This window comes from Bubalus kerabau, chromosome 9 (assembly GCF_029407905.1).
Source record: "Bubalus kerabau isolate K-KA32 ecotype Philippines breed swamp buffalo chromosome 9, PCC_UOA_SB_1v2, whole genome shotgun sequence".
NCBI lineage: Eukaryota > Metazoa > Chordata > Mammalia > Artiodactyla > Bovidae > Bubalus > Bubalus kerabau.
Window position 1 is genome coordinate 12,345,390 of NC_073632.1, and position 72,089 is coordinate 12,417,478.

At 37.2% G+C, this 72,089-nt stretch overlaps 1 protein-coding gene and 1 long non-coding RNA gene across 2 annotated transcripts; one reads left to right on the top strand and one right to left on the bottom strand.

Annotated features, from left to right (window-relative positions):
* Nucleotides 1–6,664: 6,664 nt before the first annotated feature.
* Nucleotides 6,665–34,854, top strand: LOC129659956 (uncharacterized). The gene is made up of 3 exons (XR_008718255.1): nt 6,665–6,802; nt 34,030–34,092; nt 34,708–34,854. It is a non-coding gene; the product is annotated as an uncharacterized LOC129659956 (long non-coding RNA).
* Nucleotides 34,855–39,577: 4,723 nt separating this feature from the next.
* Nucleotides 39,578–40,305, bottom strand: LOC129659955 (ATP synthase subunit delta, mitochondrial-like). Its single transcript, XM_055591460.1, has one exon. It carries the CDS (start codon nt 40,288–40,290, stop codon nt 39,784–39,786), a length of 507 nt encoding a protein of 168 aa, XP_055447435.1. The 5' UTR covers nt 40,291–40,305; the 3' UTR covers nt 39,578–39,783.
* Between the last annotated feature and the right edge of the window lie 31,784 nt (nt 40,306–72,089).

Sequence of the window (72,089 nt, forward strand, 5' to 3'; positions counted from 1 at the left end):
AGATTTTTTACCATCTGAGTCACCAGGGAAGACCAATATACATGTTTCAATGCTATTCTTTCAACCCATTCTCCCTTCCCTTCTCCCACAGAGTGAAAAAAGTCTGTTCTTTACATCTATGTCTCTTTTGCTACCTTGCATATAGGATCATCATTACCATCTTTCTAAATTCCTTACATATGCATTAATATACAATATTTATGTTTCTCTTTCTGAATTACTTCACTCTATATAATATGCTTCAGTTTCATCCCCCTCATTAGAACTGATTCAAATATGTTCTTTTTTATAGCTAATATTCCACTCTGTATACATACCAAAACTCCCTTTTCTATTCATCTGCTGATGGATATCTAGATTGCTTCCATGTCCTAGCTACTGAAAAGAGTGCAGAGATGAATATTGAGGTACATGTGTCTCTTTAAATTGTGGTTTTGATTTGCATTTCTCTAATAATGAATGGCATGGAGCATCTTTTCATGTGTATTAATTATCTGTATGTCTTCTTTCGAGAAAAGTCTATTTAGTTCTTTTGGCCACTTTTTGATTGGGTTGTTCATTTTTTGGTATTGAACTACATGAGCTGCTTGTATATTTTGGAGATTAAATCTTTGTCAGTTGTTACGTTTGTTATTTTCTCCCACTCTGAAAACTATTTTTTTCACCTCACATATAGTTTCCTTTGATGTACAAAATATTTTAAGCTTAAATAGGTCCAATTTGTTTATTTTTGCTTTTATTTTCATTACTCTTGGAGGTGGGTCATAGAGAATCTTGCTGTGATTTATGTCACAGAGTGTTCTATGTTTTCATCCAAGAGTTTTATAGTTTCTGGTCTTACATTTAGATTTTTAATCCATTTGAATTTATTTTTTTCTCTATGGCACCACAAAGTGTTCCAGTGTCACTCTTCTACACATGACTGACCAGTTCTCCCAGCACCAGTTTTTAAAGAGACTGTCTTTTCTTCATTGTATATTTTTTCATCCTTTATCAAAAATAAGGTGTCTGTAAGGCATGTGGATTTATCTCTGGACTTTCTATTTTGTTCTACTGATCTATATTTCTGTCTTTGTGCCAGTACCATACTGCCTTGGTGACTGTTGCTTTGTAGTATAATCTAAAGTCAGGAAGGTTGATCAATTTCATTCTTCTTTCTCAAGATTGTTTTGGCTATTTAAGGATTTTTTCTTTCCCTACAAAATGTGAAATTATTTGTTATAGCTCTATGAAAAGTACCATTGGTAGCTTGATAGGGATTGCATCAAATTCATAGATTGCTTAGGGTAGTATAAACATTTTCACTATATTGATTCTTCTAATCCACAGACATGGTATATTTCTTCATTTCTTTGTGTCATATTTGATTTTTATTTTATCAGTGTTTTATAGTTTTATACATGCAGCTCTTTTGTTTCTTTATTCCAGGGATGCAAGGATTTTTAAGGACTTGAAAATCAATCAATGTAATACACTATGTTAACAAATTAAAAGATAAAACCATATGATTATTTCAATGGATGCAAAGAAAGCCTCTGGTAAAATTCAGCAAAGATTTATGATAAAAACTCGCCAGAAAGTAGGCAAAGAAGAAACATACTTCAATATAATAAAAGCCATAAGAATTAGAGAAGAAAAAGAATTAAAAGGAATCCAGATTGGAATAGAAGAAGTAAAACTCTCACTATTTGCAGATGATATAATACTCTACATAGAAAGGATATATGATTTAATTCCAGTTGAGCTATTTCAAATCCGAAAAGATGATGCTGTTAAAGTGCTTCATTCAATATACCAAGAAACTTGGAAAACTCAACAGTGGCGACAGTACTGGAAAAGATCAGTCTTCATTCCAATCTCAAAGAAAAGCAATGCCAAAGAATGTTCAAACTACAGCAGAATTGCACTTATTTCACACGTTAGCAAAATAACGCTCAACAATTCTCCAAGTCAGGCTTCAATAGTAGATAAATGATGAACTTCCAGAAGTTCAACCTAGATTTATAAAAGGCAGAGGAACCAGAGATCAAGTTGCCAACATCCACTGGATCATTGAAAAAGCAAGAGAGTTCCAGAAAAGCATCTACTTCTGCTTTATTGACTACAGCAAAGCTTTTGACTGTGTGGATCACCAAAAACTGAAAAATTCTTCAAGAGATGGAAAAACCAGACCACCTGACCTGCCTCTTGAGAAACTTGCATCCAGTTCAAGAAGCAACTGTTAGAACTAGACATGGAATAAGAGATTGGTTCCAAATCAGTAAAGCAGTATATCAAGGCTGTATGTTGTCACCCTGCTAATTTAATTTATATGCAGAGTACATCATGCAAAATGACAGTCTGGATGAAGAACAAACTGGAAGTGAGCTTGCTGGGAGAAATATTAATAACCTCAAATGTGCAGATGACACCACCCTTATGACAGAAAATGAAGAAGAACTAAGGAGCCTCTTGATGAAAGTGAAACAGGAGAATTAAAAAGTTGGCTTAAAACTCACCATTAAGAAAATTAAGATCATGGCATCCAGTCCCATCAGTTCAGTTCAGTTCAGTTCAGTCGCTCAGTCATGTCTGCCTCTTTGTGACCCCATGAATCGTAACATGCCAGGCCTCCCTGTCCATCACCAACTCCTGGAGTTCACTCAGACTCATGTCCATCGAGTCAGTGATGCCATCCAGCCATCTCATGCTCTGTCGTCCCCTTCTCCTCCTGTCCCCAATCCCTCCCAGCATCAGAGTCTTTTCCAATGAGTCAACTCTTCGCACGAGGTGGCCAAAGTACTGGAGTTTCATCACTTCGTGATAAACAGATGGAGGAACAATGGAAACAGTGAGGGATTTTATTTTTGGTGTGGCTCCAAAATCACTGTAGATGGTGATGGCAGTCATGAAATTAAGACACTTGCTCCTTGGAAGAAGAGTTATGCCCAATCTAGACAGAATGATAAAAATCAAGGACATTACTTTGCCAAAAAGGTCCGTCTAGACAAAGCGATGGTTTTACCAGTAGTCATGTGTGAATGTGAGAGTTGGACTATAAATAAAGCTGAGTGCTGAAGAGTTGATGGTTTTGAACTCTGATTTTGGAGAAGACTCTTTAGAGTCCCTTAGACTGGAAGGAGACTCAACCAGTCCATCCTAAAGGAAATCAGTCCTGAATATTTATTGGAAGGACTGATGCTGAAGCTGAAATTCCAAAACTTTGGCCACCTGATGTGAAGAACTGGCTCATTGGAAAAGACCCTGATTCTAGTTAAGATTAAAGCTGGGAGGAGAAGGGGAGGACAGAGGATGAGACGGCTGGATGGCATTACCAACTTGATGGACATGAGTTTGAGTAAGCTCTGGGAGTTAGTGATGAACAGGAAAGTCTGGCGTGCTGCATTCCTTGAGGTTGCAAAGAGTCAAACATGGCTAAGCCACTGAACTGATGTTCCTTCTATGCTTACCTTCTGTAGAGTGTTTTTTGGTTGTTTGTTTGTTTGTTTTTAAATCACAAATTGGCTTTTAATTATGTCAAATTTTACTATGTATTTATGGAGATAATTTTATGATTTTTATCATTTAATTTGTTAATATGTTGTATAACATTGATTTGGAAATTTTTTTAATTTATTTAATTTAATTGGCAGCTAATTACTTTACAATATTGTAGTGGTTTTTTTTATACATTGACATGAATCAGCCATCCTGAACCCCCCTCCTACCTCCCTCCCCATCCCATCCCTCTGGGTCATCCCAGTGGACCAGCCTGTGTACCCTGTTGAAGAATCCTTGCATTCCTGAAATAAAGCCCACTCGGTCATGATGTATGATCTTTTTAACATGCTCTTGGATTCTATTTGGTAGAATTTTGTTGAGGATTTTATCATCTATGCTCATCTGTGATGTTGACCTGTAGTTTTCTTCTTTTGTGGCTTCTGTGTCTGGTTTTTAAATCCGAGTGTTGGTGGCCTCGTAGAATGAATTTGGAAGTTTAACCTCCTCTGCAATTTTATGGAAGAGTTTGAGTAGGATAGGTATCATCTCTCTCTACATTTTTGGTAGAATTTGCCTGTGAAGCCATCTGGTCTTGGACTTTTGTTTGTTGTAAGATTTTTTATTACAGTTTCTATTTCCAAGCTTGTGGTTGCTCTGTTCATATTTTTTAATTTTTTCCTGGTTCAGTTTTCAAAGGTTATACTTTTCTAAGAATATGTCCATATCTTCCAATTTGTCCTTCTTATTGGAATACAGTTGCTCATAGCCCTCTCTTGTGACCTTTTTTATTTCTATGTTATCTGTTCTGATTTCTCCATTTTCAATTCTAATTTTATTGATTTCATCATTTTTTTTTTTCTTTATGAGTCTGGCTATGGCTTATCTATTTTGTTTATCTTCTCAAAGAACCAGCTTTTAGTGTTGTTGATCTTTGCTGTATTCTCCTTTGTTTTTGTTGTTGTTGTTTTCCATTTATTTATGCTGTTTTATGATTTCTTTCCTTCTACTAACTTTGCTTTTGTTGTTATCATTCTTCTTCTTTCTCTAGTTATTTTAGATGGAAAGCTAGGTTGTATGTTTGATGTTTCTCTTGTTTCCTGGAGTAGACTTGTATTGTTGTGAACAATTCCCTCTTAGCACTGATTTTCTGAATCCCATAGGTTTTGGGTTGTCATTTTTCCATTGTCATTTGTTTCCATGTATATTTAGATTTCCTTTTTAATTCCTTGCATGATTTCTTACATGATATCAGTTATTCAGAAGCATGTTGTTTAGCCACCATTTGTTTGTGTTTTATGTAGTTTGTGTCCCCCCCCACCCCGTAGTTGATATTTAATCATGCTTCATTGTTAACAGAAAAGATGCTTGACATGATTTCAGTTTTTAAAATTTATCAAAGCTAGATTTGTGGCCCAGGATGTGATCTATCCTGAAGAAAGCTCTGTGTGCACTTGAGAAAAAGGTGAAATCCTTTGTTTTTGGATGAAATGCCTTCTAGATATCAATTAGGTCTAACTGGTCTAGTGTGTCACTTAAAGTTTGTTTTTCCTACTTAATTCTGTTTGAATGATCCATCCATAGGTGTGAGTGGGGTATTAAAGTTCACCACTATTATTGTGTTACTGTTAATTTCCCCTTTTATACTTGTTAGCATTTGCTTTATGTATTGAGGTGCTCCTATGTTGGGCACATATGTATTTATAATTGTAATATCTTCTTCTTGGGTTGATCCCTTGATCATAATTTAGTGTATTTCTCTGTCTCTTATCACAGTCTTTATTTCAAAGTATATTTTGACTGATATAAGTATTGCTACTCCTACTATCTTTTGATCTCTTTTTGCATGAAATATCCTTTTCCACCCCTTCACTTTCAGTCTGTATATGTCCCTAAGTTTGAGAGTCTCTTGTAGACAGCATGTATACGGGTTTGTTTTTCATCCACTTGTCCAGTTTTTGTCTTTTGTTTGGAGTATTTAGCCCATTTACATTTAATGTAATTATTGATAAGTATGATCCTGTTACCATTTGCTTTTTGTTTTGGGTTTGTTTTTATAAACTTTTGTTTTGTGTGTTTCCTATCTAGAGAAAATCCTTTTTAATTTGTTGAAGAACTGGTGTGGTGGTGCTGAATTCTCTCAGCTTTTGCTTATCTGTAAAGCTTTTTGTTTCTCTTTCCAATCTGAATAAAGTCCTTTCCTGATAGAGTAATCTTAGCTGTAGCTTTTTCTCTTTCATCAATTGAAATATGTCCTTCCATTCTCTCTGGCCTGAAGAGTTTCTATTGAAAGATCAGCCATTATCCGTATGAAGATTATCTTGTATGCTATTTGTTTCTTTTCCCTTGCTGCTTTTATTATTTGCTCTCTGTGTCTAATTTTTGTTAGTTTAATTATTATGAATCTTGATGTGTTTCATCTTGGGTTTATTCCCTTCTGCCTTTTAGGGAAATGTTCAACTATTATCTCCTCAAGTTTTATCTCATGTGCTTTCTTTTGGCTTCTTCTTCTGGGACACCTACAATTCTAATGATGGGGTTTGACATTGTCCCAGAGGTCTCTCTAGTTTTTCTCATTGCTTTTAACTCTCCCCCCCCACATCATGCTTCATTTATTTCCACCATTTTACTTTCCACCTCACTTATCCTTTCTTTTGCCTCATTTATTCTGCTGTTGGTTCCCTCAAGAGTGCTTTTGATCTTAGTTATTGCATTGTATGTTATTGATTGACTCCTCTTTATTTCTTCTAGGTCCTTGTTAAGCATATCTTGCATCTTCTCAGTCTGTGTTACCAGTCTGCTTATCTGTAAATCCATTCTTTTTCAAGATTTTGACTCATCTTTACTATCAGTATTCTGAATTATTTTTCAGGTAGACTCCCTATCTCCTCCACTTCCTTTTTTGTTTGTTTGTTTGTTTTGGACTGATGGGTTTTTATCATATTTCTTCGCCTGTTGTATATTTCTCTGTGCTTTCATTTTGTTTAGATTGCTGTGTTTGAGGTCCTTTTTCTACAGGCTTGGGGGCATGGTTCCTCTTTATTGTGAAGTCTCCTCCCTGTGGTTGTGATTGGACCAGTGGCTTGTCAAGTTTACCTGATTGGGGGAATTTGTGTCTTTCTGATGAGTGGATCTGGATCTCTTTTCTCTGGAGTGCAATGAAGTGTCCAATAAAGAGTTTTGAGGTGTCTTTGAGTTTGGTATGGCTTTGGTCAGTCCATCTTTTAATGTTCAGTGTTGTGTTCCTGTTTGCTGGAGAATCAATGTGGGGGTATTCCACTGGAACTTGCTGCATCTTGGGCCATCGAGTTTGGATTCAGTGTAGGTATAGAGACTTTTGGGTTGGCTTTTGCCTATTTTTGTTCCCCATGGTCAGGTGTTCTATGATGGTCTAATGTTCTGGAGTTGAGCTTCCTGCCTCAGGGTTTCAGTCGCCCCCTTACATTAACCTCAAGACTTCTCCATCCACACAGCACAGAAACCAAAGCACCTAGGTTAATGCTGAAGCAACTCTCCACAGCCAAGAACACACAGAGTGGTTCACAGAGTTATATAGAGAAGAAAGAGGGAGGAGGGAGATACAGATGACTAGGAGGAGAAATAAGAGAGCCAAAGGGAAAGAGAAGTCAATCCAGTAGACAAATCACTAAGTGAAAATGGATACTAAAAATCAGGTTTTTAAAGGTAAAAAATTGATAACAAATATCAAATGGGGTAAATTAAAGACCCAGATTAACGATTAGACTCTCAAAAATGCAATGTAAAAAATGAAACAAAATCAATCCTAAAAATTAATATATATATATATATATATATAAAATTTGTTTTTAAAATTCATGGTTTTTTTCTTTAGAACAGTAATAATAGGCTATAAAATGAAACCTAGAGGAGAAATAAAGATCTAAAATTTTAAAAAGTAAAGAAAAAGTGATAATAGTAAAAATATATCTAGGAATTTCTCTGGGGCTGCTGTGAGCAGTGTTGGGTCAGTTCAGTTTCAGATAGTCCCTTGTTCTGGCTTGTACTTGTCTTTAATTTATGTATTTGCCCCTCAAATGCATAGTCTCATCATTAACTTCAGGATTTTAATGTGTTGCCCCTGTTACTTCCTAGGTGGTTTCCCCTTCTTTGCTTATTTTGGCTTCCTCTGTTTACAAATCTCTTCAGTGTATAATATCCTCCAGACACTAGGGAGCAAAGGTAGCCAATTACTCAGGCTTCACTTGCTCAGTTGTGCTGTGGAGAAAGAGGGACACTGCAAACAAATTCTGCTGGCATGTGCGAGGAGTGCTCCCCTTGGATGGAACTCACTGGGTTTACCACAGCCCGAGTCATCTTGTACTTCCTGGGTCCACACTATTCAAGCTCCTGCATGCTCTGTAAGGGGACTGTCTGAAGTGGGCCCTGTCTTTAATGCACTTCCCAGTTCTAAGACACTCAGATGCTTGGGTGCTCCATAAGGTCACAGAAGGGTTGTGCGTTTTGTGCCCTTGAGCAAGTTCTTGGTGAGTGCACCGTCCCAGTTGGGCCATACACGTTATGAACCTCCCTGGTCCTGACCGCTCAGTTTCCTAGGTGTGTCACGAGGGCACAGCCCCTGCTATGCTGTATATCTCCTTTAGGGTGCTGATCTCAGGCTCTGACATTCCTGGTCCTGGTTGATTTGAACCTCCCAGGATCCCAGGAAGTCTTGGTTTACAACAGGCAGCCTGTTCACAGTTTGGCAGAAAATTCAGCCTCTGGGGCTGAGATTGCAGCAGCCCCTTGCCTTCTGCCTCTGGCTGCTGCACACCTGCCCTTCTGCCTCTGGGAGGGAAGGTGGTAGATGACAAACCGTTTGCTCTCCTTTGGTATTTGCCAGGGTACAATACTTTGTTCTGTGAGTGCTCCAAGGGTCACCATGCCTCCTTAGAGATTTTTCATGGGAATGGTCCTTTTTATCTATCGCTGGCAATCCCACGGTTTGTGTAGCTATCTCACATTAAGCCCTTCAGATTATCCTCAGGGCATTTAAGCCCAGTACTTACCCTAAGGATGGATTATGCATCTTATGCCTCCACACCAAGCCCCCGCTCACTGCTTGTGGACATGAATCTCTGAGCCACTTCTCCACTGGTTCAGTTCAGTTGCTCAGTCATGTCCGACTCTTTGCGACACCATGAACCTCAGCACACCAGGCCTCCCTGTCCATCACCTGGTAGTTGAGTTTAAGTGCATATTTTGTGTTTTTTGTTTGTTTGTTTCCAATTATGTTGCCTCTGAGATTCCAAATCTCCCCACCAGCACTGCCTGTGAAAGGGTCCCCTATTGTGTGGAAACTTCTCCTCCTTCATGACTCCTTCCCAGAATGGGTATCTGTCCCAAATCCTTTGTCACTGTTTTCATCTATTATAGTCTATCCTACTTCCTTTGAAGAATTTGGGCTGCCTATCTGGCTGTCTGGTGTCCTCCAGCATTCAGAAGTTGTTTTCTAGAAGTTGTACACATTCAAATAATCTTTTGATGAATTTGAGAAGGAAAAAGTGGTCTCCACATCCTATTCCTCCACCATCTTGGGACTGCTTCTCATTGTTCTATTTTGTTGTTTTTCTAGTTCATTTAAGAGTAAGTTTAGACTTACTTGATTTTTTTTTATTGTTTATTGAGATAGGGCAGTATTGCTATGAACATTCCATATATATATATATATATATATATATATATATATATATTTTTTTTTTTTTTTTACATCCTAAAGAGTTTGGTGTGTCATACTTTGATTTGTCTTCAGGTAGTTTTTGTATTTTTTATTTCTCCTTTCATTTCTTCCTTGACACAATTGTTGTTCATTAACATATTGTTCAGTCTCCATATACTTTTGATATTTTTGGCCTTCTTTTAATTGATTTTTAGTTTCGTGCCATTGTCATCAGAAACTATGTTTAAAATTATTTCAATCCTCTTAAATTTACTGAGACTTGTTACATAACCTACCATATAGTCTATCCTTGAGAACCTTCCATGAGTATTTGAGAAAAAATATGCACTATGATGCATTTGGATGGAATGTTCTATATAAACCCATCCAAATCCACTGGTCTAATATTTCATTTAAGGTCATGATTTTCTTATTGATTTTCTCTCAGTATAATTATTCTGCTGATATAACTAGGATGCTAAAGTTCCCTAGGATTAGTGAATTGGGACAATTTTCCCTTTAGATCTATTCATATTTGGTATATATATATATATGTAGTTATTAATAACTATAATTACTTATTATAGTAGTAATAAGAGTAAAATGTGTAATGACATAATGACATTCTCTCATGTAAAGGAGGGTGTGATATTACTGATGTGGTGGGTGTATTTACCTCGTTGTGTTGTAATTAACATATACAGGGAGTATAGGGCAGTAATTACTATATGTGCTCCTATTAGAATAATTGTGATGTTGGATCATGAAAAAGTCAATATTACTACAAATAGTTCCCTGATTAGGTTAATTGTTGGGGGCAGAGCTAGATTAGTCAAGCTTGCTAAGAGTCATCAGGTGGCCTTAGTGGGAAGAATGTTTATAGGCCTCAGGCTAGAATTATTGTTCAGCTGTGGATTCGTTTGTAGTTAAGAGTTTGCTACGCAGAAAAGTATGGTGGATGTAAGACAGTGGGCGCTTATTAAGGCTGTAGGGCCTATGTACCTTCAAGGTGTTTGGATAAGAATGGCTATGATACAAGTGCCATGTGGCTGACAGAGGAGTATGCAATGAGTGATTTTAAGTCTGTTTGAGGAAGGCAAATTGAGCTAGTCATGATTATACTTCATAAGGACAGCATAATAAATGGATATGCTATGAAGTCGGTTATTGGGTTTAGGAGTATTGTAATTCATAGTTTGCCATATCCTCCTAGTTTCAGTAGGACTGCTGCAAGAATTATGGAGCCTGCAATGGGGGCTTCTACATGGGCTTTGGGTAGTCAAAGTGGAGGCCATATAGTGGTATTTTTACTATGAAGGCTATTATGCATGCTAATCACAAAAAGATATTTGACCAGGAGCTAAGTATTGGTTGTACTCAGTATTGAAGTATTAGGAAATTCAGGGATCCTATGGTGTTTTGGATGTAGACTAGTGTAAACCAGCAGCAGGAGGGACCTGCTACTGTATAAAATAGGAAGTAGAGGCCAGCATTTAGGTGCTCTGTTTGGTTCCCCCATGGGGTGATAATAATAAGTGGTGGGACTAGTGTTGATTCAAATAGAATACAAAAGAGGATTAGCTCTATGGCAGTGAAGGTTATGATTAGGAATAGCTTTAGTAAGATTAGTATGGTGATGTATAGGTTTTGTCGGGTTAGATTTTCTTTTGATAGGTGATGTTGGCTGCTGCTGCTGCTGCTAAGGCACTTCAGTCGTGTCCAACTCTGTGCGACCCCATAGATGGCAGCCCACCAGGCTCATCCATCCCTGGGATTCTCCAGGCAAGAACACCGGAGTGGGTTGCCATTTCCTTCTCCAATGCATGAAAGTGAAAGGTGAAAGTGAAGTCGCTCAGTCGTGTCTGACTCTTAGCGACCCCATGGATTGCAGCCTACCAGGCTTCTCCGTCCATGGGATTTTCCAAGCAAGAGTACTGGAGTGGGGTGCCATTGCCTTCTCCCATGTTGGCTAGCTATTAATATTAGGGGAAGGAGCCACATGGTTAGGATTAATAGTGGTGTTGATAGAGATTTGGAGAAGAAAACTAGCAAAATGTTGAGGCTGTTGTCACTAAATTGATGTATGAGGAGTAGGCTTGTGAGGGTGATTAGCAGGCTATGGGTTGTAGAATTAATCCAGATTATATTACCTTTTGATAGTCAGGTTAGGGGTATAAGTATTACTGTGGGGATAATATATTTTAGCTTTGGAGTAGATTAAGGTTTTGTGCATAATCAGTACCATATGTGTTTGATACTATTACTAGTAGGGATAAGCCTAGTACTGCTTCACAGGCTGCGTAGACCAGCAAGATGATAGGTAATATATTAGCTAAGGTAAAATGTGAGTTTAAGATTATTAGGGTGGCCATAACAAATAGAGATAATATTATTTCTTCTAGGCATAGAAGAGATGATATTAGGTGGGATCGGTATAATAATAGTCCTGCAAGGGATACAGTGAATGCTATTATAATGTTTATGTATGCTAGAGACATTTGGTAATTATGAATTCAATCATAATCTAATGAGTCAAAATCATTTATTTTGTTTTAAACTAAATATCATACTAAGTTCATTCTAGTCCTTTTTGAGTTCATTCGTAGGCTAGGCTTATGGCTAATAGTAGGATTAGGAAGAGGGCTATGGTGAGCATTGTGTTTAGGTTCTTTGTTTGTGAGGCCCAGGGTAGTGGTAAAAGGAGTGCAATTTCCAGATCAAAGAGGAGAATTGTGATGGCTACTAGGAAAAATTTTATGGAGAAAGGTAGGCAAGCTGATCCCATGGGGTCGAATCCACAGTCACATGGACTTGTTTTTTCTGAAAACATTTAGTTGGGAAAGTCAGAATGCAATAATGACAAGTAGCGTAGCTAGCATGAGGTTAGTTAGGAGGGCTAGTATTAGGTTTATTATTCTTTTTCAGACAAGACCAAAACTAACTGATTGGAAGTCAGTTGTACTAGTTAATACTAAAAGAAAATGAACTTCATCAATAGATAGATACACAGAGGAAGAGTCATACTATGTCTGCTGCTGCTGCTAAGTCGCTTCAGTCGTGTCCGACTCTGTGCGACCCCATAGATGGCAGCCCACTAGGCTCCCCCGTCCCTGGGATTCTCCAGGCAAGAACACTGGAGTGGGTTGCCATTTCCTTCTCCCCTGCATGAAAGTGAAAAGTGAAAGTGAAGTCGCTCAGTCGCGTTAGACTCTTAGCAACCCCATGGACTGCAGCCTACCAGGCTCCTCCGTCCATGGGATTTTCCAGGCAAGAGTACTGGAGTGGGGTTCCATTGCCTTCTCCGCATACTATGTCTACAAAGTGTCAATATCAGGCGACAGCTTCAAAGCCTAAGTAGTGGTTGGAAGTGAAGTGGAATTTCAGTTGGCGGAAGCAGACAATTAGGAAAGTAGATCCAATAACAACGTGGAGGCCGTGGAAACCGTGACTATGAAAAAGGTTGAACAATAAACCCCATTTGAGATGGTAAAAGGTGCTTCATAGTATTCTGAGGCTTGTAATAATGTGAAATACATACCTTGTGAAATAGTAATAAATAGAGCTTGTAATATGTGATTGTGGTTTCCTTCTATAAGTCTGTGATGGGCCCAGGCAATAGAGACTCCTGAGGCTAGTAGGGCAAAGTGTTAAGTAGTGGGACTTCTGGGAGTTTAAGTGGATGAATGCCTTTTGGGGGTCAGCAGATGCCCAGCTCAGGTGTAGGGGCGAGACTGGAGTGTTAGAATGCTCAGAAAAACCCAGTAAAGAATAAGACTTCAGAGATAATGAAAAGGATCATTCCATAATGGAGGCCTTTTCGGACGGTTGGAGTGTGATGTCCCTGAAAGGTGATCTCTCGGACAATATCTCGTCACCATTGACATATTGTGAGTATATTTGTTGTTAAGCCAAGTATTAATAGAGCAATCGAGTTGAAGTGAAATCATATAATTAGGCTGGATGTTATTAAGAGGGCTGATAGGGCTCCAATAAGGGGTCAAGGACTTGGGTTTACTATATGATAGGCGTGGGTTTGGTGTGTCATTATGTATTATAAAACTAACTAAGGGAGTAAATACGTAGGCTTGAATTATAGCTACTACAAATTCAAGAATTGTTAGTAAGACTAGAATAATAAATGTAATAAGAGCTGTTATGGTGCTTCCAATTAGGTGAATTAGTAAATGTCCTGCAGTAATATTGGCTGTTAGTCGTGTGGCTAGGGCTATTGGTTAAATGAAAAGACTGATAGTTTTGATGATAACTAGTATTGGAATTAATGGGGTTGGTGTTCCTTGTGGTAAAAAGTGAGCAAGTGATGCTTTAGTTTTGTTGCAGAAGCCTTTAATTACAGCCCTTGTTCATAGGGGGAGGGCTATGCCCAGGTTCATTGATAGTTGTGTGATTGGTATAAATGAGTGAGGTAGAAGGCCTAGTAGATTTGTTGATCCAATAAATAGGATTAAGGACATTAGTATTAATGTCCATGTGTGCCCTTTGATGTTGTGAATTCCCATTATTTGTTTTTATACAAGTTGGAGCATTCATTGTTGGAGAGAAATGAGGCAGTTATTTACTAATCAATTTGATGTTGGGAATAATAAGCTAGAGAATATGATGATAAGAGTAACAAGGAGGAGGCCTAGAATTACAGGGGTAATGAAAGAGGCAAATAGATTTTCGTTCATTTTGTTTCTCAAAGAGTGCTTTGTTTTTGTGTTTTGGTTAATGTTGGTTCTGGGTTATAATAAAAACTATTTTGAGATTTTTAGTTGAAAAATAATAAAAAGAACTAGAAATATTGATAGGTTTATTGTAAATCATGTTGATGTGTCTAGTTGTGGCATGTTGTCAAGGAGAGCATTATACTTTCAATCTCTAACTTAAAAGGTTAGTGCTAATTTAACTTCTTGACGATTTTATAGTATCGATGCAGATCATTTTTCAAAGTATTTTAGTGGGACTAGTTCAAGAACAATGGGCATGAAACTATGATTTGATCTGCAGATCTCTGAACATTGTCCGTAATATAAGCCTGGTCGGGTTGACATGAGGGTTGTTTGATATAGACAACCCAGGATTGCATCTGTTTTTAATCCTAAAGAAGTCACAGCTTGTGAGTGTAGTACATCTTCAGAATAAATTAATATTTGAATTGTTATTTCTATCGGTAGTACAACCCAGCTGTCTACTTCTAGTAACCTTAGTTCTCCTGCTTTTAATTCTGATGTTGGAATTACATAGGAGTCAAAGCTTAAGTCTTCATAATCTGTATATTCATAACTTCAATATCATTGATGTCCTATAGTTTTTACTGTAAGGGGAAGATTGTTAATCTCATCTATTATATAAAAAATTTTGTAAAGATGGAAAGGCAATTAAAATTAAGATAATGGCTGGCAGAATAGTTCAAATTGTTTCCACCTCCTGTGCATCTATTGTGCTAGCATGAGTTAGTTTTGTTGTTAATATTAGTGAAATAATGTAAAGTTCTAGCAAGCCAATTAAAAAGACATTTATTAGTATGTGTTCATGAAAATGCAATAATTTTTCTATAAATGGGTGATGTTGCATCTTGGAAGCCTAGTTGTATGGGGTATGCCATATGAGATGTATAGGGTTTTTACCTATAACTTAACTTTGACAAAGTTATGTAATATTTTACTAACATCTCATTAATTGAGAAAGACATAGTGGCTATGATGTTGGCTTGAAACCAGTAATAGAGGGTTTGATTCCTTCCTTTCTTATTTTAAGTTGACATATGTAGGTTCTTCAAATGTATGGTATGGTGGAGGGCATTCATTTAATCACTCTAAATTTGTTGTAGTTAAATCTACAGTCAAGACTTCTCACTTAGATGTGAATACCTCTCAGATAATGAAGATTATTAGTATAACTGCTGTTAAAGAGATAAATGAACCTATGGATGAAATGGTGATTCGTATTGTATGTGCATCTGGGTAATCAGAATAGTGTCATGGTATACCAGATAGCCCTAAGAAGTGTTGTGGGAAGAAGATTATATTTACACCTACAAATATAATCACAAAATGGATTTGGCTCATGTAGTGTTAAGGGTGTAGCCTGGGAATAGTGGATGGGAATCAATGCAAAAATACTCCTCTAATAGCAAACACAGCCACTATTGATAATACATAATGGAAATGTGTGACTACATAATATGTGTCGTGGAGAACAATGTCAAGGGAAGAGTTGGCTAGAACAATTCCAGTTAAGCCTCCTACTGTAAAAAGGAAAATGAAGCCTAGGGCTCATATTATAGTGGGAGATCATTTAATGTTACCCCCGTGAAGTGTTGCCAATCAACTAAAGACTTTTACTCCAGTTGAGATAGCAATAATTATAGTAGCTGATGTGAAGTAGGCCCATGGGTCAACGTCTGTTCCAACTGTGAACATATGGTGAGCTCATACGATAAATCCTAAGAACCCAATTGATATCATACCTCAGACCATTCCCATATATCCAAATGGCTCTTTGTTTCCTGATAAAAAGTTACAATATGGGAAATTATTCCAAATCTGGGTAAAATAAGAATATATACCTCAGGGTGTCCGAAGAATCAGAATAAGTGTTGGTACAGGATGCGCTCCCCTTCTCCTGCTGGGTCAAAGAATGTTGTATTTAGATTCTAGTATGTTAATAATATTGTAATACCAGCTGCTAATACAGGGAGTGAGAGGAGTAATAATACAGCAGTAATTAGCATGGATCACACGAACAGGGGAGTTTGATATTGTGATACTGCAGAGGGGGTTATATTAATAATTGTTGTGATGAGGTTAATAGCCCCTGAAATTGAGGAGACACCCACCAGGTGCAAAGAAAAAATGGTTAGGTCTACTGAGGCTCCTTCATGGGCTAGGTTGCTGGCTAGAGGAGGGTACACAGTTCAGCCTATTCCTGCCCCAGCTTCGACTATAGATGATGCTAGAAGTAGTAGGAAAGAAGTGGGGAGAAGTCAGAAGCTCATGTTATTTATTCAGGGAAATGCTATGTCGGGGGAGCCAATTATTAGATTAACTAATCAGTTATCAAACACTCCAATTATGATTGGCATCTCTATAAAGAAGATTATTACAAACACGTGTGCAGTTACAATTATGTTATAAATCTGGTCATCTCTGAGCAAGGTTCCAGGTTGACCTAGTTCAGCACAAATCAGCAGGCTTAGGGCTGTTTCTACTATGTCGGCTCAGGCACCAAATAATAGGTATAGGGTACCAATATCTTTACGATTAGTTGAGAATAATCGGTGGTTACTGAACATGGGTAGAATGGCTGAGTAAAGCATTAGACTGTAAATCTAAAGACAGAGGTTTAATTCCTCTTTTTACCAAGTCCTGTGGTGAATTTACATGTTGAATTTCAAATTCAAAGAAGCAGCTTCAATTCTGCTGGGGATTCTCCTGCCTTTTTTTTTTCTTGAGAAGAGAATTGAAGCCAGTTGATTAGGGTACTTAGCTGTTAACTAAAATTTCTTGAGGGTAGAGCCCACCAATCTAGTGAGGATTTAGCTTAATTAAAGTAGTTGATTTGCATTCGATTGATGTAAGATGTAGTCTTGCAATCCTTGTCAGGTATTAAGTAAACTGTACTTGCTTAGGGCTTTGAAAGCTCTTGGTCTGTATAACCTAAATTCCTATTCTAGTACTGATAGGATTGGTGTGAGTGGTAGTAGTACGGTAGATAGTACAACTATTGTTGGTAGGAGGGTTATTTGTTTTGTGGTGGAGAATTGTCATTTATTTTTATGTTGTTTGGAGTCATATATAAAAGTATAAGTTTAGTAGTGCTGTAATTGCTATAAGGATGGGTAAGATGATACTATTATTTTTTGTCATTTATTGAATAATTATTCATTTTGGTATAAATCCTGAGAGTAGGAGAAGTCCTCCTATTGATAGGAGGGTGACAAGAACTAGGACGGTCATAACAGGTGCTTTATTCCATGTGTTGATAGTGATAGGGTGGTGGTGGTTGAGTTGGCTATAAATAGTGTGAATATGGTAGAGGTTATGATAATGTAGATGCCCAAGTTTAGTAGTATTATAGTGGGGTTATATAGTAGGACTGCTGTTATTCAGCCTATATGGGCAATTGATGAGTAGGCCATAATTTTTTGTAGTTGGGTTTGATTTAGTCCCCCTCAACCTCCAATTATAATTGATAGAATGGATAAGGTTAGGACTAGGTTTAGGTAGATGGTTGGGGAAATTTGACAAAGTACGGATATGGGTGCTAGTTTTTGTCAGGTAAGCAAGATTAGGCCAGATGATAAGGAGATGCCCTGTGCTACTTTTGGGACTCAGAAGTGGAATGGGGCTATTCTTAGTTTTATGGTGAGAGCTATTGTTATGAGTATGGATGCTGTTGGGTTAAGTAATTTTATTACAGTTCATTGGCCTGAGAATATTAAGTTAATGATAATGGCTATTATTAGTAATATTGAAGCTGTTGATTGGGTTAGAAAGTATTTGGTTGATGCTTCTTTGGCTCATGGGTTGTATTGTTTTATTATAATGGGGATAATAGCAAGCATATTTATTTAAAATCCAATTCAGATGAGTAGTCAATGGGAGCCGATTATGAAAATGATAGTTCCTAGTATGATAGTTGATAGGATAATGATAAAGATAATTGGGTTTATTAGTACAGGAAGGATATAAACCAACATTTTCCAGGTATGGGCCCAATAGCTTAATTAGCTGACTTTACTATCAGAATTTGGTCTAATTGGGAGGACAAAGAGTTTTGGGTTGTTAGGAGTAGGTTCAATTCCTATAGTTCTAGAAATAAGAGGCTTTAAACCTCTATTATTTACTCTATCAAAGTAACTCTTTTATCAGACATATTTCTCATGTTTGTGGGGGGATGCTTGATAGGAGAATGGGTAGTGATGTATGTTACATACATAGGGCTAGTGTTAGGGGTAGAAACATTATTTCATAGTAGGTGTATTAGTTGATCATAAAGGAATAGGATGCTCAAATTCATAGGAAAGAAATTGTGAGTAGCAGTGACTTGATGGTGAAGTTGATTGTGTATAGTTCTGGTATGCATGGATTATGAAATGCCTCTAGGAATAGGATTATTGTAAAAATATTTATTATAGTGATGTTTGCATATTCTGCTAGGAAAAATAGGGTGAATGCTCCTGCTGCATATTCTACATTAAAGCCTGAGACTAGTTCTGCTTCTCCTTCGGTAAGGTCAAATGGAGCTCAGTTTGTTTCTGCTAGTATTGAGATAAATCATATTATTGCTAAGGGTCATGCTGGAAAGATTAGTTATACTTGCTCTTGTGTGATGATTAGGGTTGAGAGGGTAAAGGATCCACTTATTAGGAGGACTGATAGCAGAATAATTGCTAATGTGACTCCATATGAGATTGTTTGCGGTACTGCTTGTAAGGCTCCAATTACTGTGTATTTTGAATTGGAGGCTCAGCCTGATCACAGGATGGAATATACAGCTAAGCCTGATATGGCTAGTATAAATAGGACTCCTAGGTTTATTCTGATGAAGGGGTAGGGTATGGGTAGAGGAATTCATATGGTTAGGGCTAGGCTTAGGGCCAGGATGGGTGCTAGGATAAATACTGAGATTGAGGATGTGGCAGGCCATAGTGGTTCTTTGCTGAAAAGTTTAATTACATCAGCAATGGGTTGAAGTAGGCCATATGGGCCTACAACATTTGGGCCTTTTCAGAATTGCATATACCCTAGAACTTTTTACTCTACCAGTGTAAGAAATGCCACAGCTAGGAGAATGGGAATGATTAGCATCAGAATATCAATTATAAACATTTTGTTAAGGAGAGGATTTGAATCTCTGATTATACAGGTTTAAGTTTTATGCAATTACCAGGCTCTGCCACCTTAACTGAGCCTTTTTCTAGGTCAGGGTCTGTTTGTGGAATTAATTGAGATGAAATCATTAATTGATTTAAAGTGCTTATTTGAAGTTGGCCTTATTTTTCTTGTCCTTTTGTACTGGGAGAAATGCATAATAGATAGAAACCGACCTGGATTGCTCCGGTCTGAACTCAGATCACGTAGGACTTTAATTGTTGAACAAACGAAACTTTGATAGCGGTTGCACCATTGGGATGTCCTGATCCAACATAGAGGTCATAAACCCTATTGTCAATATGGACTCTTGAATAGGATTGCGCTGTTATCCCTAGGGTAACTTGTTCTGTTGATCAAATTTTTGGATCAATAAGCGATAATGTGATTTGACTTGCGGGTCTAGTCTTTAAAATCGCTCAGAGGATTTTTTGTTCTCCGAGGTCACCCCAACTGAAACTGTTAGTCCATAAAGAGTGTTATTATCCCCTGGTGGTTGAGTTTATTTTCTTTGGACTAGTTAGTTAAAGCTCCATAGGGTCTTCTCGTCTTAATAGTCTATTCCTGCCTCTTCACGGGAAGGTCAATTTCACTGGTTGGAAGTAAGAGACAGTAAAACCCTCATGTGGCCATTCATACAAGTTCTTATTTAGAGAACAAATGATTATGCTATCTTTGCATGGTCAGGATACCACAGCCCTTTAACCATTGTCACTGGGCTGGCAGTGCCTCCAATACTGGGGATGCTGGAGGTGATGTTTTTGGTAAACAGGTGGGGTTTATGTTTGCCGAGTTCCTTTTACTTATTTTAATCTTTCTTTGAGTGCATTCCTGCGTTGGATTAACAGTATAGCTAATAAATTGTTTATCATTGGGTTATCTTTATTCACTGTTAATAGTCAGCGTATTATCAGATACTGACTTAAACTTATGCAAGGAGAAGGTACTTCTTGTTACTCCTATTAACATTATTACTTCTATTTTTCAATAGATTAGTCCAGTATTAGGACGAGGAATTGGTTATTTATTATTGGGATTGCTGCTGCTGCTGCTAAGTCACTTCAGTCATGTCCGACTCTGTGCGACCCAATGGACCACAGCCCACCAGGCTCCCCCATCCCTGGGATTCTCCAGGCAAGAACACTGGAGTGGGTTGCCATTTCCTTCTCCAATACATGAAAGTGAAAGTGAAGTCACTCAGTCGTATCCGACACTTTGCAACCCCATGGACTGCAGCCTACCAGGCTCCTCCATCCATGGGATTTTCCAGGCAAGAGTACTGGAGTGGGGTGTCACTGTCTTCTCCTATTATTGGGATTAATGTTATTTTATTGTTGAGCTTTAACGCTTTCTTAATTGGTGGCTGCTTTTAGGCCTACTATGGTGTTGTTGGATCTCACTTTCTAGTTAAGGTTGCATGCGTTTCTAAAAGGCTGTACCTTTTAGACTAACTTTTAAACATACAGTGGGATTTATTTATTTATTTGGATTTTTTGGTATTTTTAAAGCTGAACAATCAGCTATCACCAGGCTCATTGGGTATGTCACCTCTACTTACAAATCTTCTCACTACTTTGCCACATAGATGAGTTGGTTCTTGGTAAACTGTTCGGCTTACTTAGCTAAAATTCGTTTTGTTAAGCCTTTGCTAGTTAATTCATTATGCAAAAGGTACAAGGGGTAATCATTGCTTTTTTGTACTTTACTTTTTCTTTCACTGTTCCCTTGTGGTACCTTCTCTATAGCACCATGTTTAAACTTTCTATCTCCTGTAATTTAGAGTAGAGGGTGAATGTTTTATTTTATCTTATTTTGGTTATTTAATTGGTAATAGAGTTATGGGCTAGGTTTACTTCAAGATATTCATAATACGTGAAATCTTCTAGGTTTAAACGAGGTGCTTTGTTTAAGCTTTATCTTGGTTTGTTCAAGCACACTTGCCAGTATGCTTACCTTGTTATGACTTGTCTCCTCTCATATAATTGATACATGTGAATAGGTTTAAGTGCATCGTGTTTATTTGAGGAGGGTGATGGGCGGTGTGTAAATACTTCATGGCCTAATTCAACTAAGCACTCTATTCTTAGTTTACTACTAAATTCTCCTTTGGTTATTAGTTTCATAATAACCTTCTATATTAGGTACCTACATATTAATGACTGTTACATCTTTTAATGAATTTTTCTCTTCATAGTTATACACCATTCATGTTTTTTGACTTGAAGTCTATTTTGTTTGACCTGAGTGTGCTTGCTGCGGTTTTGCTTGGCTGTCATTTTCTCAGAGTATCACCTTCAGTCATTTCACATTGAGGCTATGTTTGCCCTGAGAGCTCAGATGAGACTCCTGGAGTCAGTATATACTTGGGTATTGTTTTCAGATCAGTTTAACCACTCTGTGTCTTTTGATTCATGATCAATCCATTTATATTTAGGGTGAATATGGATAGATGAAGATTTACTGGTGCCCTTTTATCTTTTATTTTCTGGTGCTCCATACTTCCATTTCTTCTTTTTAACTCATGCTTCTTGCTGACATTTTTATTTGGTGGTTTTCTGTGATGTTGTTCTCAGTCTGTGTGTGTGTGTGTGTGTGCGCTTTCATCTCTGTAATTTAGATTTATGTTTTATGGTTATACTGTAGCTTCAAAAGATGTTTCAATATCAGTGTTTTTTCCTGCTGATAGCATCTTATCTTCATTACCTTTAAATGTTTCATTCTTTTTCCCTTGCCCATTTTTGCTTTTGTTGTCTCAAATTATCCCTTTTTATGTTGTGAGTTTGTAACCAAATTGAAGTGGGCATTTTTTTGGCTTTTTTTTTTTTTCTTTTCTCTTTTAACTGTTATGCTGTAATAAAATGTTGAAAAAACGTATTCTGATATAGATTTACAATTTTCTATTTCTGTCTGTTCATCACTTGACTCAAAATGTCCTGTAATTTTGTGTTTTCATTTCAAGTTTTCATTTCATTTCAAGGATCTAGAGATCCATTCAATTTGTGTGAGGCAGATCTAGTGGTGATGAACACCCTCAACTTTTGTTTGTCTGTAAAAGCCTTTATTTCTCCTTTATACATAAGGGATAACTTTGCTGAGTAGAATATTCTTGGGTGACAGCTTTTATTTGTCAGTATTTGGGGAATGACATTCAATTCCCTAAAGGCCTGTAGAATTTCTGCTGAGAAATATGTTGATTGTCTAAATAGGCATTAATTTGTAGGTTGGTATCCATTTTCACCTGGCTGCCTTTAAAATTCTTCCTTTGTCATTAACTTTTGACAGTTTTAATATAATATGTCCTAGAAATGTTCTTTTTACATTGAGATAACTAGGTGTTCTCTTAGCTTCATGGAGTTTTATATCCAGTTCCTTCTCATGGTTGGGAACTTCTCAGCTACTAAGTTTTTGACATACACTTTCTGCTTCCTTCTCCTACTCCCCTCCTCCTGGAACACCATTGCCCTAAAGTTGTTCTTAAAAGAGATAGTTCTTGTATAATTTCCTCATTTTTTTAAATATTTTGGGTCATCCCAGTGCACCAGCCCCAAGCTTCCTGTATCCTGCATTGAACATGGACTGGCGATTTGTTTCTTATATGATATCATACATGTTTTAATGCCATTCTCCCAAATCACCACCCCCCCCCCCCACAGAGTCCAAAAGACTGTTCTATACATGTGTGTTTCTTTTGCTGTCTCACATACAGGGTTGTTGTTACCATCTTTCTAAATTCCATATATATGCGTTAGTATACTGTATTGTATGTATGGGGAGGGAGATGGGAGGGGGGTTCAGGATGGGGAACACGTGTACACCTGTGGTGGATGCATGTTGATGTATGGCAAAACCAATACAATATTGTAAAGTAAAATAAATAAATAAAAAATAAAAATATTTTGATCCTCTTTCCTCTTCTATTTGTGGCAAGTCTAGACTTTTGTCTTCCTGCTCAGTGATTCTCTTTTCCATATGGTCTTCTGTGTTTCTAATGCTTTCAAATGTACTCTTCATCTTGTTTATTTAATTTTTCACCTCCAGAATTTGTTGTGTCCTTTTGCAGAGATTGAAATTCTTTGAGATTGAGATCAAACTCAATCTCTTTGGTAAAATACTCCTGTTTGTTAAATTTGTTTCTTAGCTCATTGAACTGTTTTTTGTTTGCTTGTTGTTTTCCTGTGACTTTGTTTAGTTTTTTTTATGACAGTTCTTTTGAGTTCTCTATCAGTTGTATTACAGTGTTTCATAGCTTTTAAGTTTGGTTTCTAGAGAACAGTCATTTTCCTTTTGTGATGCTGTGTTGCTGTGGTTCTTCATGGTAATAAGTTGTTACTCTGTTGGCACATTAGAAATCTCAAACATCTTTCTACAGGATTCTAAGGATTCGACAGATTAGATTAGAAATCTGTTTTCCAGTAGGAGTTGAGATAGTTCTTGCTTTATCTTATCTGAGCTTCCTCTGATTGTATATGAGAGGTAGCACTTTACAGCTTCTACCACATCTGTCAGAGGTGTACCCTATGCCTCCAGGGTCATTGATGCTTCACTGCTGCCACTCTTGTTGATTCACTGCCTGAGGCACTGAGATGGTGGGCTCTTCTGCCACACATGGGATCTCCTGAGATGCACGCTTTGCCACCATGAGGAAAGGTGGAGAGTTTGTGGGGTTAGCTGAGGTCACGTGAATACCCCTGCTGTATCTGTCATCAGGTTTGCAGGTTCTCTGCCACTGCAGATGGGGGCTGGAGTTGTGTCCACATGTCTGGAGGAACAAAACCCATGCTCGCTACCTTTGCCTTTGGGCAATTCTGAGGCTGGGAGGCCAGCGTCATGAGGCCACTTAGAGGTGCCAGCTGCTGCTATCAGGTTCTCTGAGGCTGAGGCTCTGCTTCCCGCTGGGGTCTCAGGTACTGACTCTGCTGCTTCTTTGTTTTCATCTTCTATGTCTTTTCTACACACTTTCAGATATAGAGATATGTGGAATTTCATGGCATCCTGTTATGTTGGGCAGAGGCACCTTTGCAATTTGCATTTGTGGGACCTGATTTTTAGAAGTTGGACTTTCTTATAATTCTCTCTTTCCTTCTCCTGACTAGGGAAAAAGATGGCAAGGACCTACAGAAATGTGACAGCAATGTAAAAACACAAGATAAAAAGAGTTGGGTTCCTTGAATCACTGTGTGGATAAATATAATCTGCAAATCAGAGACATTGCCATTGCCTCATTTCATGTGTTGGAAGCAGATTTTTTTGTGTCATTAAATCACTTTCAAGTTGTTCTTTGTTGGTGAATGGTTCAGTAACAATCATTAGTCCAATAAGGCTTAAAATCAGTTTATTTCAAAATAGTCACCTCTCAACTCTTACTTTCCTCTAGATTATATCATGAAAGATAGTCAAATATATAAAAGAAAGTCAATTCAATATTTATCTGTCAAACTGTCAAAATAAGACTTTATTCTTTTCTCTTTCATTTTCCATCCCACACTTTTCTTCTTTGCTATTCATGACAAGCCCTGGAGACTTCTTGACTTTGCATCATTTCTAAAACATATAGCTCTACATACAATTTTATGACAGTTTGTTATTTAAATGGGAACTTCCCTGTTGGTTAAGATGGTAAAGAATCTGCCTGCAATGTAGGAGATCCAGTTTCAATTCCTGGGTCAGGAAGATCCCCTGGAGAAGGAAATGGCAACCCACTCCAGTACTCTTGCCTGGAGAATCCCATGGGCAGAGGCGACTGATGGACTGCAGTCCATGGGGTCGCAAATAGTAGGACATGTCTGAGCGACTAACACTTTAACTTGTATTTAAATTATTTCATAAATAATGTTCTACATCAACATATAAACAAATACATTATGATGAAATACTTATTTATAATTTTATTTTCTATTTTGTATATTTAATACTTTACTAAATGTTTTTTGAGAATGAATTTTCAGGCCATTTTTATTTTCCAGCTTATATATATTTATATAGTTTTGAGACTGTGTGTGAGTGCATAGTTGCTCAGCTGTGTTTGAATCTTTACAACCCCATTGGCAGGACCATAGTCTACCAGGCTCCTCTGTCCATGGTGATTCTCCAGGAAAGAATACTGGAGTGGTTTGCTAGCACAGGGATTGAACCCAGCTCTTCCACATTGCAGGAAGGTTCTTTGCCATCTGAGCCACTGATTAAGTTTCTTGAACAGTTCTTAAGCAATGTTTGGTCACAGCTTGTCAGCAGGTTGAAAGTAACTTAAAAATTAGATAAATCACACACATTTGATCTTACTTTGAATCAGCTAATTCAACCACATAAACATATGTAATTTCCATTAGATAAACTATCTCCCTTAAGTATCTCTAGTTTGTTTTTTCCTGAGAGTACAGTTGCTTTATAACAAATACTTTTAACTTAGGAAAATGATATGCAAAGCCATTCAACCCTTAAAAATATTTGACATATAGTCAGAAACAAAAAATTTAGCCTATTTGTTTTAATCAATGGATTTATGTTTTAATTAATACATACATTTATAGTATATGGGATGCCATTAATGAGAAAGGATTTTAAGCAACTTACTGTATTGAAATATCTAATAAAGTATAAAATAGAAATTTATAGCAAAATAAAACATGGATCTAGTTTAGAAATAAATTAATAATTTTATAAGGGCCAAAGTATGCTAAACTTAATTTAAATTAAACTTTTGCCTATTTCATTTAGGTAACCACAGGAAAACGACTGACTCATAATTTTTTTGTTTCATTAAAAAAAAAAAAAAAAAAACAAGAGCCAGATTATCTAGAAAGACAATTTGACACTGTCAAATTTAGTAAACATTTTCATTTATAATTTTGTTCCTGTATAGGAATCATTGAGAAACAATAGAAAATTTCTGCTCTGATATCATCCCAGGGGAAATATTCCTATTATGATGACTGTTCATAATCAATGTTGATGAATATATAAGACATTTCAACCAAATACTTTTAAAATTCAAAAGGAGTCAATACTCAAAGTCATATTGCAGCAAGTAATATGAAATGCCTTTTTGGGAATATCATTTGAGGAAAGGGACAAGGAATGGTTATCTTCTTACTTACATGTTCTTCTGACCACAGGAGTGTATACTTTATTCAAAGATCACTCCCCTGGCTCATGAATAATGGAAGTAAGCTACTCAGAAGGGATAAAGATCATGAGCAGATTATTGAGTCTCATTATTCCATTATTTTAAATATATCTGAAGTCAGTTACATAAATTTGTATGAAAATCCAAGTGAAAAAATTAGAAAGAATTAATAATATTTATTTGTTTTTAAAAATAATTTTGGGTTTTCAAAAACAACCAGAATTTTAAAAAAATGCTTTAGTACATAGTACAATAACATTTTATACTATTTATTAGCTTGCCACTTAAAAAAAAAAAAAAAAAGTCAAGTTTAAGAAACGAATCTACAGTCCAGGTTTGATGCAGGATTCAGGATGCTTGGGGCTGGTGCACTGGGATGACCCAGAGGGATGGTATGGGGAGGGAGGTGGGATGGGGGGTTTCAGGATTGAGAACATGTGTACACCCGTGGTGGATTCATGTTGATGTATGGCAAAACCAATATAATATTGTAAAGTAATTAGCCTCTAATTAAAATAAATAAATTAAAAAAGTTAATATGAGCTTGTTTTCTAAGTTTTAAGTGAAGTGAAAAGGTAAGATTATAAATATAAATTAAATATAAGTGGATACACATATAAATATATAATAAAGGTACAAAACTCAAGGTGATAAATTATTAATCATTTAATTTAACATCAACAATGTAGAGTTATTATGAAAAGAAAGAACACAATCAAGATTCTCAGATAACATGTAGAGTATAAATGCAGATCCCCATGTAAGACAATTGCCCTTATCCCCTATCAAATATATATAGTATATTCATGTGGTTCTGAAATTTTCCTATTAAAATCTTGTGATGAATTAGCAAAGATAGCACTAAAAATGTATCAAGGTTTTCGAACAGCTGAGAAATAAAACCAAGTAGAACATGCTTAAGTAATTCTGTTCTAACTCATTGAGGAAAAATGACTGAGAGGAAATTAAATATAAAATTTATTGATACAGTAGATTTGGTGAATATGAGTTAGAAAAAGATTTTGATTTGCTGAGCTGTCTCCCGCTAAAAATAAAAACAGTTGTCACTGGTGTTAACTAGCTCTTAGGTTTTAGAAATACTTAACTTCTTCTTTCAAAAATTAGTATCAAATATATTAGATATGTTGAGGACAAAAATCATTAGAATTGGCCCCTATATATAAATGATTCTTATTCTAAGAAGAAGTACAGAATTGTGCCACAAATGAGAACCAAGAACTACACGTATTTGAAAAGATAAGCATGAGACCTCCATCTAGCCTCCTTCCTCTCATTCTACTCCTATATGCCCCAATCTATTCTTCAGAATGATATTTTTAAAAGTTGATCACCTCATATGATCATTGAACTTCCCTAATGGCTCAGTGGGCAAAAAATCTGCCTGCAATGGAGACACATGGTCCATTCCTGGGTTGAGAATATCGCCTGGAGGAGAAAATGGCAGCTTACTCCAGTATTCTTGCCTGTAAAATCCCCTACAGTCCAAAAAGTCACCAAGAGGAGGACGCAACTGAGCAACTAAGCAGGAGCACACCTCATATGATACCCTGTGCAATTCATTCTCTAATTATTAATATCTCTCTGGTGTCTCAGACCGTAAAGAATTCACCTGCAATGCAGGAGACCCAGGTTCAATACCTGTGTTGGGATGATCCCCTGGAGAAAGGAATGGATGCCCATTCCAGTGTTCTTGCCTGAAGAATTCCATGGACAGAGAAGCCTGACAGCTACAGTCCATGGAATAGCAAAGAGTCAGACATGACTAAGCAAGCAACACTTTCACTTTTCATTGATGTCTCATTGGCTTGGAATCAATTCAATAGTTCTTTCTCTTTCTGACAACCTCAATAGATTAGCCCTCACTTAAGTCTCCCTCCTTACCTAGTACTCCTCTTCCCCCTTGCCTTCTAGACACACTGGTTTTGTTGTTATTGTTGTTGTTGTTTGCTTTTGTTTTTGACTGTTTCCAGATACATTGGATATGCTTTAGACCCCTTGGAATTTCCATTCCCTCTGTCGGAACCTCTATTATGCAGATTTTCCCATGGCTGCCTCACACTAAGCATTCAGGTGTCAACTCCAATGGCAATGCACAGAAGAATTTGTACAGATCTTCCTCTCCCAAAGGATCTTTTTCTCTAAAGTAGAGTGAAAATTGCTCAGTCATGTCTGACTCTTTGTGACTCCCATGGGCTGTAGCATACCATGCTCCTCTTTCCATGGAGTTCTCCAGGCAAAGATACTGGAGTGGATAATCTTTCCTTTCTCCAGGGGATCTTCATAACCCAGGAATCAAGCTGGGGTCTCCTGCATTGCAGGCAGATTTTTTACCAGCTAAGCTACCAGGGAAGCGCCATTTTTCTCTAAAACTGCTGTACTTTACTATTACTTTCTTTGTAGCACTTATTACTATATGAAGTTATATTTGTATACATTTATTCAATTTTTTAGAATGGATAGCTTAGAAAAAGATAGTTTAGACCCAGTATGCTTGATTCACTGCCTTGTACCTATTAGAACAATTTTTGGTATATATAATAAGTGTTTAGTAAAAGAAAAGAAGGAGGGTGATGGGTGAATGTTAAGTGGGTGAAATTTAAGTGAATGAATTGAATACAAATAAGAACCCATATTAAGCATGAGCTAAGACTTGGAGGATGAGTAAAATTTAGCCAAAAACATAGTCTTTATTAGTTAATAGTAATAATCTATAAATATTGTTTTGTTAAACGTCACCAGTGCATGATACCAACATAATATTAACAATAGGGGAAACAAGGTACAGGGCATATGGGAATTCTATCATTTCTGTCAATATTTCTGTGTATCTTACATTGTTTAAAAAAATAAAGTCTAATTAAAACAAAGTGTCATAAAAACATAAAACACTCATGCAAACAGGGTATCATGACAAAAGATAAGATGATCTTTTATATAAAGCTGTTTTTTTGTTTTGTTTTGTTTTTTATTTAGAGAAATAGGAATTCTGTCTACTTTAGGTTGGGTTCCCCTGAAGTTGATACAGAGATAATGGTTCATGTGATAGAGAATAGGAATTATTCCTAGGAGAATTGGTGGAGATGTGAGAAGTAGGACTAGGAGAGAGAGAATGAATAAGGCAGGAAGTGGGGAGGGTGCTCCCAAGAAAAGTCTGGGGAAGAATCACTGGCTGGATCTCACCAGGGAGATCTGGAGACAGTATGAATCATCTTTCAGAATGTCTTTAGGAAAAGCAAGAGAGCAGGAGCATTTACACATCCTAGTTATTCATTAAACCTGCTCAAGGTAACATGGATGCTCTCACTTTCCATAAATGCCCAGCTAAGGTGAAACAGAGAAATTCTGGCAGCCTGAAGCCTACCTTCAGACAAAGATCTAGTGCTGGCTGATGGAAGTACACACGCCCTGTCAGCCAGATGTGGTAAATGGTGTAAGGTAACACTGATGCTGAGTCAGATCTTGAAGTACCTACTGCTAACAACAAAGATTATTTCAGAAGAAAGACTACTAATGATAGTGATCTATAGGTGCATTTGGTTTTGTTATCTGAATTTCCTTCGGTCCACTGTAGTGGCACATTTTTCTTCCACATTTAGAGTATGTCAGATTACTCTGTTTATTCCTGGAGTTTCTGATTCAGTGAGTCTTGACTGGGGCTTTGTTTTTCGTTGTTCAGTAGCTCAGTCATGTCCAATGCTTTGTGATGCTGTGGACTGCAGCACGCCAAGCTTCCCTGTCTTTCACCATGTTCCAGGAGCTTGCTCAAACTCATGTCCATTGAGTCAGTGATACCATCCAACCATCTTATCCTCTGTCGCCCCCTTCTCCTCCTCCCTTCAATCTTTCCAGCATCAGGGTCTTTTCTATGAGTCAGCTTTTCTCATGAGGTGGCCAAAGTACTGGAGCTTCAGTGTCAGCATCAGTTCTTCCAATAAATAGGCAGGGTTGATATCCTTTAGGTTTAACTGGTTTAATCTGCTTGCAGTCCAAGGGACTCTCAAGAGCTTTCTGCATGGAATGGGACTAGAATTTGTATTTATAACAAAATTTCAGATGATGCCTATATTGCTAATCTGGGGAATTATTGTTCTTCTGTTATGAATTACCAAAATATTAATATGTATTTGTAAAGCTATGGATGTGCTTGCTTTGTGTAGGGATTTCAGTAATTATGAAGTTTATGTCTTATCATATTTGAAAACTTCTCATTTGTTTTAATGCTTGGAATTTATTTTATGCTTGGAATTTTGTAATGCACCCTATTAATAGAAATGATTACATAGCTTTGTTTCACAAATACTGTCAGTATTTAATAAACATAAGCAATTGCAAATGCAGTAGCTAAATGTGTATTGAAATAATTCATATGTCCTATGGAACAAAGCTACTGATATGAGTTATAATTGGTTAAATTGTACACATACAACACAATAGAAATTCAGTCAGAGAATATAACCAAAAGATGAAAGCTAAACCACTTAAAATATATTCCTCAGTGATATTGTAGCACCTCTATAGAAGATGAATCTTTGATTGCTTTAGTAGATAATACATTTTCTGTAAATTCTTAAATTGGGAAGATTAGTGGATTAATGTAGCATGTTATTTTCACTTGAAATATCATGTAAAGTTTCATTTCAGGTCAAAAATAAATTAACTCAGTAAACTACTGTGTGTATTAGAAAAACATATCCATAAATCAAAATGCCTAAAAATAATTTTCTGCTTCACATATCATAGGCTTCAAAGATGAGACTCAAATTTCCTTACACAGAATATGAAAAATTCTAGTTTCTTTCAAATGAAAGCTAAATGTGGTGAAATTATCCATACATACCTATGTAACAAAGTTGCCATTGAGCTAAGTCTTATATATTGCCTTCCATGAATATAGGATTCTTATTGGGGCTTGGTTTAAGTATTAGAATTCTATACTTCTCATTTAAGAATGTGTTTGAGAGCAGTGTTTATATATATATATATATATATATATATATATATATATATATATATAATTTATCTGTCTCTGTGACATTTCAGTCTTCAGCCAAAGTTCTGACTATGTGATGTTCACTTGGTTTGATGGAAGGCATTAGTTTTTTGTCTTTGCCAGAAGAAATTTAATATAGACACTTGTTCAATCATTCAAGAATGTTTAATAAACATCAATAATATAGTATTAACTGTAATATATACCATATTAATATGTATTAGGATTGCTATATGGTTGTATTTTAACAATAATTCCTAGTTCATAATGCAAGTTTGAATCCCTCTTCGTTTGGAATATTGCCATTAAATACTCATTTATTCTTAGGGTTCACTGCCAGTCATTTAATATTCTTCATAGGCAAAAAGAAATACAATTTAAGCAAACTACAAGGATATAAGAAAGTATAATTAAGATCAGAAACTTAGTCACCCTATAAAAATCAACTATTTAAAATATTCATTATCTACATGTCAATCCTCACAATCTCTTTAGCATTTAAAACGGCTGAAGCTATGAAAAAATTGAAACAGAGATCTCGGATATTCAGCTCCACTGCACTGAAAATAAAAGGGTGAGTCTCAGGCACAGAAGCACATCTTGTTCAGAGCATCAGCTCACTTTCTCAGGTGCACTCCTGACCGTGGCCCACCACGCAGGCTGAGGGACTGAAGTGTGTGTCAGTCAGCAGAGCATCTTGAGGAAACTGAAAACTCACTTAGGTGCCTGCAGTTGGCAGAGCTTTCTGGACTGGCTTATGACCAGCAGAGGGGCTTGTCGAGGGCTTACTTCCCCTACTCTAAGGAGTTTCCAATCACAGGATACTCTTTGTTTCCTGAAAGATGGAAACTACCTGTAACACAAAAATATATGCTTAGATATTTTCATACTAAGTGAAGTAAACCAGACGGAAAAATACAGATATCACAGGAAAATTGATATATATGGAATCTAAAAATAATTATACAAATGAACTTATTTTCAAAACAGAAATGACTCACAGATAGAAAACAAACTCATGGTTACCAAAGGGGAATGAGGGAAGAGATAAATTAGGAATTTGGGATTAATAGATATGCAGTACTATACATGTTATAGGTAACCAACAAGAACATACTGTACAGCACAGGGAACTCTACTCAATATTTTATAACCTATATGGGAAAATAATCTGAAAAATAGGTGTATGTATGTATAACAGAATCAGTTTGCTGTACACCTGAAAGTAACACATATTTTAAATCATTTATACTAGAATAAAAATATTAAAAATTAAATAATTTATTTTTAAAGAAATATATATATTGGGAATTCTGTCTAGGGCTTTGTGAAGAAAATCACTCCCATTCCACTTTGGCAAACACTTCTGAACACCTTGAATTTTCAGCAATATTCCATGATATTTTCCATCTAAAAACTTTGAATTTAAGATGTCATTTTCTTGCAATAACCAATGAGAATATATTTTCTGTATACCATGTCCTCATTCATTTTGAATCTCTTCTTTATACTTATTTCCAATTTAAACCCTCTAAGCTTTTTAAGATTACTCCTCTGTTGCTTATCCTTCCTGTTCCTATTTTCAATATATGTACCAAGATCAACATTGCTGTCTTGGACATTTAGGTTGTTCTCCAAGCCCAGTCCAGCAATTGCTAACCAGCTGCAAACAGCTTGCCATGAGCATTATTGACATAGTGCAAACTCCATTTAAGAAAGACATGAGGATAGGCCATAAAGCTACTCCTGAGATGGAGCTGTGTGAAAAATAGGAAAACAAATGGATTAAAATAAACAGCATATAGAGGGAAATATCAGTGCAAGTTTGATCTGTCCACATTGCATGGTTTTAATGATATTTCTCATTTGAAGTAATCTTTCTGGAATTACCTTAAAAACAAACTAGGTACATATTGGAAATTACCCAGAAGGCTTTCTAAGGAAGAGTAAAACTCAAGCTCTTTTAGTCATGGATAACCATCACTAATGGTTTCTTTAGTTTCCTTGAGAAATATTATATGGATAGAATCTCTATTCTTAAAGCAAAAGCAATGAGATTATGACCACATATTATCAAATAACATTTTTCACACCCAAATAATATTTAAAAACATAAAAATATATGCTAATATATGAGCTGCTGCTGCTGCTAAGTCGCTTCAGTCGTGTCCAACTCTATGTGACCCCATAGATGGCAGCTCACTAGGCTTCTCTGTCTCCGGGATTCTCCAGGAAAGAATACTGGAGTGGGTTGCCATTTCCTTCTTCAATGTATGAAAGTGAAAAGTGAAATTGAAGTCGCTCGGGGTGCCCGACTTTTTGCAACCCCATGGACTGCAGCCTATTTAGGTTCCTCTGTCCATGGGATTTTCCAGGCAAGAGTATAGATATATTTTGTCTTGTTCAATGGTTACCATACCTTCCACTGGAACTTACCTATTAGATCAGATGGTAAAGAGTCTGGCAACAATGCAGGAGACCTGGGTTCAATCCCTGGGTTGGGAAAATCCCCTGTAGAAGGAAATAGCAACCCACTATTCTTGCCTGGGAACTATCGTGGATAGAGGAGCCTGGTAGGCTACAAGTACATGGGGTCCCAAATAGTCAGACACAACTTAGTAATTAAATAACATATTATATCATACCTACCACTACAGTGATTCTTAATTGTTTACCTAGTTTCATATTAACAACATTAAAGTGTTTCTAGATTTTTCTCCCTCAGTAGGATGCAATTTCTTCTTTGAAGTTCCTGGCATTGAACATTTCCACAGAATAAACTCCTAGACGTTAATTTTCTGAGGCCCTTCATTTTGCACTTGTAAAGATCTTTATACTCACCTATCCCACTTATATTTCCTCTCAGTTGCTTCCTTGACACTGAAGTCTCAGCTTGATACCATCCCCTCAGGCCTTCATGGACAAAAGAGTAAGTTTCTTTCCTCTCATTATTTTATTTTCATCCTTGCCAGTACACCAAGTGATTTAACCTCTAAATACACTTGTCATTGTTGGCTGACTGTCTTCTGTGTTCTCTGCGTGTAGAGTACAAGTGTGATGGGAATAGAAAACCTTCCTTAATTGGTTCACAATTGTGTCCTGGGCAGTCAACAAATAGTTGTTCAGTAAATAAACTGACTACTATTGGTACTTGCTAATAAAGGATAAGAAATAGGACTAAACGTAGGAAATGGTTTTAAGTCTATGTTTTTAGGCTTCATACCTTCACTCACTATCTAGATGAACTCATGTAGTTTCATGACTTTCTATACGATTTATACACAAATGACTCCTAAATGCTTATTTCCAGTCCAAATACAAACTTCAGTGACATATAACATACTCTATAAAATAAGTCCATCTGGGCACTGAGTAGGTGCCTCAAAATTTGCATGACTAAAAGCAAATTCCTAATTGTACCCCCATCTGTTCCTTTCACGAATATTTCTAATAAATGACTTCATTATTTCTATTGCTCCGCATAAAATCGCAGATGTTCCTGTTCCTTGTTTACGTCAGAAAATCTTTCCTGTATTCCTTCCAGGATTCATGAAGATTTCCTTCTGGAATCTACAGCACCACTTCTTAACACGTTCATTACTAACATTCCTGTGGAAATTACATATTTCACTTGGGCTATTTTTAATAAATCAAAACAATCTAATAAAGCCTCCTAACTGATCTCCCTGCTATACCCTTGTTTCTCTACAGTCTGTTCTCAAACCAGCAGCCAGCATAGCACTTTTAAACACGTCAGGTCACATCACTTTTCAAATAGAAATCAAGATGAACATTTACCAGCAATAACTCATGTTGATGGAAAATATGCTATAAGAAGGTCATGCCACCTCTCAGTGAGCCTCCCCAAAGTCACAGCTTCAGTTTGATCATGAAGAAACATCAGAAAAATCTTAACTGAGTGACATTTTACAAATCACCAGACTAGTATTTTTCAAACATATCAAGGTCATGAAACAAAGTGAAAAATGGACAAATTATCACAGAAGATTTAACGAACAAATGCAGCATGGTGCCCTGGAGAACTCTGAATAAAGTCTGTAGTTTAACTGATGGCATTGTACCAACAATATTTCTTTTTTAAAAAAAAACTTTGACACAAGTACCATGGTTATTTAAGATTTTAACATTTTAGGAAAGTGGAAAAAAGAGGTATGGAAACACTCAATTCTACCTTTAAAACTTTGCTGTATATCTAAATTTATTTTAAAATTAAAAGTTTTAAAAATCTTTTGGGAATCTCTCATGACACTTATTTTAAAAAGACCCAAGAGAGAACAAGATGGTGAAGGAGTACGTGGATGTGGGGTGCATCTCTCTCCACAGATATATCAGGAATACACCTTCAGACACAGAATTGCATGCACAACACCAGCTGAGAGTGGACAGGAGTACCTGACCAGTGGAATAGAATATATATAACCATGCAAAATTCGGTAGGATGAAGGAACTAGGGGGAAAAATGCAAGTGTTAGTAGGACTGGACCTGCCCTTGGCTAGTAGGGGGTCCGATCCCCACATCGGGGCAATTGTCTGAGTCAGAGGAGAAATACTTAAGGCTAAGAGTGAAACAGCTGATCTGTGGCAGCCTAAATGGAATGAAAATCAGACAGTCCTTGTTGCAGCCATACATACCCTAGACAGGAGTGCAGGTCCCCTGGAAGGCACAGGAGCTGGGAGCTGGAGTTTAGGGATTGTGGAGCAATCCCAGGGAGAGGGCTGCTGTTACTCTGGAGAGATAGATTGAGGGAATGTGAGGGAGGAGATTGTGGTGGGAAATGCCTGTGGAGGAAAGCAGGGCAGCCATGGAAGCAAGGCAATACTGCTGAGTCATGCATAGTGGGTGGAGCCATCACCATAGCCTCTCTCTCCCCACACGCCAGCATTGGCAGCTGAACAATAGAGAGGCTGGCCCATCAAATGACTGACGCACTGAACTACAGAGAAAGACCCATGCCCAGGGTGCCCCTTTAAGTGCCTGATGTGCAGGTCTACAGAGTAGGACCCTAGCCAGAGGGGCCCCTCTATGTGCCTGACGTGCTGAACAACAGAGAAGAATCCCAGACAAAGGAGCCCTTTAGGTGCCTGAACAGGCGGAGCTATGGAGAAAGACTGGCCAAAGAGGCCTTCTGATAGCCAGCTACAAGACTCTGATAGGGCCATAACTCCTGTGCTGTAGCAGTCCATGTCCCTGAATGTTTGGGGCCACCAGAGTCCCTGCAAGCCAAGCAGCTGCATGACCTTCATACTCAACTCTCACTGGGGTAGAGCTGCCACAGGCAAAAAGTCTTGCATCTGTGAGCACAGGGTCACTTCGGTAGTGTCTTTGTGCCCCTGTAGACTGCGGCCTGCCAGGCTTCTCTGTCAGAGAGGGGTTCTCCAGGAAAGAATCTTGGAGCATATGGGCCACTATTGGTTGCCATACCCTACTAGAGCACTATATTCCCTGCTACCCTAGCCACCAACTCCCCTGAATACCTGGTCTGCCAGAACCCCTGGAACTCAAGCAGTTGCACCACCTCCACACCTGGACCACACAGGGCAGACCCAATTCCTCTAGGGCAGCCTCTGGAGCAAACCCCAGTGGATGACCCACATGCAGAGGTGGAAATAAAGCAGCAATTGAAATCCAGGTGCAGTGTGGCTAAGGAAGAAGACCCAAAACCTTCCCACAGCTGTACAAGCTGCAGATCAAATCCATATGATCTATTAGGCAGATTCTATGTCTACGGAATGTATCAAAGATCATTGAGAGCTCCCACAAAAGAAAACGCACTAGTTCTGATAGCTGTGGACATTGGAGGCAAGAACACACAGGAGTAGGACAAAATTAGACTTTGAGCTGCCACCACAGCAGGACCAGAGATCAGCAAAGTGTTGGAGGGCATCCTAGGGAGGTGAGATAGACTGTGACTCCCAGCGAAGCAAAGGACTCTGACAGCAGTGACTCAAGAAAAGCATGTCATTTTTATGTTTTGACTTGTTCTGTAGATTCTTTTGGATTTTTTTTTTCCCTCCCCTCACCCCATTGTAGTTGTCGATTTTATTGGCACTATGAAATCTAATTAAGCTTTTGAGCTTTTTTTTTCTCTCAGTCATATTTTTTAGTTACTATAAACCTCTGCCTTTATGTTGGACTTTTGCAGTTCTGTGGTGCTTTCCATTTTTGTTTCTCTCTTTTTAAATTTTCAATTTTTTAAACCTATCATTATTTTTTCTACATTTATTATTTTGTTTACTCTTCCTACTGTTCTTTTCCCCTCACACTTAATATTTAATGTATATAAACCTTGTTCATATATCTTTGTTTAACTTTCTATATATATTCTTTCTTTTCTTTCTTTCCTTTCTTCTTAAAATATTTGTTAACTTTATTTTTTATTGCTTTATTCCCCACTTGGTACCTTGCTTTAGTTTTGTTTTCCAGTTTGTGCTTTAGTTAGTTTCATTCTGGTAGATATAATTTTTGGTTTCCTTTGTTCACCGGGTCAATCTATTGTACTTTATTTTTATTAGACTGCTTCGATTTTGCTTATGGGTGTATATGTATATGTCATATGTATATTCAATCAAATTATTTTATTTTTGTTATAAACTTCTGTCTATACATTGGGCTTTTGTAGTTCTGTGGAGTTTTCTTTCTTTCTTTTTCCTTTTTTTTCTTCCTTTTTTTCTCTGTTTTATAATTTTAAGTTTTTTTTAACCTATTATAATTTTTCTGCATTTATTCCTTTGTTTGCCTTTCCTACTGTTCTTTTCCCTTTACAGTTATCTACCTCTATTTAATTTGCATAGTTATTATTTCTTTCTTTTCTGTTTTTCCTTTCATCTCAACATATTTGTTAGTTTTGTTTTCATTGGTTTATTCCCCAATTGGCACTTTGATTTAGTTTTGTTTTCTAGTTTGTGCATTAGTTGTTTTTGTTCTTAACTGGTAAATATAAGTTTTCATTCCCTTTGTTCACCAGATCAATCTACTGTACTTTATTTTTGTTGCACTGTTTTGATGTTGCTCATGGGTGTATATGTATATGTGTATATTCCATTATTTTATTTTTATTTACCTGATTTTGTAATTGCTATTACTCTGGGGTTCATCTTTGGTTTCTCCTTTATTGATAATGGATATTTGTTTTAATTTCACTTGATGCCATAAAAAAAAAAAAGAACTTGTGGAATTTTCATTCCCTACCAGAGATAAAGCCCTGAGTCTTTGGAGTGAGAGCACTGACTCCAGGACCCTAGACTACCAGAGAACTAACCCTAGGGAGTATCAAATAGTGAGAAATCACAGAAAGGAAACCACCTGAATACAAGACCTGGCATCACCCAACCACCAGTATCACCCTGTGCAGGTCACCTCATCTAAACAACAAACAAAACAAAAATACTAACTCATCAGCAGATAGGATTACTACATCACTCAGCCTTGCCTATCAGAGGAAAAACAAACAAACAAAAACTTAGCACAAATCTCACCCTATATGAAGCTTACACAAACCAATCTTAGGAGGGCAGAAAACAAAGGAGAAAGAAGTCAACCTTGAAGCCTGGGAAAAGGATACCTCAAACACAATAAGTTAAAAAAATAATAATGAAAAGTCAGAGAAATACTACACAAATGAAGGAGCAAACTAGAAACACAGAAGTCCAAATAAATGAAGAGGAAATAGGTAAACTGCCTGAAAAAGAATTCAGAATAATTATAGCAAAGATGATTAAAGACCTTGGAAACAGCATGGAGAAAATGCAAGGATCAATTAGCAAAGATCTAGAAGAATTAAAGAATAAACATACAGAGGCAAACTATACAATTACTTACGTTAAAAATACTCTAGAAAGAATCAATAGCTGAATATATGAAGAGAAGAACAAATCAATGAGCTGGAAGATAAAATGGTGGAAATAATTTCTGAAGAGCAGAATAAAGTAAAAACAATCAAAAGAACTGAGGATAGTCTCAGAGACCTCTGGGACAATATTAAACACACCAACACTCAAATTATAGGGAAGAGAAAGAAGAAGAGACAAAGGAAGAGTATGAAGAAATATTTGAAGAGATAGTCAATCATGCCCAAGAGACCCAAAGTGTTCCATACAGTATAAACTTTAGGAGAAACACACCAAGATACATACTAATAAAAGTAACAAAGACTAAACACTTTTTTTTTTTTTTTTTCTGGATCCTAGGTCTTTAATACGGGCTGGGCAGGGGGCAGGCTGTCTGCTGGTGGTTAGGAGCAGCGGTCTCTGCAGCAGACACTGCAGGAGCAGAGCAGTGGTGCAGATGGCAGGAGAACCCCCCAGGGGGACAGCATTCCTCGCCAGCAGGGCAAGTGTCCCAGCTTGCTCCCAGCCACCCAACCTGCCAGAACAGGCTGGTTTCCCTGGGTTTATTTAGCGTAAAGGGGCAGGACCCCAAGGGGCGCTCTGGGCAGAAACTGGCACTGTGCTGCCCCCTAGTGGCTTATTAACAGGACAGCTTCACGCAGGCCTACTCCCTGTCAGCCTGCACCCATGGGGAGCTGGGTCTTCATGCCAGGCCACCCTTGCCCAGCTCCGACCAGGTCTCCCAGCTGGACCAGTGTGAGGCAGGCACCGCCTACTCCAGAGCCTTCACCAAGGCCTCGTTGGCCCCGATGCGGATTTGGATCTCAGCCCAAGTGGCCTCGTCTGCTGCCCCCAACAGCTCCGACTGTGCGTTCTCCAGGTTCGCTTTGGCTGCCCCCAGATCCAGCATGTCCAAGGTGACAGCTTCCTCAGCCAGTAACTGCATGGAGGAGTCAGCATTCACTGTGACTGAGCCACTACTCACGAAGTATTTGGAGGTGGTGCCATCCTCAGCATGGACCACAACCAGGCCTGGCCGCAGGACCTGCAAAGTGGGCACATGGGCTGCAAGGATGCCAAAGGCTCCGGTCTGCGTGGGCAGATCCACCTGGCAGATGTTGGCGCCATTGAAGAACACCTGCATGGGTGAGGCGAAGGTGAAGGACATCTGTCCCGGACCCGCAGCAGGGGCCTGAGCAGCAGCAGCCTCCGCGTAGGCACGGACCTGGTGTAGGAGGCGGCCCAAACCCGGACAGCGGGGCAACGCGGAGGGGAGCATAATGGCTGGCGGACAGCGGAAGGCAGCAAGGAAGAAGCAACAAGTAACATAAAAGGAAAACCCCGAACACTTAACAGCTGACCTTTCAGGAGAAACTCTAGAGGCCAGAAGGGAATGGTAAGATATATTTAAAGTACTGAAAGGGAAAAATCTACAAACAAGATCACTGTACCCGGCAAGGATGTCATTCAAAATTGATGAAGAAAAAAAAGCCTTTCAGACAAGCAAAATTTAACAGAATTCAGTACCACCAAACCAGCTTTACAAAAAACGTTAAAGGGACTTATACTGTCAAGAAACACAAAAGAAGTAAAAAGATGTACAAAATCAACCTCAAACAATTAAGAAAATAACAATAGGAACATATATATCAATAATTACTTTAAATGTAAATGGTTTAAATGCTCCAATAAAGACACGGACTGGCTGAATGGATACAAAAATAAGATATATATATATATATATATATATATATATATATATATATATATATACACATACATACATACAGTCTACAAGTAACCCACTTCAGCCCTCAAGACACATATAGACAGAAAGTGAGAAGGTGGAAAATTATATTCCATGCAAATGACAAGCAAAAGAAATCTGGAGTAGAAATCCTCATATCAGATAAAATAGGTCTTAAAGAAAATTGCAAGAGATATGGAAAGATGCTACATAATGATCAAGGGGTCAATCCAAGAGGAAGCTACAACAATTGTAAATATCTAGGCACCCAGCATAGGAGCACCTCAATATATAAAATAAACACTAACAAACATAAAAGGAGAAATTGACAGTAACACAGTAATAGTGGGAGATATTAACACCCCACTCACACCAGTGGACAGATCATCAAAACAGAAAGTTAACAAAGAAACACAAGTTTTAAATGCTACATTAGATGAGATGGATCTCATTGATATCTTCAAGACATCTCATCTAAATGCAGAAGAATACATCTTCCCAAGTGCACATGAAGTATTCTCCAGGATAGACCACATCTTGGATCACAAATCAAACCTCAGTAAATTAAAGAAAATTGAAATTGTATCAAGCATCTTCTCTGACCAGAACATTATGAGACATGATATAAATTACAAGAAAAAAAATATTGTTAAGATACACAAACACATAGAGATTAAACGACACATTTCTAAATAACCAACAGGTTGCTAAAGAAATTAAAAGGAAATCAAAAATTCTAGAAACAAATGACAATGAAAACATGACAACTCAAAACCTATGGGTTGCAGCAAAAGCAGTTCTAAGAGGGAAGTTTATAGCAATGCAATCCTACCTCAGGAAACAAGAAAAACATCAAGTAGACAACCTAACTTTACACCTAACACAACTGGAAAAAGAAGGGGAAAAAATAGCAGAAAGAAATAAACCATAAAGATCCAAGTAGAAATAAGTGAAAAATAAACAAAAGAAACAATAGTAAAAATAATAAAGCTGGTTCTTTGAAATGATAAACAAAACTGACAAACCGTTCATCAGATTCATCAAGAAAAAAAAAAAAAAAACAGAGAGAGAGAAGAATCAAACCAACAAAATTAGAAATGAAAATGGAATGGTTACAACAAAAAATGCAGAAATACAAAGGATTATAAGAGACTATTTTGAATAACTATATGGCAATGAAATGGATAACCTGGAAGCAGTGGACAGATTCTCAGAAAAGTTTAATCTTCTAAGACTGACCCAGAAATAGAAATTATGAACAACCCAAATTACAAGCACTGAAATTGAAGCTGTGATCCAAAACCTTCCAAAAAAACAAAAGCAAAGGACCATATGGCTTCACAGGAGAATTCTATCAAACATTCAGAGAAGAGCTAATGCCTTGCCTTCTAAAACTCTTTCAAAAAATTGCAGAGGAAGGAAGACTTCCAAATTTACTCCATTAGGTGATCATCACCCTGATACCAAAACCAGACAAAGACAACACAAAAAAGGAACACTAGAGGCCAATATCACTGATGAACATAGATGCAAAAATCCTCAAAAAAAAATTTAACAAACATAATTCAGCAACCCACCAAAAAGCTCACACAGCATGATCAGGTTGGGTTTATTCCAGGGATCAAGGATTCTTCAACATATGAAAATCAATTAATGTGATACACCATATTAACAAATTGAAAGATAAAAATCATATGATAATTGCAATAGAGGCAGAAAAAGCCTTTGACAAAATTCAATACCCATTTATGATTAAAACTCTTCAAAAAATCAGCCTAGAAGGAACCTATCTCAATGTAGTAAAGTCCATGTATGATAAGCCTACAGCAAACATTATTCTCAATGCTGAAAAACTGAAAGCATTCCCGCTAAGATCAGGAACAAGACAAGGGTATCAACTTTCACCACTATTACTCAACATAGTTTTGGAAGTCCTAGTACAACAATCAGAGAAGAAAAAGAAAGAAAAGGAATCCAGATAAGAAAAGAAGTAAAGCTCTCACTGTCTGAAAGATGACATGATATTGTACATAGAAAACCCTTAAGATAGTATCAGAAAATAACTGAAGCTGATCAGTGAATTTAACAAACTTGCAGGATACAAAATCAATACACAGAAATCACTTGCATTTATATATGTACTAACAATGAAAAATCAGAAAAAGAAATTAAGGAATCAATCCCAATCACCATTGCAAGAAAAATAATTAAATATCTAGGAATAAAATTACCTAAGGAGGCAAAAGACCCATACACAGAAAATTATAAGACACTAATGAAAGAAGTCAAAGATGACTTAAACAGATGGAGAGATATTCTGTGTTCCTGGGTAGGAAGAATCAATATTGTGAAAATGACTATACTACCAAATGCAATCTACAGTTTCAATGTGATCCCTATCAAATTACTAATCACAGTTTTCACGGAACTAGAACAAAAAAAATTCACAATTCATATGGAAACACAAAAGATTCTGAATAGCCAAAGCAGTCTTGTGAAAGAAGAATGGAACTGGAGGAATCAACTTTCCTGACTTCAGATTATATTACAAAGCTACAGTCATCGAGACAGTATGGTACTGGCACAAAAACAGAAATGCAGACAATTGAAACAAGATAGAAACCCCAGAGATAAACCCATGAACCTATGGGTACCTTAGTTTTGACAAAGGAGGCAAGAATGGGGCAAAGAAACCCTCTTCAATAAATGTTGCTGAGAAAATTGGACAACTACATGTTAAAAAAAAAAAAAATGAAATTAGAACACTTCCTAACACCATACACAAGATAAACACAAAATGGATTAAAGATCTAAATGTCAGACCAGAAACTATAAAATTCTTAGAGGAAAACATAGGCAGAACACTCAATAATATAAATCAAAGCAATATATTCTGTGACCCACCTCCTAGAGTAACAGAAATTAAAGAAAAAGAGAAGGAAAGGTAAACAAGTGGGACCTAATTAAATTTAAAAGCTTTTGCACAGCAAAAGAAACTATAAGCAAGGTGAAAAGATAACCTTCAAAATGGGAGAAAATAATAGCAGATGAAGCAACTGACAAAGGATTAATTTCTAAAATAGATAAGCAGCTCATACAACTCAATGCCAGAAAAACAAACAAGCCAATCAAAAAGTGGGGAAAAAAGACCTAAACAGATATTTTTCCAAAGAAGACACACAGATGGCAAACAAACACATGAAAAGATGCTCAACATTGCTCATTATTAGAGAAATGCAAATCAAAACCACATGATATATCACCTCACACCAGTCAGAATGGCCATCATCAAAAAGTCTACAAACAATAAATGCTGGAGAGGATGTGAAGAAAAGGGGACACTCTTGCACTGTCAGTGGGAATATAAATTGATACAGTCACTCTGGAAGATGGTATGGCGATTCCTTAAAGAACTAGAAATAAAACCATCATATGACCTAGCAATCCTACTTCTAGGCATATACCCTGAGGAAAGCAAAATTGAAAAAGACACATGTATCCCATTGTTTACTGCAGCACTATTAACAATAGCTAGAACATGGAAGCAACCTATATGTCCTTTGACAGATGAATGGATAAAGAATTTGTGGTACATATACACAATGGAATATTATTCAGCCACAAATAGGAACACATTTGTATCAGTTCTGATGAGGTGGATGAGCCTAGAACCTATTATTCAGAGTGAAGTGAGTCAGAAAGAGAAAAATAAATATCGTATTCTAACACATATATGGAATCTAGAAGAATGGTACCAAAGAACCTATTTACAGGCCAGCAATGAACAGACATAGAGAATAGACTTATGGACAATGGGAGAAGGGAGGAGAGGGTGAGATGTATGGAAAGAGGAACATGGAGACTTACATTACCATATGTAAAACAGATAGCCACACAAATTTGCTGTATGGCTCAGGAAATGCAAACAGGGGCTCTGTATCAAGCTAAATGGGTTGGGATTGGAAGGGTGATGGTAGGGACGTTCAAAAGGGAGAGGATATAAGTACACCTATGGCTGATTCCGGAGAAGGCAATGGCACCCCACTCCAGTACTCTTGCCTGGAAATTCCCATGGACAGAGGAGCCTGGTAGGCTGCAGTCCATGGGGTCTCTAGGAGTTGGACACGACTGAGCGACTTCACTTTCACTTTTCACTTTCATGCACTGGAGAAGGAAATGGCAACCCACTCCAGTGTTCTTGCCTGGAGAATCCCAGGGACAGGGGAGCCTGGTGGGCTGCCGTCTCTGGGGTCGCACAGAGTCGGACACAACTGAAGCGACTTAGCAGCAGCAGCAGCAGCATGGCTGATTCATGTTGAGGCTTGACAGAAGACAACAAAATTCTGTAAAGCAATTATCCTTCAGTCAAATAATAAATTTAAAAAAAAAAAAAAAGAAGAGGAAGAAGAACTCAAAGCAAAATGTTGTTTCAGTGCAGCTATACTCTCTGCTTCTCCCCATTTGGCTTTCAGCAGCCCCTCTTACCACATCTTTTACTCATGTCTCCTCACTCATTTGATCAGTCTGTTCAAATAGTATCCAAATAACAAACAAGGTTTCCTTTGTGGCTCAGCACTAAAGAATCCACTTAACAATGCACAAGACTCAGGTTCAATCCCTAGGTCATGAAGATCCCCTGGAGGAGGAAATGGCAACTCACTCCAGTATTAATGCCTGGAAAATCCCATGGACAGAGGAAATTGTAAGCCTACAGTCCATGAGGTGACAAACAGTCAGACATGACTTAGGGACTAAACAACAAAAACAAAACACCAGGAAGCCCATGTCACAGGTCATTCCCACAAAATTTTCTTCCTCATAGCATTTAAACAGCTTTTTGTTTAAATGTAATCTTAAGAGTGAGGCCTTCCCTGACGAACTTTCAAAAAAGACCCATATTCCAAAACCCCACTGTAGTCACTCTTATATTTACCCTCTATTTTTCTTCAAAGTGTTATTGTCTTAGTCATGTCTGACTCTTTGCAACACTATGGACTGCACCATGTTAGCTCCTCTGTCCATGGAATTCTCCAAGCAAGAGTATTGCAATGGGTTGCCATTCCCTTCTCCAGGAGATCTTCCTGGCCCAGGGGTCAAACCTGGGTCTTCTGCATTGCAGGAAAATTCTTTACCACTTCAGCCACCAGGGAAGTCCTATTTTTCTTGAAACTATCAGTAAATATCTAAATAGGAATTGACTTATGTGTGAATTGACTTATGTGTCAATGTCCCCACTATTCTGTGAGACCTCATTTTTTCTTCTGTGTAACAAAAACTAATTATCTTTTGTTACTGTATGATCTCACTTGTATGTAGAATTTTATTAAGTCAAACTCATACAAACAGTAAGTTGGTTGTTCCCAGCTGCTGAGGCGTGGGGAAAGTGGGGAAATGGTCAAAAAGTTCAAACTTACAATTATGAAATGAATAAATTCTGGGGATCTAATGTATAACATGGTGACTATAGTTTACAATACTGCATTTTGTATCTGAATGATACTAAGAGAGTAGATCCTAAAAAGTCTCACCACAAAAGAAAAAAAAAAAAAAAAGAAGACGAAGAAGAAACTATGTGAGATGATGGATATGTTAACTAGCCTTATTATGGCAATAATTTTGCATTATATACATGTATCAAATCATTATGTACAAGTAAAAGAACAAATAAATTGATATGGCTGAAAAATCATTAAGAAACAGAATAGATTTAAAACTAACTTTGGGAAGCTTTATTTATATATTAGATTTAGTTGTTTTCCATTTCCATTTCTATTTAACATTCTAGTTTATCTAGCAAATACTAGGAAATAAACATTTTCCCAAATAGTTAAGATATATAGTTATATTTGTGCCATATTCTTTAAGATAAGTACATCCAAAGGAACCAAATGATATCTATAACATTACCTGCCTTTAAAAGTTATTTGTAGAACAGATGAGTAAATGACACATGAATGAGATGAATAGGTAGAATATCTCTTCTCATCCAACAAGAGTTTAATTTCTGGTTGTTATTCATCCCCCATAGATTTCCAAATGACAGGCACATTTCAAAAGGACATAATTAAATTCAATAGTAATACAAGAAAAATTATTCCTCATTAATCGATGTTTTACTTAGGTTATCATAGGATGCTTTCAAAAGAATGCCTTTGAGAACGTTAGTAACCTTTAAAACAATTATTTTAATGTATAAAGGAAACATGCATTTGCATGTTCCACTGAATTCTCTAGTTCTTGTTCGATGTTTCTGTCAGGAATTTCTATGTTATCTTGAAGGAAAGTCATCAATCATGATTTAAATAGCATGATGTCACACTATGAAGGAAAAGTGTATTGCATAAGTTTGGAGTTTTAGTACACTCTAGAGTTACCTCAGAATCACAATGCAATTAGTCAATAATGTTAAGAAAGTTATGACTAATTTAACTAATGGTTAATGGAGCCGAGCAAAACCATCAGTTGATGAGCCCACTGAGATTATGTGCAGAAACACACATTAAAGTCAGAGTCATTTATATCCTCTTAGAGTTTAATCAGTATCATGGAATTATAGACTTTTGTAATCATGATATGCCAAAAATTTTATTTTATTTTATTTTATTTTAATCTTTTGAAAACATAAGTGTGAATAGTAACAAGGAAGATAGCCAAGGCTTGTCACTGTATATATTGTATAGGTCATAAAACTATGCTCAGGTAGTCCCTAAGAAAGTGTACTTTACTATAACCACTATGAGGTTTACTAGCTATAATCAAGATCTTACTTTCTTTATAGCTTGAAAATACAGCACTGACCACATTTGTGATTTATTGAATGATGATGAAATGAAATTAAATAAACCAGTGGCTGAAACATGGAAGGGAATATGGAGGAGAGAAATTTGCAGAACCAACTTTTTTTAAAAGGTTAGAAAAAAAATGAAAGTATATTCTAGACAACAGTTTTGAAGTCCCTTGCTAAAGGATAATGCACTTTTCTTTACCAGCTTCATGTTTTATTCATTAAATGATTCAAGCTTGTAGAACTTTAAGTGTTTTCACTAAGCTTATTTTGTTGAATAGATCCTTTATTCCAGGAAAACTCACCTTCCTACTGTGAGACATTCACTTGTTTCAAGAGTAGCAAATTTAGGTAATGCATGAGAACATAGACTCATATACCAAAGAAAGAAGAAAATATTCTACTCAAAGAACCGAAAAAGATAGTTTTCAAAAAGAATTCACCAGTCACAGTGCCTTTTTTAAAAAATCAAATTTAGGATGATTTTAGATTATTGCTAAAATAAAGTTTCATCTGTCCCTTGACTTCAATTAAAAATTTATTATTAAGGTATGTGAACTAAAAATCCTGTGACAAATCTATTGCAGTTAAAAATATTGGAGATGATTGTGATAAACAGCACATTTGAAATAACAAAGGGATTGGCTTGATTGCCCATTTCCACTATAAATATACATTGTACAACTTCAATATAATATAACAATGGAGGTGTTATCACTGAAAAATCAGAAATTAAATGATTAGTGGTAAATAAGAATTTCTTCAAAGTTATAGTAAAGCCTTCCTAAATCTAATAAAGTTAGCCAAAATATTTTTCTAAAGAATTCAAAATATAAATGCAATATATTACTGACTCTTACATGAAAATTATTCATGTATGTTGAATTTTTATAATTATGTATTATCCATAAAATTCTATATCAAGCATTGTGCATATGTAAAAAAATGGTTTTAATTTGCAATAAAGATAAGTTTTAAAAAGTATATGTGTGTGTGTGTATATATATATATATATATATATATATATATATTTACTTAACAAGTATTTTAACAAAGACTGTGATAAGATTTAGATAGAGTCAGATGTTATAATTTCCAGAATCGAGCCCAAACTTGTTATAAGATTGTAGTTAAGGAAAGATTGATTCTAACAAAGAATATAAATTGTCTAAATACTTGTGTCCCTTCAAAACTCATATGTTGATATCTTCTCCCTGAAACACGATGGTAGGAGATGGGATGTGACCTCTAGGAAATTGTTGGGTCATGAGGGTAGAGCCCTCATGCAAGGGTGTGCTATGTGTGCTGTGCTAATTTGCTTCAGTCATGTTCAGCTCTTTACATCACTTTGGACTGAAGCCCATTAGTCTCCTCTGTCCACAGAATGCTCCAGGCAAGAGTGGGTTGCCATGCTCTCCTCTAGGGGATCTTCCTGACTCAAGGATTGAATCCACATCTTTTTATGTCTTCTGCACTCTCAGGAGCATTCTTTACCACTAGTGCCACCAGGAAAGCCCATGCAAGGGATTAGTGCTCTTATAAAAGGGGTCCTAGAGAGCTTGCTGACTTCCTATTCCCTGTGAGCACCCAGTGAGAAATCTTTGATTGGAAGAAAGCTCTCACCTAACCATGATGGCACCCTGATCTCAGACTTCCAGCCTCCAGAACTGTGAGCAATGAATTCTTGTGTTTATAAGTCACCCACTCTGTCATATTGTATTTTAGAAGCTTCAACAGACTGAGGCAAGGAGGACCTGGAAAGCTGCATAGAGGGCAGCACTTGGGGTGCAATTCAGAAGATGAATTTGTTAGGGAAAATATATTAGGTCATTTTGTTAACAGCAAGTCATCTCTTTAACAAGACAAGCAGGAAATAACTATTTCCCAGGCAGTACAGTGTGAACTAGAGATAAAAAAACAAGTAAAGTAAGTAAGTATCTGAACCACAGATGATCACAGTTTAGAAAGAGAATTGCATACATGTTGAAAATTAGCAAAATTTTCACTTCAACCATAAAAGTACAAACACTTTATTATTAATGGATAAGGGTGAAACTCAAAGCCAAGATTTAAGTTATTTAATTAGATTTTCAGAGCATTAGTTCAGTTCAGTTCAATTCAGTTGCTTAGTTGTGTCCAACTCTTTGTGATCCCATAAACTGCAGCACGCCAGGCCTCCTTGTCCATCACCAACTCCTGGAGTCCACCCAAACCCATGTCCATTGAGTTGGTGATGCCTTCCAACCTTCTCCTCCTCTATCGTCCCTTTCTTCTCCTGCCCTCAATCTTTCCCAGAATCAGGGCCTTTTCAAATGAGTCAGCTGTTTACATCAGGTGCCCAAAGTATTGGAGTTTCTGCTTCAAAATAACACCTACCAATGAACATCCAGGACTGATTTCTGTTAGGATGGAATGGTTGGATCTCCTTGCAGTCCAAGGGACTCTCAAGAGTCTTCACCAACACCACAGTTCAAAAGCATTGGTTTTTCGAGGCTCAGCTTTTTTCACAGTCCAACTCTCACATCCATACATGACCACTGGAAAAGCCATAGCCTTGACTAGATGGACCTTTGTTGATGAAGTAATGTCTCTGCTTTTTAATATGCTATCTAGGTTGGGCACACTTTCTTTCAAAGGAGTAAACATCTTTTAATTTCATGGCTGCAGTCACCATCTGTAGTGATTTTGCAGCCCAGAAAAATAAAGTCAGCCACTGTTTCCACTGTTTCCCCATCTATTTGCCATGAAGTGATGGGACCGGATGCCATGATCTTAGTTTTCTGAATGTTGAGTTTTAAGCCAATTTTTTCACTCTCCTCTTTCACTTTCATCAAGAGGCTGTTTAGTTCTTCTTCACTTTCTGCCATAAGGGTGGTGTCATCTACATATCTGAGGTTATTGATATTTCTCCCAGCAATCTTGATTCCAGCTTGTGCTTCTTCCAGCCCAGCATTTCTCATGATGTACTCTGCATATAAGTCAAATAAGCAGGGTGACAATATACAGCCTTGATGTACTCCATTTCTTATTTGAAACCCAGTCTGTTGTTCTATGTCCAGTTCCAATGGTTGCTTCCTGATCTGCATACCAGTTTCTCAAGAGTCAGGTCAGGTGATCTGGTATTCCCATCTCCTTCAGAATTTTCCACAGTTTATTGTGATCCACACAGTCAAAGGCTTTGGGATAATCAATAAAGCAGAAATATATGATTTTGTGTAAATCTCTTGCTTTTTTGATGATCCAGCAGATGTTGGCAATTTGATCTCCAATTCCTCTGCCTTTTCTAAAACCAGCTTGAACATCTGGAAGTTCATGGTTGACATATTTCTAAAGAATTAGTAGGAGTTATAAAAGTTAAGTAAATTTAGTCACAAACCAGGCAAAGGGAAGTGTAAAGTAAAAACAATTCAGAAATAGCATGGTAGACAGTAAACTATATAAGAAGGCTAAGATATTCATGGAGCAGTGATCACGGGTCACATGGCTTTGAGAACAATATAGGAAAGGAAGGCATGTGGAAACCATTCCACAGCTTTCTGCTCAGCAGCATGAAATGCATAGGTTACAAGCACTCCCTGAATTTGAGAAGGGATTATTGTTATTCTGTCACTCAGTTGTGTCCAACTCTTTGTGTCCCCATGGACTGCAGCATGCCATCCTTCCTTATCCTTTATCATCACCCTGAGCTTGCTCAAACTCATGTCTCTTGAGTCGGTGATCCCATCCAACCATCTCATCCTCTGCTGTCCCCTTCTATTCCTGCCTTCAATCTTTCCCAGCATCAGGGTTTTTTTTTTTTTGTTTTGTTTTGTTTTTTTTTTTTTTTTTTTTTTTCCAGTGAGTCAGTTCTTCTCATCAGGTGGCTGAAGTATTGGAGCTTCAGTATCAGTCCTTCGAAATAATATGTAGGATATATTTCCTTTGGTATTGACTGGTTTGATTTTCTTCCAGTCCAAGGGATTCTCAAAATTCTTTTCCAACACCACACTTTAAAAGCATTAATTCTTTAGCATTGAGCCTTTTTTATGGTCAAACTCTCATATCAATACTTGACTACTGGAAAAACCATAGCTTTCATTATATGGACTTTTGTCAGCAAAGTAATGTCTCTGCTTTTTAATATGCTGTCTAGGTTGGTCATAGTTTTTCTTCCAAGGAACAAGCATCTTTTAATTCCATGGTTGCAGTCACCATCTGCTGTGATTTTGGAGCCCAAGAAAATAAAGTATGTCACTGTTTCCATTGTTTCCCCATCTATTTGCCATGAAGTGATGAGACTAGATGCCATGATCTTAGTTTTTTGAATGTTGAGTTTTAAACAAGCTTTTTTACCCTCCTCTTTCACTTTCATCAAGAGGCCCTTTAGCTCCTCTTTGCTTTCTTCCATAAGGGTGGTGTCATCTGCATATCTGAGGTTATTGATATTTCTCCCAGCAATCTTGATTCCAGCACATGTTACATCCAGCCTGGCATTTATCTTGATGTACTCTGCATATAAATTAAACAAGCAGGGTGACAATAGCTTTTTCAGGAAAATTCTCCACTTAATGGTAAAGCACTTATAATTCTCCTAACACCTCTATTCTTCGGGATGATTTTCCTGTGATTGATGAAGTTGTGCTGTCCATATGAATAGAAATGGGACTGGATAATGTCTCCCCAAGTTACCTACCTATGAACTTTTACTCTAGCTATGTCACTATTACCCCAGCCTCAAATTCTGCCTTCACTTAGCAATGATATGGCCATCCCTTCCACTTTTCAAAAACTGAAACATGAAATTGTCTATCTGTCTTCTCCAATCCTTCCCAATTTATTCCAAAACACTGTTAATAAGTCTTAGCAATCCTGTTTAATAAGTATCTCTTTAAACTGTCCACTCACATAATGGAATCTTCATGATTTCTGCCATCTGCACTCTTCCCTCAATGTCCACTCCCTTCTGTCTAAACCTTGGTTCTTTAAGTTTGTTTTTCCAAAGCAATCTTTCTAAAACATAAAATTAAAAAGGACACCCCCTTTATATATAATCCTTGATTAAATGTGTCTTAATCTTAGCTGGGTCACAGAACTCCTATATATATATATATATTTAAGGTTTGGACTTTCTTCTTAAAAAATAAAGACACTTATAAGCCATAATTTAGGAAATGTATGGAGCTGAGGCTCATATACTGACATCTTTTGAGGGGCACATAAACTCCATATCAAAAGTCACTTCAACAGCTATAAGTTAGAGCAGACCTCCAGAGTTTGCCTTCAGAAGCCCCCACTTCTGTCCTGACTCACTCTCATTACTTTTCTCTTCATTTGAATGAAATTTTCTCTAACTTCAGAGGATTTATGCACAATTTCCCCAAATTGTATAATTCCTAACAACATCAGAAGTATTCAGTACATTAACAAAGCATCTGCTTAAAAGTCTCCCTGAGACGTATTTTTGTTCTGCTATCATTTTCCTTTCTGAGCAACAAATTGGCCACCATTGTAGTTACTTGCTTATTATGTGCCTTCTAAGCCATAATAAATTTTACTTTCATATCCATTGTTACACATAGTGTCTGATGCTCTACAGACACTAAATATTTGTTGAATAAGTGAATATTGGTGTAATGAAGAGTAATATATTTGTGTTATCTGAAAAATTGCCACATAACGAACAAATTTCAGTGACCTACAAATAAAAAGTTACTTCACTATCCTGGGGCTGTCTGTCAGCTATGGTTTGACTGCTCGTATGAGTCTTGGATAAATAAGTCTGAGCTTCTAGCTTAAAGTTGGGTTTAAATTATGCACCATCAAGGCAAGCAATACTGGTCCCAATGGGGTAAAAACTGGTTCTTGATGTATGTATGGAATTTAGACTTTGCAATTATTGTTGTTCTTCCAAAGGACCACAGGGCATTCTCAGGTGACTCAGTGGTAAATAATCTGCCTGTCAAGTAGTAGACATGGGTTTGAACCCTGGGTCAGGAAGATCCCCTGGAGAAGGAAATGGCAACTCACTCCAATATTCTTTCCTGGGAAATCCCATGGACAGAGGAACCTGGTGGGTTACTGCCCATAAGGTCACAAACACTTTGAAATGACTTAGCAACTAAACAGAAGCAGCAGCAAAGGACCACATTATAGAACCAAAATCGATATACCTATGATGTTAAAATTTCATGGGTGGGAGAAGTTAATTAGGAAAAATATATCTAAAAAGCTTCATTAGAGAATCAATAACATAGTAAAAGCTAGGAAGCACTAATTTAGATCTTTCCTTGTGTTTTCAATCTGTGATCCAGAGAGAATGGACACCAGTGACACATTTTTATCCCAGGCAAAGACCAGGAGCCCTGAAAAGTCAAGACTAATCACTAATGCACATTGAAAGCAAAAGTGTACTTTGGATATTCTGGTGGGAATCACTGCAAAACTCACAGAGCAAAGGGTATAGATACATAATTAAATTATAACCACATGTGAAGAGTCAGAAACCATAAAACAAGCTATGACATAAAAATTCTAGATTTGCAGGATGAGTATAAACAAACTGCAAAGTGTCAGTCTTAGGCACAGATATTTGAGATTAAAATAGTTAAAAGAAAAAAAAACAACAGCCTTGACTATCATATAGAGAATGGATAAACAATATTATATAGCACAAGCAGCTATATTCAGCATCCTCTGATAAACCATAATGAAAAGAATATGAAAAAAGTGTATGTACATATATATGTACAACTGAAGCACTTTGATGTAAGCAGAAATTAACACAACATTGTGAATCAGCTATATTTTAATAAAATATGTCTTTATAAAGGGCTGAAAATTGCAAAGAAAAATAAAAGATTTCCTTTTGTCACCTTTGTTTTCCTTCTGAACTTGCATTCTAATACTCTGATTTATTGAAGTATGAGCTGAAATCTGAGCATTTGCAAATCCCTTCATTTTAAAATACAATAAATAATTCATGATTTAAATTATATGGACTGAAAATAAAAGTTCATAAAGCTTAATTTTCAGTTTTATCATTTAAAAACCTTAACAGAAAACATCTACACAGCATGTTCATATGTCAGAAATAACTATTCCAATATACATAAAATAATTATGACATGGTAGCATAGTTAAAGTTATTGGACAGTGTAGACTCTCCATCACTAGGGTGGAAATAAATAATTTATATAAAATAAACTCAGACAAATCAAGATATATCCACTGAGGAAAAGTAGCTAATATAAAGGCTTATTATTTTCATATATAAGAATGATACCAAAACCTTTTTGTGTGTAAATTTAGAAACAGTTGATTATTAAAGTAAACACTTAGAACAAGCTATTCTATATCAAAATAATAACTAATAATAATAAGGTTACATCCACGGTACTAGGAATTGAAATGAAGCTAACAAAAAAAGGAAGAAGAGCACATGAGTCCTTCAAATAGACAACTAAAGGAAATTAGCAAAGTTAAACCATTTTGGAATCAAATGTTAGATAGAACACAGTTAATCTTGAAGGAACTAAAGTCATTTGCCTGGGTTGTATGTTAATTCTACTTAATTAGTCATGGGAAGATTAACTTTCCTCATCAAACACTCAAAGAACAAGTATTACAATTACTGTTTACTCTCATTGAATTACTAGATTTTATCCTGTAGCCTCCTGGAGCAGGTTACACAAACTTTTGCCATAAAAGGGCACATAGTAAATATTTTCATCTTTGTGGAATATAGTGTCCCTGTAATAAATACTCAGCTCTGCAATTGCAGTGTGAAAGCAGTCATGACAATATGTAATTGAATGGATGTGTTCAGATAAAGCAGATGAAGACAGTTGCTAGATCTGGCCTACAAGCCTTAGGTCATGAATTTCTGTAGCAAAAGTTTAGCCCTAAATTTATTATTTTTTCCCTCAAAGCTCAGCCAAATTTATCCAATACTATAATACATCAATATTCCCTGTAAAATGCTACTTCCAAATGAAATCATTTATTCTCAAAATTATTCACTATTTGACTAGCATCTACCCACCTCCCCAAGACTGTCATGTTAAGATATACTTATTATTATGGTGATACAACTCAGATGACCATTACATCTACTACTGTGGGCAAGGATCCCTTAGAGTAATGAAGTAGCCTTTATAGTCAACAAAATAGTCCAAATGCAGTACTTGGGTGCAATCTCAAAATTGACAGAATTATTTATGTTCATTTCCAAGGCAAACAATTCAATATCACAGTAATCCAAGTCTATGCTCCAACTGCCAATGCTGAAGAAGCTGAAGTTGAAAGATTCTACGAAGACCTACATGACCATCTAGAATTAGCACCAAAAAAAATAAAAAAATAAAAAATAATAATTTTCATCATAGTGGATTGGAATGCAAAAGTAAGAAATCAAGAGATACCTGGAGAAAAGACACGTTTGGCCTTGGAGTACAAAATGAAACAAGGCAAAGGCTAACAGAGTTTTGTCAAGAGAATGCACTGGCCATGGCAAGCAACCTCTTCTAACAACACAAGAGACAACTCTATACATGAGCTTCACCAGATGGTCAGTATCAAAATCAGATTGCTTATATTTTTTGCAGTTGAAGATGGAGAAGCTCTATACAGTCAGCAAAAACAAAACTGGGAGCAGACTGTGGTTCAGATCATGAACTCCTTATTGAAAAATTCAGACTTAAATTGAAGAAAGTAGGGAAAACCACTAGATCATTCAATTATGAACTAAATCAAATCCCTTATGATTATACAGTGGAAGTGAAAAATAGATTTAAGAGATTAAATGTCATAGAGTATCTGAAGAACTATGAAAAATTGTTCATAACATTGTACAGAAGGCTGTGATCAGAACCACCCCCCCCAAAAAAAAAAAAAAAAAAGAAAAGAAACACAAAAAAGCAAAATGGTTGTCTGAGGAGGCCTTTCAAATAGCTGAGAAAAGAAGAGAATCAAAAGGTAAGGAGGAAAGGAAAGATATACCCATCTAAATACTCAGTTCCAAAAAAGAGCAAGGACATAAGAAAGTCTTCCTAAGTGATCAATGCAAAGAAATATAAGAAAACAATAGGATGAGAAAGAGTAAAAATCTCCTCAAGAAAATTGGAGATACCAAGGGAATATGTCATGCAAAGATGGTCACAATAAAAGACAGAAATGGTGTGAACCTAACAGAAGCAGAAGATATTAAGAAGACGTGACAAGAATACACAGAAGAACTATAAAAAGATCTTAATGAGCCAGGTAAGCAAAATGGTATGATCACGAACCTAGAGCCAGACATCCTGGAATGTAATGTCAAATGGGCCTTAGGAAGTATCACTACAAACAAAGCTAGTGGAGGTGATGGAATTGCAGATGCTTTATTTAAAATCTTAAAAGACAATACTGTTAAAGTGCTGTACTAAATATGCCAGCAAATTTGGAAAACGCAACAGTGGCCACAGGACTGGAAGAGGTCAGTTTTCATTCCAATTCAAAAGAAAGGCAATGCCAAAGAATGTTCAAACTGCTGCGCAGTTGCACTCACCTCACGTGCTAACATAAAAATGCTCAAAATTCTCCAAGCTAGTACCTGAAACTGAGAACTTCCAGATGTTCAAGATGGTTTTAAGAAAAGGCAGAGGAATCAGAGATCAAATTGCCAACATCCTTTGGATCATGGAAAAAGTAAGATAATTCCAGGAGAAAAAAAAAAATCTACTTTATTGACTATGCCAAAGCCTTTGACTGTGTGGATCACAATAAACTGTGGAAAATTCTTAAAGTGATCAGAATACCAAACCACCTTATGTGACACCTGAGAAATCTGTATGCAGGTCAAGAAGCAACAGTTAGAACCAGACATGGAACAATGGACTGGTTCCAAATTGGGAAAGGAATATGTCAAGCCTGTATATTGTTGCCCTGCTTATTTAAATTATATGCAGAGTATATCATGCAAAATGCCAGGCTGGATGATGCACAGGTTGGAATCAAGGTTGCCAGGAGAAATATCAATAACCTCAGATATGCAGATGACACCACACTGTTGGGGGCCAGAGTGAGGCACTCTGCCCTTGGCAAAGGTCATGAGGAAGGAGGCTCAGCATACGCAAAGGCGGGATTGAGCCTCAGGAGTCCCCCTAGAAATCCTCGAGCATCTACCCTCATAACCAGAGCCTGCCTACTTTACTACTTTGTGCTCTACCCTACACCTCTGACTTTATGGGGAGCTATACCCCACCACCTCTTTCGGAGAAGGAGTTAACTTAGAGCTCCAGTTAATAATAATTCCTGGGCGTGATAGGAGTGTTTCAACCTACAAACTCCTCTGAAGGTTCTCTAGCCTGCCTGACAGGCTTGTTCGGCCACATGTGATTGCTCACAGCCTCCCAACCGTGAAAGGCACGAGATGCTTTAAACCTTCTAAAAACAGGTTCCTTAGAAAAGTTTAGAAAACCATTAGTATAAGTATACTGGGCTGATTAGAAATTGTATTGGTGAAGGGTTTTTCATTTGTTGAGCCAATGTTTACTGCTAAGTCTCCACATCCCCTGCCTTTATACACGTTAATGAATATATAGAAGAAATAAGTATTAACCTTTGATATTAATCATGTTAGACCTTAGGCTAAGTAAATTCTTTCCTTAACTAAAACCCACTACACCCTCACCCTATAGGAATGTAAGTTTATTTGAGTGACGTCTGTTTTAAGAATAATCACCCTTGGAGAAAAAAGTGTTCTGGTTGACTGACCACTGTCACAAGGAGAGGGTCATAAATTCTCAGCAGGCCCCCCTGGCCAGAAGATGATGTAACACCCCTAAGACCTCTGTATACATTTGTGTGAAGCACCTGACTTTAGTAAAAGTCAGGACTGCTGTCCCCACGTGACTTTTGTATAACATCTCAGTGTATAAAAACAGACCAAGGGAAATAAAGAATTGGGATCAGTTCCTTGAAAGACTGGTCTCCCCATGTTGCTCTCTCTCTCACTCTGGCTGAGTCTCCATTTGGAGCTCGGAACCCACCATGCTTACTAATTATGGCTGGGCTTCTAAGATCCGACTGGGGAGGCCTCAGTGTCTCCTCTCCTTCGGGAGAACGGAAGGATGCCTGTGGCCTACGTAAGTGGTGCAAGCTTCTTGTCTTGAAGTTTTATTGGTCCCCCGTGTAAACCAAGCTACTCAGCCTCTTTTCTCCACTGAATTTTCCTACTGAGCTATCCTTATTCTATTACTCTTTATATCTTTAATTAATATCTAATTGAAGCTATTGTATCCTGATCCTCGCCAAGGCCGTCCCCGCTTCGAATACCCTGGATCAGCTGGGGTTGGACCCCGGCACCACACCCTTATGGCAGAAAGAAAAGAGGAGCTAAAGAGCCTCTTGATGAAGGTGAAAGAGGAGAATGAAAAAGCTGGCTTAAAACTCAACATTCAAAAAACTAAGATCATGGCATCCGGTCCCATCACTTCATGGCAAACAAATGGGGAAACAATGGAAACAGTGACAGTCTCTATTTTCTTGGGCTCCAAAATCATTCCAGATGGTGACAGCAGCCATGGAATTAAAAGACGCTTGATCCTTGGAAGAAAAGCTATGATCAGTCTAGACAGTATATTTAAAAGCAGAGATGTTACTTTGCTGACAAAGGTCTATCTAGTAAAATGTATGGTTTTCCCAATAGTCATGTATGGATGTGAGAGATGAGCCATAAAGAAAGCAGAGTGCTGAAGTATTGATGCTTTAGAACTGTGGTGGTAGATAGGACTCTTGATAGTTTCTTGGACTGCAAGGAGATGAAGTCCATCAACCCTAATGGAAATCAGTCCTGAATATTTATTGGAAGTACTGGTGCTGAAGCTGAGGCTCCAATATTTTGGCCATCTGACGAGAAGAACTGACTCATTGGAAAAGACCTTGATGCTGGGAAAGATTGAAGGCAGGAGGAGAAGGGGATGACAGGGGATGAAATCTCATCCTCTTAGATGTGATTGGATGGCATCAATGACTAATGGACATGAGTTTGAGCAAGCTCTGGGAGTTGGTGATGGACAGGAAAGCCTGGTGTGCTGCAGTCCATGGGGTTGCAAAGGGTGGGGCACTAATAAGAGACTGAACTGCATTGATTATCATGGTGACAATTTAGAAAAAAAAATGTTTTTCAATATTTCGATTTATCATATGTTATGTGCTTTTAGATTTTCCCTGGTGGCTCAGATGGTGCAGAATCCTCCTGCAATCCATGATACTTTCATTTAATATTTAGGTCAGGAAAATCCCTTGGAGAAGGGTATGGTAACCCACTCATGTGTTCTTGCCTGGAGAATTACATGGACAGAGGAGCCTGGAAGGCTAAAGTCCACGGAGTCGCAAAGAGTCCGATATGACTGAGTAACTAACATACACACACCATGTGATTTTTACCAGATTCAGAAGGAAAAAAAAATGTGATATATAAAACAATGCCAAAAAAATAGATCAAAACATTAACATTGGTTGCCTTTTAATAGAAGGACTACAGAAGACTTTTTCTGAATTTGAGCTGGTGGCTCAGAGGTTAAAGCAACTGCCTGCGATGTGGGAAACCTGGGTTTCACCCCTGAGTTAGGAAGATCCCCTGGAGAAGGAAATGGCAACCCACTCCAGTATTCTTGCCTGGATAATCCTATGGATGGAGGAGCCTGATGGGCTACAGTAAACAGGGTCACAAGCAGTTGGACACGAATGAGTGACTTCACTTCACATAGAAGACTTTATATTTCTTATCTCTATTTTTCTTTTTCTATATATTCCTCTGTGTGAAAGTCTTATTATATCAAAGAGAAAATAACCTTTAATTTTTAAATGCAGCCCAGCTGCCTAACTTAACAAGGAAGAATTGGAATATTCACTGTTCAGTTCATTTCAGTCTCTCAGTTGTGTCCAACTCTTTGCGACCCCATGTGATGCCATGCAAGCATCTCATCCTCTGTCATGCCCTTCTCCTCCTGCCCTCAATCTTTCCCAGAATCAGGGTCTTTTGAAATGAGTCAGCTCTTTGCATCAGGTGGCCAAAGTATTATTGGAGTTTCAGCTTCAACATCAGTCCTTCCAAAGAACACCCAGGACTGATCTCCTTTAGGATGGACTGGTTAGATCTCCCTGCAGTCCAAGGGACTCTCAAGCATCTTTTCCAACACCACAGTTCAAAAGCATCAATTCTTCAGCACTCAGCTTTCTTTATAGTCCAACTCTCACATCCATACATGACCACTGGAAAAACCATAGACTTGACTAGATGGACCTTTGTTGACAAAGTGATGTCTCTGTTTTTTAATATGCTGTCTAGGTTGGTCATAACTTTCCTTCCAAGGAGTGTCTTTTAATTTCATGGCTGCAGTCACCATCTGCAGTGACTTTGGAGACCAGTAAAATAAAGTCTGACACTTTTTCCACGGTTTCCCCGTCTATTTACCACGAAGTGATTGGACTGGATGCCATGATCTTAGTTTTCTGAATGTTGAGTTATAAGCCAACTTTATCACTCTCCTCTTCCACTTTCATCAAGAGGCCGTTTAGTTCCTCTTCACTTTCTGCCATAAGAGTGGTGCCATCTGCATATATGAGGTTATTGATATTTCTCCTGGCAATCTTGATTCCAGCTTTTGCTTCCTCCATCCCAGTGTTTCTCATGATGTACTCTGCATTTAAGTTAAATAAGCAGGGTGACAATATACAGCCTTGACGTACTCCTTTTCCTATTTGAAACTAGTCTGTTGTTCCATGTCCAGTTCTAACTCTTGCTTCCTAATTTGCATACAGGTTTCTCAAGAGGCAGGTCAGGTGGTCTGGTTTTCCCATCTCTTGAAGAATATTCACTGTAGCAAAAATTATAATAAGACTTCTTTCATCTGTAAAAATATTTCAAAGAATGGTACACATTTAATTTTTTTACTTATCATTTTCTTCATTACAGCTTACAAAATATGTAAGAAATCTCTCTCTTTTTTATTTTTTCTTTAGTCTGGAAAGTATTAGCTTTGATATTCACTTATCCTCCCAGTTTAGTGTAGGAGTTTTGTGTAGTAATAATGAGGGAGAAAAGAACCAGAACCTTTGGGTGAGGGCACTTTTGTCAGATGGCCCAGCTGCAGTTAAGGGGGGCTGGCCTGAGAACAGTCATGCAGGATTCTGTTCTACTTTCTGGATTCCTGCAGGCATTCACTGGGCTCTCAGGCAGTCCAGCAACCCAGCCCCAGCACTGGCTTGTGGACACATTACTTCCAGGTTCTGCAGCTCTATTAGCTGCTTTTGTAGGCTTGGCAAGGATTTTCATCAAATGCAGCCTTAGTGCTAGAAACTTGAAATATTTGTTAATTTGGAGGCTCCCTCCATTAGTATTACTATTTTGCCAAATATTTAACCACAAAAATTAATATGACTGAAGTCTCTTACATATCAAAACATTAGTATTTTGTTTTAGTGTAAAGGTTAGCTGTCTTGTGTAATGTGTGCTCATGTTGGAAAAAGATTCCTAGGAAACAGATACCCAGACACGGATAATACTTCCTAGTTGCCTATAAGTTACTTGTGGTCATATGACTGATATATATATATATATATATACACACACAAATATATATATATATATATATATGTTTATATATCAATATATATATCAACATAAATAATAAAATGCTAGTCTCATCTGTGTGGGCAAGTTGTATAGTCCATACATTAAAAATTTACTCATATATTTTCCCAGGAAAGCCTGGATTAAAGAATACTGCTGGAATAGAGGAGAGTACCCTGGAAGTCTGCAGACTTCCAAACCACAAACTGTGAGCAAAGTCTTCCAAACAGACCATCACTCTGGTAGTCCGATGACAACTGGTTGAGTCAGCAAGGTATTTCTATGTTATTGATAAACTGAAGCTTGGGAGCTTAATACTGCAGCATGTATTCACATAACTAATAGATGATCTGGAGGTGCGCTCTGTTCATAATAAAGCATTAATATTTGCGGCCTTGGCTTGGAAGTTGGTGGTAGTCATTGAAGAAAAAAGTTCTAACTAGTAGTATGGAAGCCTGAAAGAGCACTTTTGTGCCATACAAAATACCCAGTAAAACTAATGCTGACAATAGCATGAGAGAGCAACCCTGCTTTGTGTAGCTGTAGGGGAATGGTTGGAAGACAACCTTATGTCTTAATTGTGTGTGTGTGTGTGTGTGTATGTGTGTGTGTGTTCAGTTGTGTCTGAATCTTTGTGACCACAAAGACTGTAGCCCACGAGGTTCCTCTGTCCATGGGATTTCCCAAGCAAGAATATGGAGTGGATTGCCATTTCCTTCTCCACGGGGTCTTTTACTGTTTCCCACTGATTACAGGAATAGATGGGCTAAGGTGGAATAGAAAAAATTTATTTTGAGAAATGAACTTCTTAAAACCAACTAGCAAGAAATGCAATGGTAAATATCTCAAACAAAACAAAACAAACAAACAAACAAAAAAAGCCCAAAGAATTTTTAATTAGTCAAAATAGTAAATTCTATTTACTTCCTAAGCTGAGTGAAAGGACTATGGGTTGGAAGTAGCAATAAATAGTCCTAGCTCAGAAAAAGGATGCAAAGGAAATGGAATCTTAGACTCTTTTTTGTTTTAAGCAACTAAGATTCAAGGAATATTTCTTAGTGAAATTTAACCTATCCATGTACACACTTTTATTCTAACAACTAGAAAGAATAAAAGAAGACATGGAGACAGTTTATGATGTTTAGTTGTAAGAAAATGAGGAAATACTATTTTTTCACCACTTAAGTGAGGAAATCACCTGCTGAAAGTGAAGACCAAAGTTTTATCTTGGAATATTGGAAGAAAGTAGAAGATAAGATATGGACATTATTACTGTGTAAAAGAAGAGACAGTTAAGTAGAAATAATCGAACCATCATTTCTGTTTCAATAGTCTTTACTACTGAGTGACTGGGGCTATCACTGGGGCTAAAGGTTCATGAAAATACCTTTATCTTAATGTGAGCATGTGAGTGTGTTGAGTATCATTCAGTAGACCCTGTGAGAGCAAACACTGATTTGATTGAGTATTGCTGTTTTCCCAGGTCAACATGAGGAAACAAAATGAAGTCAGAGACAGAGGGAAGGAGAGATTTCAAAAATGGCAAGAAAGTGGTTAAACTGAAATAACCCTAAAATTGAAATTAGATGAGGATGAATGGAGAGATATGCAGGAACCCACAAGGAATCACAAATGAAAGCAATAAATTCTATAAAAGGTAAATCATATATTCCATATAACAAGAAAATGAAACAATGAAAAGTTGTGATTGGAAAATAAATTAGTATGCCTTCAGATAAGGAATTTCTCTGGAATGTTACTCAGAAGTGTAAGTGTATGGGTCTAAAAGGGGGCTTTGAGCAAGTGGAAGCTGATCCTTTCTGCCATCTCTAGGATATGTGGGGCATGGAAAATGGGCACCATAAGAGCCAGCAAAGCACGCATGCCTTCTTCTTTTCCATCCCAAGAATCCACTTACTGGACAGCATAGAATTAAGAGAGAATACTTTCATCCTAGCACAGACATGAATGAGACATTACATCAGGTGAGCGAAATTCATAAATGCATGAAATACAGAGACCTATGAGAGCTTCTCAATTGACAGAAGAGAAAGTGAGAAGGTTTGTAATAGAAGGTGTTGCAATGGAAGCAGATCCAGTATCACTATTTCCTCAATGGAAGTGGGGCCAAGCTCTCTGAGACCTCAGGCTTTACTCTGCTTTCAGGTACATAAATTGAAAAAACTAAAATGCAGTTGTAAATAGGGATATAAAATGGAGATATCTGTCAGCTATAAAAAAGCCACATGATTGAAATGAAAGCTATGCCTCAGAATAATCTGTCCCTTTCTCTGCCCATTCTCCTCAGCATCTGAGTATAGAGTGAGTGGCAGTTGAATATTTGCATGTAATCCTGTTAAAAACCTGTGGGTAATTTAAAAGAGCTGCCAAAGAGACAACTGGGTTTTCTAAAAAACTGATCCCTCCAACACGAATACATCCTATAGGAATGTCATATCCCCATTAACATCCCAAATGCCATCTCCCTATCAACACACCCAAAAGAAGGGCCAAGGGTTCACCAATCTCACTAATGTCCATGTCAGCCTTCTCCTTAGTCAGAGATTCATTGAGGGGGAAAATATATATATATATAAATATGTAGCAGCAAAAAAAAATCCAATAATTAGCTATAGTAATCAATGTAGTCTCTCATTTGCCATTTACAAAGTACTGTTTAAGATTAAAAACAAAGATTATTTATTGACAATATTTTAGAATCCAATTAGATTCAAAAAAGATATTACCTCCAAAAGGTCAGGAAAATATCAGTAAGAAAAAAAATAATCTCTCATTGTTCCGTGGTTGAGAATCTGGCTTCCAATGTAGGGATCTCAGGTTCAAATACTGGTCAGGGAATGAAGATCACACATGCTGTGGGGCAGCTAAGCTCTGTGAACCTCAAGTAGAGACACCTTGTGCCATAATAAAGCTCCTGAGTATAGTAATCTAGACCCAATGTAGCTGAAAATAAATCAATAAATAAATGTTATAAAAATAAAAATATGGCTTAATCAGAAGGATGCAAACATTCTTAGAAATTTAAAATATTAATGCAAGAAAAAAAGTTAATCAAATGATAGAGCCACTTTGCAAAATAATAATAATAATAAAAAAAAGTATAGATAAAGAAGCAAGGATCTTCACCATAAAAGTACTCTTGAAGTCCTACTGAGTATGGGAAAAAAAAAAAAATCTAGCAGCTTTATTTGGATGCTTCAATGATACTTCAAGAAGATAGAAAAGATCCCTTATTCGCTAGAAATTAAAAAAAAAAAAGCAGACCATATAGAAAGAAATCATAGTAATATGCATTTATTTTATTAGAATAAATGTATGCCAGAGGACATCAGAAAATGACTTCAAGTTTGGGAAAATGTTTATCATAGCATTATGTATTGTTCTAAGCTATCAATACAAATAGATAGTCTTGTTCATTACCAATAAAAATGCAGATTTTTAATATAGAGGTAACATGCATTACAAGAAAATTAAGAATATGAGAGAAGAAATTATAGCTGCTATGATGGGCTGGGCTGGGCTAAGTCACTTTAGTCATGTCCAACTTTGCAATCCTATGGACTGTACCTCACCAGGCTCCTCTGTCCATGGGATTCTCCAGGCTGAATACTGGAGTGAGTTGCCAAGCCCTCCTCCAGGGGATTATCCCAACCCAGGGATTGAACCCACATCTCTTACATCTCCTGTATTGCAGGAGGGTTCTTTACTACTAACACCACCTGCTGCTGCTGCTGCCAAGTCACTTCAGTTGTGTTCGACTCTATGCCACCCTTTAGATGGCAGCCCACCAGGCTCCCCCGTCCCTGGGATTCTCCAGGCAAGAATACTGGAGTGGGTTGCCATTTCCTTCTCCAATGCATGAAAGTAAAGAGTGAAAGTGAAGTCGCTCAGTCGTGGCCGAGTCTTAGAGACTCAATGGACTGCAGCCTACCAGGCACCTCCATTCATAAGATTTTCCAGGCAAGAGTACTGGAGTGGGGTGCCATTGCCTTCTCCAACACCACCTGAGCTATTATGCTATTCTTTTTCTAATTGATCAGAAAAATGTGACAGACCTGTAGTAGGCTGAGAAAAACCATACAGATTGTAACATAAGATTGGAAGTCTCTTGGGAGAATACCATTAGAAAGAAAGCAATTTTAAATACTAAAAACAAAACAAAAAAGATAGAAACACTATCATTTTGAGGGTATATTGAAAGCTTATATTACAGCTTATTCATCTCAAAAGTCAGGAGTTGTAAAAGAACACAATAATCTGAATAGAAAGCAAATTAAAATGTTTTGTGTTTTTTAACAAATGTTGTAGTTATCTAACTCTTCAGGGTTGGCTAACCTCTGCTGCAGTCCTGACACACACCTGATGTCTCAAAGGTTTGCATAGCATCAGAGTCTGTCCTGGGCTTCCCTGGTAGCTCAGCTGGTAAAGAATCCACCTGCAATGCAGGAGACCCCAGTTCGATTCCTGGGTCAGGAAGATTCCCTGGAGAAGGGAACAGCTACTCACTCCAGTGTTCTGACGTGGAGAATTCCATGGACAGAGGAGCCTAGCAGGTTACAGTCCATGGGGTTGCAAAGAGTCAAATATGACTGAGCAAATTTCACTTTCACTGTCAGAGTCTGTCCTGGGCTCCAGGTCCAGAAAGTGGCAGCCTTTCATTTGGTGACTCAGGAATTCAGGTTGCTGATATCTCATTATTACATCATCTGGAACACATGGGGTGCAGATCACTTCAACAGGAGAAAAATGTGATAGAAGATCAGACAGCAGTGGTGGCCCATGGAAGACACCACTTCTGTTCACAGGTAGGATGTTGTTCCATATCCCTGACTGTAAATGATCTGAAAAGTGAAGGGACCTTCAGTAAACTGTAAATGCCTACATCACAGAGTGTGAAACATTAGAATCCATTTTACTTTGACACTAGAAAATTTCTTATCCAGGTGTCACAGAGAATCTGGCTTTGGGTCTGTAGAGAATAAAATTAATGTCAGCATATTTATTGGATTTTGCATAGCTAGTACTATTGCACCCATAAAAATTGAATGTTTCTTATTTTTACACCTGTAGAAAATATAAAAATGGCTTATCTATAATTTCAAAAGAAAAATTGATATAAAAGTGATTTTATGATATAAAATAAAACCATAGTTGTCAATATGGAAATTAGTGGGAGAAAGGTAAAGTACATAGAAAAAATCATTGTCTGTATCTTATACATCAGAGAATCAAGAAATACTGCTTAAATTTAATGGAGCAAAAAATAAAGGTGTAAATTAGCTGCAAAAATAACCAATTAAAAACTAATTTGAAAAATGAATAGAAATGACACAGGATGTGTTTAAAAGTCTTAGCTTTTTTTCATAGTGAGGGGAAATTGATGTCATTCAATTTGGTTAAGAGAAACATAAACATAATATTTAAGCTACAGAAGAATTCACAATAATTAAAAATGAAAACATTTTAAAATAATTTTATAGCAAGTAAAATTAGAATGCAGAGGGGTGGGTTTGAATTGTGACTGCTTCTATATTATTAAATTGAAACTAGATGATATATAGGACTTCTGTTGTTGCAGATGGATTTCTGAGGTCCCAAAGCTGAAGGTTCCCTGATAGCTCAGTTAGTAAAGAATCTGCCTTCATTCTATGCAGGAGACTCCAGTTCAATTCCTGGGTTGGGACAATTCCCTGGAGAAGGCATCAGCTGTCCACTCCTGTATTCTTCACTTCCTTTGTGACTCAGCTGGTAAAGAATCCACCTGCAATGCAGGAGACCTGGTTCAATCCCTGGGTTGGGATGAGCCCCTGGAGATGGGAAAGGCTACTCACTCCAGAGTTCTGGCATGGAGAATTCCATGAACTGTATAGTCCATGGCATCACAAAGAATCAGACATGACTGAGCGACTTCCACTTCACAAAGTTGAAGGCAGTGAATTGATAAGGGCCCATTCATTTTTATGAAAATTATTAGTGATCCATAGCATCCAGAGAATAATTTTCTAATTCTTAGCCCATTACCCACCTTTTGGTTATAAGGGGGAAAAATGGCATAGGAAGTTAAGAAATGAGAGTTTAAACATTCTCCAGCATTGTCAATTCCCTAACAAATAACTTCCTTTCCCTAAAAGGTAAGTCATAATGTTTCTCTTCAATCTTAAGTGGGGGAAGACTTCAAGAGAATAAATCAAAAAGCTTGGATTTGTCTGTCCAGAGGACTGGTTTCTTGGGTCTGCCTGGATGCTGCCAGAGCTGGGAGCTCCATAGATCATCATAAGCTGCTATTTGCCCAAGTCACTGAGAGAGGTTTCAGAATGCCCTCTGCCTTATGGAGCTGGGGAGCTATTTGTGAGTGATTCTCAGTAGGAAAGGTTAAAGATAGGAAGCTGGCTGGAGCTCACAGGGATAATGGTTAAAAGAGAAGTTAGAGAAGGGCTGAACCTTTCTTCTAGAATTCCGTTGGTTTTAGCGTGACCTCAGTGGACACCACAGAGGGAAGCCACACCAAACCATCTTAAAAGGACACAGCAGAAGGGCTGCCTGATGCAGCGAGGCATCCCCAGAAGAGAAGGTTTTGCGGATCTGTATCATTGAAGGACCTAAGGGAAATCACACTAGTTTGTCCACTTGAGGGAATAGTGTAATTAATCATCCCACCTGGAAAGTCTCTGAGACACTCATGATCTCCCTGTAAGAGGAAAAGGCAGCATTGGTGTGTGTTACGCAGTGAGAACCCCTCCAGCCTACAGCATCATCTGTCAAATGAGATCTTATTCTTTTCCTTTTATCTCTCTCCATCATGTCCCTGGGGGAACCAGAAGCAGCTTAAATGGCAGAGAGCTAGAATTGAAAGAACAAGACAAAAGGACAGGTCTTATGATAGTCATTATTAGCACAAGATAAGGAGCCTGGGTTAGGACAAAGCAGAGGTGTGAATATTAAAATTTGAGATGTGGATGTGAGATAAAAGTTTCCTTTAGATTAAACTGGGTATTTCTTAACACCTGAACAGGATTTAAAATTTTTTGATGGGATCAGCTTCCTTGGCATACTTCCTCCCAAAGAGGAAAGCTTATATAAACAATGGATAAGATACACTGCCATGTTCATTTCCTATCAAATAGGTTTCTTTAGGATTTTAGCTTTCCTTTGAAGATGAAGCAGTTTCTACAACTTTGAAACTCTGGGAACTTGCATTTTGAGTTTGTACTCAATTGTTTTGACTTTTATATGTTCTTTTTGAGCCTTCTGATCTCAAAGACATTATGCATTCTCTAGATGTTTTAAGGGAGTTTTTGTACATTGCAGTATGCATAGTATTCCAATTTGTCATTCATTATTTTATTTTTAGTATTATTTTAACTAGCCAAATTCCAAGCATCATTACTTACCAGAGTTGGAATAATAGGACTCTCAAGGTCATGTGTGTGTGTGTGTGTATGTGTGTGTGTGTGTGTATTCGTACCTAAGTTTGAAAATAATTCATATTTTGGAAGAGGCTTACCAAACTCAGTCATCCACTGATTGTATTAATCAAAACTATATAATCATGATTTCAACATAAATCTTTAGCTGTCACATTTGTATCTTTGGTTGCTATAACTTAGCAGAATAGGTATGTCCTCAAATCTACTTTTATCCATCCAGTCAACAAATACTGAACTCATCAGCTGGTACACAAGATACCAGGCAAACCAAGAGATACAGGTATTTCCTTCAGATAGATAAAACCTAGGGGAGCTAGAGATAGTAAATGATACTACTATCTGGCTGACTAAAGAGTTTCTTCAGTTTTTTTAAGTAAAACTAAAAGACACATTTTGCATTTTCATCAAGAACTTCACTGAATGACATTATTCATCATTTAGTTCCATTACCTTCTGCCATTTTCAGGCAATTTCATAATTCTATCTTCCCAAAACTTTTTATATTTTTGAGCAGAGAACTCTTCCCTGTGTTTTTTACAGTCTTCCAGGGAAAAGAAATTTTTTTCCATGAAGAGAATTTTGTAAAGACCAAAATAAATGGATATCCAAAGGTGCAATATCTGGTGAATATGGTGAATGAATCAGAAGTTTCCAGTCATGCTGTAACAATTTTTGCCTGGTCTTCAAAGAAACATGTGGTCTTGGATTATCCTGTTGGAAAATTATGTGTTTTCTTTAGACTAATTCCTAAAACTTCCCAGCTTTCAGCTGGTCTAATTAGGAGTAGCCCTTCCTGGAATTAATCTTTGGTTTCCTAGAAAAGGTTCATAAAAGAGGCCTCTTTTCCAGTCCCACCATATACACACCATCACATTCTTAGGATGAAGACTAGCCTTTCTTATGGTTGGTGTTGGTTCATTTCACTTGCCCCACAGTCTCTTTCATCTGCATTATTGTACAGTATCCACTTTTCATTGCCTGTCAAAGTTTATTTTAAAAATTAAATGTTTAATTACATTTAAGTAGACAATCATGTGTGGAAATGTCATCAAGAAGGTTTTTTTTCACTTAAGTTTAATCCAAACATAATAGTGATTAACATAGCCAAACTGGTGCAAATGATTTTCAGTGTTTGATTTGGATATTTTAGGTGTGTTAGCTATCTCCCTCATGGTATAGTGTTGATTGTTCTCAAATCATTTCTCACTTTGATCACTATCAACTTCAACTGATATACCTGACCATGGAGCATTGTCCAGAGAGAAATTTTCAGCATGAAATTCCACAAACTGCTTTTGACATCTTTTATCAGTCACAGCACCTTCTCTACACTGCACAGATTTTTTTTATTTTTCATTCAGTTGTGTTTTTACCTTTCCTGAAATAATAAAGCATAATATGCCAAAAATGTTGCTTTTTCCTTCCAACTTCAATATTAAAATGGTTACATTAAAAATTCATCAATTTTGATACTTTTTTATTTTTTTTAATTTTATTTTATTTTTAAACTTTACATAACTGTATTAGTTTTGCCAAATATCAAAATGAATCCGCCACAGGTATACATGTGTTCCCCATCCTGAACCCTCCTCCCTCCTCCCTCCCCATTCCATCCCTCTGGGTCGTCCCAGTGCACCAGCCCCAAGCATCCAGTATCGTGCATCGAACCTGGACTGGCAACTCATTTCATACATGATATTTTACATGTTTCAATGCCATTCTCCCAAATCTTCCCACCCTCTCCCTCTCCCACAGAGTCCATAAGACTGTTCTATACATCAGTGTCTCTTTTTTAATGCATGCTGATATGACCATTGTCACAATACAACGAAATTATTTAGAATGAAGTTAAATACAACTAAGTGCTACTAGAGCCATCTTAAGAAAAAAAAAATTAACAAAACTTATGGACAACCTGATAAATTATAATATTTGGAAGCATTTTTAAAGCAATACAAAGGAAAAGGACTGAGTTAAACAGGAATAATCAAAAGAAGAGGAGTGAAAGCATTGGAGGTTTGACATGAATGTATTCATTCTCTGGATAGCTATTCTGATATCAAAAATGGATTTCATATTACAGGAGTAGAGAGATTAGATTTTCTAGTGAAATGAAAGCCTCTCAGTCATGTTCAGCTCTGTGTGACCCCTGGACTGTAGCCTGCCAGCCTACTCCATCCATGTAATTCCCCAGGCAAAAACTCTGGAGTGCATTACCATCCCCTTCTCCAGGGGATCTTCCCAATCCAGGGATTAAACCTAGGTGTCCAGCATGCAGGAAGATTCTTTATCAGCTGAGCCACCAGGGAAGCCCAAAGATTTCCTAACTCTCAACCAAAATTGAAATATGCAAACATCTTTCCCATCATGTCTCCTACATCAACACCTTTGTGTATCTAGTTGTAATAAACAATATTCAGAGATTATTTCTGCTTCAGAAAGACAATGCCTCTGATTTTATCCAAGCTTTATTATTCTGGAAAAGAAATCCCAAAGAAATGACTAC

Coding starts and splice junctions, on each gene's coding strand:
- LOC129659955 (XM_055591460.1), bottom strand. CDS start 40,290: ATGCTCCCCTCCGCGTTGCCCCGCTGTCCGGGTTTGGGCCGCCTCCTA.